Raw genomic sequence first — 67,903 nt, forward strand, 5'->3', positions numbered from 1 at the left:
AGCCTCAATTCTGTCACCGTCTCTCCAGCAGGAATGAGAATAGTACACAGGTATGCTGGGGGAATTAGCAAGAGCCATGCACCAACAGTGCTTCGAACACACCTAGCCCACAGTGAGTACCCAGGAGGTGTGAATGTCATGGACTAGCCACTGTGGCCTTTGGGGATCTGCCTGCCACACTCAGAAAAGAACAAAATTTTATCAATGCAAGTAAATGAAACAAGCCCTGAGATCAGGATGGAGGTTTTTCGTTAATAGTAGTTGGGGAGCTCCCATGTTGGCTCAGCAGTAAGGAACTCAGAAGACTAGTATCTACAAGGACGTGGTTTTGATCCCTGGCCTCGCTCAGTGGGTTGAGGATCTGGCGTTACTGTGAGCTGAGGTATAGATCACAGATGCAGCTTGGATCCAACATTGCTGTGGCTGTGGTGCAGACCAGCAGCTGCAGCTCCAATTCCACCCCTAGCCTGAGAAACTCCGTATACTGCAGGTGCAGCCCTAAAAAGGAAAAAAAAAAAAAAAAATGTTTTAAATAGTAGTAGTAAGAAAGGTGAGTGGCCAAGAATTACCAAGAAGAATTTTGCAAAGCTCACGCAGTCCATTTACTTCTAGGAGGTGCCAAGATGTGGGAGAGTCTGAAAAAGGGACTTGCTGGACCAGAAATAGCACTTGGTGGGTGTTGCAGTCATTTAGCAAGTGCGGCTCCAATGCCTTTCGAGTGCACTGAAGCATCATGGAGGTGGGGAGGGGCATGAGCACTGGGGGCCCTTAGACCTGGGCCTCATCTCAGCTGGCTCCCTAGCTTATAGCTTTGTGACCTTGGCCATGAGACCCACCTCTCAGAACCTCGGCTTCCTCACCCATAAATTGGGATGACCAAATAAAGCCTCTCCAGGGGCTGCTGAGGGGAGCCAGTGAGATAATGTCATCAGGGTAGGAGAGGAAAAAATGGTTATCTTCCCTCCCTCCCCTCCCCCCGTTCCCCTCCCCCCGCCCCGCCCCCAATAACAGTGGCCCCAGAGGCAGCCGTCAGCCCAATCCCATCATCCCACCAGCCTCTCATCTTGTACAGAGAAGCTCGCAGGCAACCAGGTGCCGAGCCTGGAACCTTGGGGGCTTTGGCTCCTCGGAGCAGCAATGCAAGTCGGCAGGTGGGGCGGCAAGTCCCATGTCGCCGATAAGTATGAGGAGCCAAGCCAGACACCATCCAAGTGTGTCTGTCTCCAAAGCCATGCTCGTCCTCCTGAACAAGCAGCCTCCCTGATTCCTGGGAGAGGAAGGGAAGAGGGAAAGCAGAGTGGGAAGGAGACAGGGTACCCCTGCATGCAGATTCCTTTAGCAAAAGGGACCCCAGGATGGAGCCCATAAGGCTGAGATAGGTCACAGAGAGATCCTCCATGGGAGGCAAAGTAGGGCAGAGTGACAGGTGTCCTGGAATGGAGATGCAGGAGTGACCAGGACCTCAGAGAGCAAAGGCCTGCTAGGGGCCAAGGTTCAGGAATCCCCACAGAGCCTCCCTCTGTGTCTTACAGACATTACCTGGGTGGGCGGGTCCAGGCTCCTCATCTTCCTGTCTTTGGCTCCAGCCCCCTCCCTAATCCAGGCAGTTCTTCCTAACCTCTAACTGAAATCTTTCCTGCTGCATCGCCAACAGACCCCGGCTGAAGCCTTAGGAGATGCCCCCCAGCCCTGCCCGCTCCATCTGCAGAGCTGGCAACTCCTGGCTCAGGGCGGTAATCCTGCTGACAATTAATTGGCTTTTGTTGGAGGAGAATGAATAGCATCTCATCTTAATCTTCTTCATTATTCTCCTTGTTCAGCAGAGTCAACACAAGATTAGGTTTAATTTACGGGGAAAAAATAGCGAAGTCATTACTCACTAGGAGATCAGGATTGGATCTGCCTGGGTGTTCTGTGTTCACTGCAGGCAAAAGGGGCCATGAGGAAGGCCCGGGGCTCTGCTGAGGTGGGGACAGACTGGGGGGTCTAGGCCCCCAGACCCAAATGGGGCTAGACCCCTGGAGACCATAGGTCCTTTCCAGTCTTATAGGGTTCAGGCCTCCGGGACCCAGCCTCCTAAATGTTTCTCAGGAGCCTCTGGCATAAGAGCAGCAAAAAGTGGGGCAGGAGGCTCTGCCTCTGCAAACTCAGCTTCAGCCCCAGTCAAGGGAAAGAAATCAGGACTTGGATTCAAATCCTGACTTCCGAGGTCCCTTACTCTGCAGAAAACAGGGCAGAATGGGCCCCATCTGGGGACTCCCTTGACAATGCTGACACCTAGGGGTGCTTATCGGAACTGGTCCTTCCTTCCCTCCTGCCTCTCTGTCCCCAAGTAAATTATAACATGCATTTGAAAATCCAGATTTACAAAGTAAAGGAAGCAGAAAGGGAAAGAGGGACTTTTTTTTTTTCATTAAAAATGGTTGTACTGGGAGTTTCCATTGTGGCTCAGCAGGTTACAAACTCCACTAGTATCCATGAGGATGCAGGATCGATCCCTGGCCTCGCTCAGTGGGTTAAGCATCTGGCATTGCCATGAGCTGTGGTGTACGTCACAGACACTGCTCAGATCCCACATTGCTTTGGCTGTGTCATAGGCTGGCAGCTGCAGCTGTGATTCGACCCCTAGCCTGGGAACTTCCATATGCCCCCGGTGCGGGCCTTAAAAATATATATATAAAATAAAATAATAAAATAAAACAATAAAATAAAATAAAATGGGAGTTCCCATCGTGGCACAGTGGTTAACGAATCCGACTAGGAACCATGAGGTTGCAGGTTCCGTCCCTGCCCTTGCTCAGTGGGTTAAAGATCCGGCGTTGCCGTGAGCTGTGGTGTAGGTTGCAGATGCGGCTTGGATCCTGCGTTGCTGTGGCTGTGGCGTAGGCCAGGGGCTACAGCTCTAATTCGACCCCTAGCCTGGGAACCTCCATATGCCGCGGGAGCGGCCCAAAGAAATAGCAAAAAGACAAATAAATAAATAAAATAAAATAAAATAAATGGTTGTATAGAGGCTCCACCAAGAAATCCAAAAGGAAATACATCCCACCCTCCCCGACCCCTTAACAGAAATGGCCCAGATGCTTAGTGCCCCTCCCTCTGCTTGGGCAATGATATGCAGAGAAGCCCTGGAGCCCCACAGTCCTTGTCATTTCCAACTCCTCCTCCTCTGGCATGTGCCCATCTTGGACCTGGTACCATAGCGAAATGGCTAAGACCAGCCCAACTACTTACTCATCATCTGACCCTGCACAAGTTAGCCAATATCTCTGAGTCTTAGCTCTTCCCTCCATAAAATGGGACTAACTGAATGCACCAGAAAGGGCCACTGAGCAGATTAAACCAGGCTGTGTGCCTAGCACAGGAACTGGTACCAGTAAAGCCTCAGCAAACCTATCTCATCACCACCATCATCACCATTTGTTCCTCTTCGGAAATTCGGGTTCATCACCTAGACTGTAAGCTGCCGATGGCTAACTCCCCATCCCCAGCTCCTGCTAGAGAGGGGACAGGTTTTCCTTAAAGATCACTGATAGCATATCTGCTCCTGGTAGCCTATACACCTTGTAAGGCAGAGCACACAGTAAACTCTCAGGATTGCCTGCCCACATCCCCAGTCTCATGTCAAACCACCTTCCCACTTGCTCACCAAGCTCCAGCCACGCTGGCTGCCTTTCTGATCAAAAAGTAAATTCATTCCCGTCTCAGAACCTTTGCACTTACTGCTCCTGCAATGTTCTTCTCCCAGATGTCAGCATGGCTGGCTTCTTCTCATTATTCAAATGTCACTTCCTGAGACAGATCCTCCCTGATCACCTTGACCTCCTGGCCTCACTCTCTACTTTGCTTACTATGCTATTGGGGTCAAGTGACTAAGCGGCTGAGTAGAATTCCGGTCCCACCACTTACTAGCTGTGTGGCCTCAGGCAAGTTGCTTAACCTCTCTGTGCTTCAGCTCTCTCATCTGGCAAAGTGGAAACAATAATGGTTCCCACTTGATAAGGTTATTATGATGAATCACTATATATAAAGCTCTTGAAATAGTACCTGGCATATATACTAGGTGCTCTATCATGTCAGGAATTATTAATTTAGCTGCTTGTGTTATGTTTCTCCATCTAGGCTGTATATTCCAGGAGGACAGAGTCCTTACCTGTTTTATCCCTGCCTGGGAGAGAGAAGGCACTCAAATGTATGGATTGCTTAGAAAAGCTCTTGGAGTTCCTGTTGTGGTTCGGTGGGTTAACAACCCGACAAATATGCACGAGGATGCAGGTTCGATCCCTGGCCCAATCAGTGGATTAAGGATCCAGTGTTGCCCTAAGCCGCAGTGTAGGTCACAGACATGGCTCAGATCCGTCGTTGCCGTGGCTGTGGTGTAGGCCGGCAGCTGCAGCTCTGATTTAACCCCTCGTCTGGGAAATTCTATGTGCAGCAGGTGTGGCCGAAAAAAAGGAAAAAGATAAAAAATAAAAAGCCTCGTGGGGTTCCTGTCGTGGCTCGGCGATATCGAAACCAACTAGTATCTATGAGGACACGGGTTCGATCCCTGGCCTCACTCAGTGGGTTAAGGATCCAGTGTTGCCATGAGCTGCGGGTGTAAGTCGCAGATGTGGCTTGGATCCTATGTTGCTGTGGCTGTGGCTTAGGCCTGCACCTACAGCTCCGATTCAACCCCTAGCCTGGGACTTCCATATGCCGAAGGTGAGGCCCTAAAAAGACCCACCCCCCCAAAAAAAAGCCTCTTAAGGGACACGCAGGCCTCTCTCTACCGCGTCTGGTGCCTTTGAGCGCGGTGCAACCTGTCCACCTTCTCTGGCTTCCACACTCCTCAAGGGCTCTGAGGCGCCCCCTGCTGGGCACCGTCTAGGTTTCACCCTGAAGGAAGCCGATACCCGCCTCCTCTGGCTGTAAATTTTCCCAGACCGCCTGGCTCCGCCCTCTGGAGTAGGGACGGTAGAGCTGAGGGGTTCCGCGCATGCTCTTCGGAGCCAAAGGCCCCTGGATCTGAACTTGTGCTTCTCCAGTTACTCTGTGCCCCATGCCAGGAAAGTCTCTTATCCTCGGTCTCATGTGTAGAAGGTGGTAATGAGGCCCCTGCCCCCGCTTCCCCCGCATCCAAGTGGGGTGACATGACAGGACATGCCCTGTCCGCAGTGAGCCTTGCAGCCACCCCCACCCCCCAGGTCAGAACTTGGATGACCCCTGAGACGCTGTCTGTCTTCCCCAGCGAAACACCACCAGTGTATCCGGCTGTCCCTCCAGTGACAGACCCGCAGAGAGAGTCTGGACCACCCCGTTATCCGAGCCCCTCAGATCTCCTCTGTGCGCCCCATGCCCTGGTGAGAGAATCTGGCTTCTCAGCTTCTGGCTCCTTCTTCTGCAAGCAGGCAGTTGGCTGGGGGTGGCCTTACTGTGCTTGCACCCACTTCCGTGGCTGCTCTGTCTCCCCCATCATGGCCCCAGGGGCTGAGGTTTCCCTGGGCTTTTTCCCACCTCACTCCCCACTTGAACTCAGCTCTCACCAGTGCCCTTGGCTTTGGCTGCTGGCCACAGACACTTCGACTCCTGTATCTCCAGCCCAGAGCCCCAGACTCCTTGTGGGCCTGGTTCCTGAATGCCCCCCCTGGGGGGGAGCTCCCCCACCTGCCCCTTTCATGGCGCCATATTCCTGCCCTGACAGACGGTCCTTCTGACACCTGGACCCGGACTCCTGGCTTCTTACACCACTGTATCTCCCTGTCCACCCTCCTCCCATGGCCCCAGGGTGGGCTCTGGTCCTCCCCCGGCTCATCCCCATCTGGCTCCCCACGTGCCCATCCTAGTCCCCCACCCCAAAGCATCCCCTTGCTTATTACTCCTCTATTTCAGCCTGGGAGCTTCCCAGGGTGACCCTCTTCCTTCCTGGCCCCTCATCAAACTGGGCCCTCAGGCCAAGGCCTCACTTCCCCATCTGATTGGCAACTCAGGTGGGAGCAGAGGATGCCTTTCTCACTGGACTGAGAAGTCCCCTGGAAAGGACCCAAGATGCTCATGGGACAAGGAGCTGGGCCTCCACCTTCAGATTGGTCTTCCCAGGCCAGCTGAGCATGGTCCCAGAGCAGGGCCTCCGCCTCCACCATTAGACTGGAGGCCTTCTTGACACCAGATAGATCCCTTCCTTGATGTGGCCAGGCCAGTGACTCTTCCTGGAACAAGGAGTGTCTTACTCGCCCCTGCGACTTTAGGACCCTGCACTGGGTCTGGCCCGAGGCTGGGGCTTCAGGAATCATGGGTGGGTTGAATGAACCAATGAACAAATGCAGGTGGGCCCCATCTTAAATGGCAAGCCCACCTGACAATTGTCACCATCAGGGTTCAGAATCAAAGGAAAGCTGGAGGGGCTTGAGAGACCAGATGCCCCTCCCTCTTGGAGAGAACAGGTGTTTTAAGGCCCTAGACCACTCCCAAGACAAGCAGCTGAGAGGCCTAGGGAGGGGCTGGGTTTGAGAGCTGCTGGGAGGCCACAAAGTGAGTGCCTGGCCCAGAGCCTGGCACCACACCCTTCCCTCCTCAGCTTGTCCTCTTGAACCAGTGTAGGGGCAGCCTCTGCGCAGGGCTTAGAAAACGACTGATGAGACCAGATGCTAATGGAGGAGAGCATGAAGGGGACATGAACTGAAGAGGGACACTAAGCTGCCTCTTCCTGAGCCCCCCACACTGCCACCCCCTCATTCCCCACCCTGCCACCCCCTCATTCCCCACCCGGAGCCACTGGCATCCATTCCTGGGCCCAGGGAATCTGTCCCCTAGAGGGCATGCTGCCACACCTACTATCCTGCCTTCAGAAGGGAATGAAGGGGATCAAGAGAGGCCAGGAGGGCAGCCCGCGCACACACAGCCTGTTGTGGCTCCTGGGCAGCTTGGGTATCATTCAGGCGCCAGGACCAGCTCCCTGCTCCTTAGCCTCACAATCCCAGCCTTTGTCCGGCCAGGCCTGCTGGCTCCACACCCTCCCAAGGGCCCCTGGAAACCAGAGCAGCTGGAGCCCCACCAAGTATTTTTCCAGGGGCCCTCGGAAGACAGAGACGAATGCAAAGGGAGGGGTGTTCATTCATCCGTTTCTTCAATCATTCCTTCCTTGGACAGACATTTATTGAGCTCCCGTTTAGTGGCAGGCACTGTGCTAGGTGCTGGCGATTCAGCAGTGGGCCCAGCCCAGGCCCTGGCCCTCACTCATCTTACTTTCTAGATGCAAACAGATACCATCAGAACCCCTCTTTCGCGGTGTAGGGGCTGGGCTCGAGTACCGGACAGGAAAGGAGTGCTTGGGGCTGGGGCAGGTGAGAATACTACCAACTAAGGCCTATCTCCCCCGGGGGCCTCCGCCCCTCCAAGTCAGCTGGGGGAGGCTGGAGGATGGGTCATTCAGGGCTCTACCCACACGCTGCTGTTGGTCACTCGGGCCCCGAACCAGCCCTTCCAGTAGACGCGGTCCTGTCCCCCATGCTCGAAGCGAACGAAGCGGACGCCAGGCCCGTAGTCGGTGAAGGTGTGGGAGATCTAGGGGTGGGGAGAGGCGGGGAGGGGGAGGGAGGGTCAGGCTCGGAGCCCTGAGGCCTCTTCCAGCCACCCCAGCCCGGCGCTCCGACCCTGGATGTCTCAGCGCCGCGTCCCTCCTCTGAGCCTCTCAGCCAATCCAGCCAGGATGCGGGCGGGGTTTCTAATAGCCCCGCCCCCTCGCGCCCAGCGACCCCGCCTCCAAGCTCACCTCAATCCACCCGTCGTCGTTGTCCTGCGGCACTACCACCTGCCCGCTGTTGAACTCGGCCAGTACGTCCTCGTGCTCCGACAGCAGCTTCACCGTGAGCTCGTACAGGCAGCCGGCGTCTCTGCGGCCAGAGTACCTACTCCGAGGGAGGGAGCAATGGTCCAGAGCAGGCCTCAGCCCTGCTGAGCGGATACTCCGAGCCCGGCCCGCTGGAGAAGTTAACGCTGCAGGCCAGTACTACCAGTGTCCCCATTTTACAGATAAGAAAACCGAGGCCAGAGGGAGAAAGTGACCCGCCCAATGGCCAAACCCAAGGACTAAACCCCACTTGGGCCAAACCCAACCTCGGGACCAAAGCTAACCCACAGAGACACTCTTTGGAGCTCAGACATTGAAACATACACACACACACAAATAAAACTTGCCAACATTTAACACTCAGGAGGAGGAGTTCCTGTCATGGCACAGCAGAAATGAATCTGACTAGCATCCATGAGGATGCAGGTTCCATCCCTGGTCTCACTCAGTGGGTTAAGGATCCGGCGTTGCCCTGAGCTGTGGTGTAGGTCAAATAGGCGGCTGGGATCTGGCGTTGCTATGGCTGTGGTGTAGGCCAGCAGCTGTAGCTCCGATTGCACCCCTAGCCTGGGAACCTCCATGTGCCACAAGTGCGGCCTTAAGAAAGAAAAACAACAACAACCACCACCTCAGGAGGAAACAGTGTCTTTCAGAGAGCAGAAGCTTTTAATTTGATGAAGGCTAATTTACCAGTTTTATCTTTTATGGATTGTACTTTGGGTATCTTACCTAAAAAAATCTTCTCCTAACTCAAAAGTCCAAATTATTTATTTATGTGTTTTGTCCTTTTAGGGCTGCATCCAGGGCATATGGAGGTTCCCAGGCTAGGGGTCGAATCAGAGCTGTTGCTGTCGGCCTAGCCAGAGCCGCAGCAACGCCAGATCTGAGCCGCGTCTGTGACCTACACCGCAGCTCACAGTAATGCCAGATCCTTAACCCACTGAGCAAGGCCAGGGATGGAACCTGCAACCTCATGGTTCCTAGTCGGATTCGTTTCCGCTGCTGCGCCCCAACAGGAACTCCGCCAAATTATCTTCTCCTGAAAGCTTTATGGTTTTACTTCTTACATTTATGTCTATAACCCATTTTATAATAAAGTTTTGACTTTGGGGAAAAAAAATTAAACTCAGGAGGGGAGGTGGCTTTCCACCTTCTGAAAACCCGAGCCCCGGGTTTCAAGGCAATGGTCCCTGAGGCAGGGCAGCCGTCTCCTGTTTGCCCCCAGCCCCGTTCTCCTTCCCCCAAGGCCACTCACCAGTCCTTCACCACGATGGCCGGCTGAGTGGTGTCCAGCAGCTCCTCCCAGTAGCCCTCAGCCTGCAGGTCAACGACCTGCGCTTTGCGACACCACCTGGGGAACGGGGGGGGGGGGCGGTTAGGAAGGAGTGGAGGCCCCCTCGCCCCCCTTGAGCTCCATCCCCCGTGTCCTTACTCAAAGGAGGAGGCAAAGTACTTCTTGACGCTCTCATCATGGATGAATTCCAGACCAGAGTCTCCAGGCAGCTCCTCCACCCTCCAGCCGTCGCCACCGTGCTCCACATCGCTCCAGCCCTCCAAGTCCTCTGTGGGGACACGACAACCACACGCGCGTCACCCAGTCCCCGCAAGGGCGTGGCGGGGCCGACCCGTGCCCCTATCTTGGAAGGAGGGGAGAACAGGGCGAACGTGGTACTTGAACAGGGTTGCGGTGGGCAAATGATGGTGGGGACAAATGGTGAGCACTTCCGGTTTGTCTCCGGATCCTCTTTCCCCCTTGGGAGGGTCCCCCATGGGGCCTGTCTTGCCCCAGCTCCTAGGGATGGAACGACCTGGGAGAGTGGCACTTCCCACCCCCACCCCAGGAGCAGGACAGGAAGATAATACTACGGTATGATGGGGGTTACTCTGTGCTGAGCACCGCGCCAGGCGCTTTATCAAGGCTGTCCTTGTTACGGCCCATTGTGCAGAAGGGGAAGTTGAGCCCCCCCAGGCCGGGGTAACAGTGCGTGACGGCTCACCTTCCCCGCATGGGTTGCGCAGCAGGTTGCGCCTCCTCTTGCTCAGGAAGTAGAACTGCTGCCAGTGGTCGCGCTCGTCCTCGGTGCCGCCCTCGGGCACCAGCCCCTCCTGCTGGCACTTGAGCAGCCACAGGGGGGCGCCGTCCACCAGCTCCTTCCAGCGCAGGCACACCAGGCGGCAGGCCTGCACCAGCTGGGCCGCCGGCAGCTCGGCCAGCACGCGCAGCAGCAGCGGCTCGGGCAGCTCATCCAGGTACGCCGCCTCCTCCTCCTCCCCCTCGTCCCCGGGCCGCTCCTCCTCGGCTCCCGCCTCCTCCGTGCACGCCTCCTCCTGCTGCTCCTCCGGGCTTGCCTCCTCTGGCTGGCCCACGCTCTCTAAGGGCGGGCAGAATGGGGCGGGGGCGGCTGTCCAGACCGTCCCACGCCGCGCCCCACAACCGCGGTGCGTCTGGCATCCGCCCCCCACCCACGCTTGCGCAACCCGCAGCTGGGGGCCGGCGATTCCGTGACCAGAAACCGGGGCCATAGCGCAGCCCCGCATCTGAAGAGTGGCCTCAGAGGCCCCAGTGTCCCCTGCAGGGCGGGTAAACCCCATACGTGAGCCCATAGCAGTAACTGATGACATTATTAACACATGAAGTCCCTTAGCCCTCTCAACCATCCTCTTAAGATCCCTGCTCCCTCACCTCCTCAGGGGAGCCCTCCTGGACTTCCCCATTTACATCCCCTCAACTCACAGGGGGTGGTTTATAAACACCTCTTTCCCCCACGAAGGAACTGCAGGAACCAGGTCTGGGAAACTCACCACTTCACTCCCACAGTGCCTGGCACCTGGCACCCTGCCTGGCACACTATCACCAGCTACTGTATATTGGACACTTAGCAAGAGTTAGGCACTGTTCTAAGCATTGTAATGTTATTTACTCTTTAAAGAGATGTGAGGATGCATCTCTTCGAGGATATCCCTCTTACTGTCCCTATTTCATTGATGAGGAAACTGAGGCACAGAGAAATAAAACGACCCAAACGAATGGTTGGAACCTGGATCTGAACCCAGGCAGCCTGGCTCCAGAGCCACTTTTTAACCACCACACCCTAGAGAAAAACAGCTCGTGGAGTTCCCGTGGTGGCACTGTGGAAACAAGTCTGACTAGGAACCATGAGGTTGTAGCTTCAATCCCTGGTCTTGCTCAATGGGTTAAGGATCTGGCATTGCACTGAGCTGTGGTGTAGGTCACAGACGTAGCTCAGATCCTGCATGGCTGTGGCTGTGGCGTAGGCTGGTAGCTGTAGCTCTGATTCTACCCCTAGCCTGGGAACCAACATATGCCGCAGGTGCAGCCCTAAAAAAAGAAAAGATAAAAGACAAAAAAGGAAACAAAAACAGCTCGTTGGCTTAGGATTTTGATTTTGCAGATGAAAATGCTCTGGCTCAGAGATGTGGAGTGACTTGCCAAACATCACACTGCTAGGATTTGGGCAGGGGACACGGGGATCTGAGGCCTGAAGGGAAGGAGCACGGGGGCTTGGGGACAGGGGAGGGAGGTCATAAGAAGAGAACATGGGGGAGTTCCCGTTGTGGCGCAACAGAATTGAATCCGACTAGGAACCATGAGGTGGCGGGTTTGATCCCTGGCCTCGCTCAGTGGGTTAAGGATCCGGCGTTTCCGTGAGCTGTGGTGTAGGTCACAGACGCAGCTTGGATCCTGTGTGACTGGGGCTGGGGCGTAGGCTGGCAGCTGAGCTGCATCTGGACCCATAGCCTGGGAATCTCCATATGCCACATCCAACAGGGAGTTGAAATAAGTGCTCGTGAAGGAAGGTTTCTTCCCTCCCTTTTCCTATCCCTGGTCCTCAGCTTCCTTATCTATAAAATGGGCCTAATCCCTGTACAGACCATTCAGTGCTGATATTCAGCTCCCGAGAGGGGCAAGGACATTCCAGTTTATAAGGAGAAGGACAGATGTCAGGAGCTGTGAGCTGGACTGTCTCCTGGATCCTTGCTGGCCTCAGCTGGGCCACTGAAGCCTTGAGTAAGCAGATACCAAGTGCCCAGAGTCCCTGGAGGAGGGGGAGACAGTGGGGAGGAGACGGGGCCATTCTGGGTGAGAGGGAAGCCACTACTCTCAGACCTAGGATGAGGGGTTCCTAAGGGCTGGGCCCTGGGAAGCCGAGGTGCTGGTGGAAACAGACCAGGCATGGGGGCAGGAGCAGGTAAGGCCTAGACTCAAGTCTGAGTGTGGACAGGGCCCGGCCAGCCTACCCTTCATGTCCTCACGTGCAGCTTTTCTCCTCCTCCCCACGCGGCCAGGGCCCTGAGAGCCGGATCAGGGTTTACCCCTTTGGAGCCCAGAGCACATAGTGAGTCCTCAGTAAGTCTTATTTAGTGACTCATTATTCAACACAGTTCCTTTCATTATTTGCATTTTGGTTTTTCTTTTTGGCCACATCTTTAAGATGTGGGTCTTTATCCTTCCCTGTGCAAGGAAGAAACTGAGGCCCAGAGAGGCTTACTGGCTGCTCCCAAGTCGCAGGGCAGAGCAGTGGAAAGGCAGAGAGGAAAATGCCTGCCCTGGAGCCACGTCACCTGCCCATCCTGCCGCCCACAGCTCTCTGGGGAGTTGGGCTCAGTGTCCTCACCTCTCCACCCCTCCCCCTGCCCTGCCCTGCCCTGCCCTGCCCTGTCCTGCCCTGGTGGACACCTGATGCTCCCCCGAAAGGTGCACCTCGCCCGGTCCCCTCTCCTGGCCCCAGGCCTGGCATTCAAGGCCCCAGATCTAATTACAGGGCCCCCCACCCCCTCTCAAGCTCACACAACTCCCTACATTGTTGCCTTCGGGAAGTTATCTGGCCCCTGGAAGCTGCCTCCAAGGCTGATTCACTTGGCCCTGGGAAAAAGCAGGAACCCATTCTGGGGCCCTATAAAGGGTGTGGCAAAGGGGCCACAGATTGGGAGCAGGGGCCGAAGGAGCTAGGATTTTCAGGGATGGGGGGCGGGGCGGAGGGCTCGGGTACCTGCGTGAGCATCAGTTTGTTACCTCTGCCTCCCCAAGCAATGGCCACTCTCAGGTAGGCCTGGTGAGCAGGGAGTGTGGGGATGCTCGAGCAGCTCTCTTTCCCACCCTGACTCAGCAGACAACCCCTACAGGCCCAGCAGGGAGGCAGGGGGCCTTTGGTACCAGAGGAGATGACTGGGCAGTCTCAAAAACCGGAGCATTGACTACAGGCGACGCCCCCAGCCCTCCCGGGTCCCCACTGGGCACGCAGTCACCCAAATAAAGGACAGCCCCTCCAGATAACGGATCCCAGGAGGAAGGCTAGGATGGGATGGGGAGAGGCTAGTAACCCCAAGAAATCCACTGGGATTTAGGCAACTCAGGGGCCAGAGTTGGCAAACGGAAGAAGCTGATGGAAGAAAGAGGCTTGTGGCTTATTGCATGCCAGATGGGTTCCAGACCCCGCGGGACAAACCCTCGGGAAGCTGCGAGGAGGCAGGAACGTGGCATTATTCGTATGCTATTTCCTGGGTCTCCCTCCTTGCCTGCCATCTCTTGGGGCCTCCCGCAGACAGAGGGCTGTGCTCTTTTGAGACTGTCTCAAGGGCTTTGCTTGGGTGAAAGTGTGCCGCGCTGGGTCGGGGCGGGAGGTGGTGAGGGGGCCAGGGGTCTTGGTCTCTGATGTCCCCTCTCTGCAGTACTCGCCCGCCTGCCCCGGTCTCCCCTCCTGGGTTAAGCGAGTGGATCCGGCCGCAGCGGCTACCTGGGTCACCGTCTCCGTCCATCGCTGCGGAGGGCGGTCGCGAGAGGAGGAGGAGCCGGAGCACTGCGGGGCTGTCCGAGTCCCGCGGCGGCGGCGGCGGCGGCGGCGAGTCCAGGCGCTGCCCGCGTCTGGGTCGGGTCCCCGCCGGCCGCGCCTCTTAAAGGCCCCCCCGCCCCCCGCCTTTGGCCCTGCGCCCGGACGCCCAGCAGTCCCGAGCGATCAGCCGGAGGCCTGAAGCTCTCGGTTCCTTGGAGGACCGACAAGGAGGCCAGGAAAGGTCAGGGGTCGGGTTTGGTTTTTGTGTTTTAATGGGGGTGGGGGGAGTCCGGTTCGGAACGGCTCCCAGCGCCGCCCTGGGCTGGCTGCTGGGAGGCGGCGGCGAGGGAACAGGGAGAGTCTGGGTCAGGCGGAGGGTGCGGGGCGCGCCGCCCAGGCGGAGGGAGCGAAGCCGAGGCTCCTCCTGGCACCGCCCCCACCTCGAGGTAATTTTCCTACCTCTGCGGGGGGCGCGTCCCAGGACTCTCGCTCCCCGCGCCGCTGGGACCCGGTCGGGCGGCGGAGGCGGGGCCGGGGCGGGGCCTGGAGGGCCGGGGCGGGGCCGCACCCACGGGCGACCGCAGGCCGAGCCCGGCTCAGCCCCGGCCACCGAGCGGGATCGCACAGCGGCGGCCGAGTGCAGGTGACCTGCGGGAGTGGGCGCGGGGCGCGGGCGCGGGGTGCGTGCGGGGGCCGGGCGGGCGGGCGGGCGGGCGGGCTCGGCGTTTCCCGGCCCCGCCGCAGTGCGCAGAGGGAGGCCTGGCGCCGACAAGGCCCAGGCCGCGGGGTTGCTCGGCGCGGCCTCGAGCGGCGGCGCGGGCGCGAACCCCAGCTGGGGTCTCCATCGATGCGCAGGGGTCCGAGCCTCGACTTTGGGGGACATTTGAAAGCCACAAGGCGGGATGGGAAATCCAAGGCGCGCGCGGTGGGGGGGCACCTGGGGCTGGAGCCCAGCCACAGCGGTGGGAGTAAGGGTATAGGAAAGGCCGTTCCCCATCACTCACGCCTCCTCCAGTCCCAGCCAGTTAGATCATTTCCTCCGCAGAAGGTGGTTTGAGCGCTTTGGTCCTACGTCAGAGACAATGGTCATTATCCTCCCCCCACACGTTCTCTCCCTCGTCCGTTTTGAGAATGGGAGAGAGAATGCAGAAGGCACCAGAGAGGCTGCAGGGCTGCGGATTATTCCCACTCTAAAGACGGTCAGGCCTATTGAAAAAGGCTGGCTCTAGGAGTTCCCGTCGTGGCGCAGCGAGAACCAATCTACTAGGAACTATGAGGTTGCGGGTTCGATCCCTGGCCTCGCTCAGTGGGTTAAGGATCTGACGTTGCCGTAAGCTGTGGTGTTAGGCCAGAGAGGAGGCTCGAATCAGGCGTTGCTGTAGCTCGGCCTAGGCTGGCAGCAACAGCTCCGATTCGATCCCTCGCCTGGGAACCTCTCTATGCCGCAGGTGCAGCCCTGAAAGGACCAAAAAAAAAAAAAAAAAAAAAAAAAAGACTGGCTCTAATGGCTCTAGACCCAGAGAAGGCTCTGGCTCCTTTCCCCTCTGCTCCTGTCTGTGTACCTCTGGGCAGATGCTGCCACCTTTTCTGCCTCCTTAGCTCCCCTCAGAGACTATTGTGAGATGCTTGTAAAAAAATTAGAGCTCACCTTTTACTGCGCTTCCGCTGTGTCTCAGGCTCCTCGAACCCTCCTCAGGAGGTAAGTACCCTTCCTGACCCCATTTTACAGAGGAGGAAATTGAGGCTCAGAGAGGCTGACTTTCCTGGGATAGTCAAAGGCAGAGCTGGGAGGGGAACCTCCACCACCGCTGCGTGCTGTGAATACCTGGTCCTGGGAAGAGGGCCAGGTCTGTAGTGCAGCTTTTCAACAACCACAGGAGCGTGTCCAGAAGCCATGGCCGTGGGCAACATCAACGAGCTGCCGGAAAACATCCTGCTGGAGTTGTTCACGCACGTGCCCGCCCGCCAGCTGCTGCTGCGCTGCCGCCTGGTCTGCAGCCTCTGGCGTGACCTCATCGACCTCGTGACCCTCTGGAAGCGCAAATGCCTGCGCGAGGGCTTTATCACTGAGGACTGGGACCAGCCCGTGGCCGACTGGAAGATCTTCTATTTCCTTCGCAGCCTCCGCAGGAACCTCCTGCACAACCCATGTGCCGAAGGTGGGGTGCAGACTGGGTCTGACGTCCCCCCAACACACACACACTGTCATGAGACCATCTAACATTTATTAAGCACTTACTAGGAGCCAGCCAGGCATTTGGAGGGTTTTAACTTCTTTCATTCCCTCACAATAATCCTAAGAGGTAGGTACTGTTGCACACCCATTTTTCAGATGGACAAACTGAGGCCAAGAGTGGCATTTCTTTTTCCACTCTTAAGATTATTCCCCCAGTGGCCTTTCCTAGGAGAGGGAATGTTGGCTAATTGGAACTAATTGTGCCCAAGACACAAGATTTTCTTAGCCTAGTTCCCAGACTCCAGGACTAGGCCTATAGGATTGTCCCAAGGGCAAAAGGGGGCTTTGCTTATGAAAGAATGAGAGATCCAGTCTTCTTTCTAGTACATTACAACAGGTGAAACAAGACTCCGCATCATCCAGATTCCCTGCCCCCTCTCCCCTTTTTTGGCTTTGTGGGGCCATACCCATGGCATATGGAAGTTTCCAGGCTAGGGACTGAATCAGAGCTACAGCTGCCAGCCTACACCACAACCACAGCAACAAAATATCAGAGCTTCATCTACAACCTACACCACAGCTCACAGCAACGCTGGATCCTTAACCCGCAGAGTGAGGCCAGGGATCAAACCTGTGTCCTCATGGATGCTAGTTGGGTTCATTACTGCTGAGCCACAGTGGGAACTCCTAAGATCCCCCTTTTCCCTTGCTATGGGTAACTCATTAGCTAGACAGTGGGATGGGATGAGAACCTCCTCCATTATGTGGCCAAATTCTGCAAAATGAGAATAAAACAACCCCAAGCTGTCCAGAGCTTTAGGATACCTACCGCATTTGACTCCCCAACAGTTCTTGACCACCAGTTGGCACACTACTGTCCATAAGCCACATCTGGCCCAGGAGCTAAAAATAGTTTGTATGGTTTTAAGAGGTTAAATTTTTTTTTTTTAAAGGCTATAAGGGAGTTCCCTTCATGGCTCAGCAGTTAATGAACACAACTAGGATCCATGAGGCCATAGGTTCGATCCCTGGCCTCGCTCTGCTCTGTGTTTGAAGGATCTGGCATTGCCATGAGCTGTGGTGTAGGTTGCAGATTCAGCTCAAATTTGGTGTTGCTGTAGCTGTGGCTGTGGCATAGGCTGGCAGCTATAGCTCCAATTTGACCCCTAGCCTGGGAACTTCCATATGCCATGAGTGCCACCCTAAAAAGCCAAAAAAAAAAAAAAAAAAGGCTATATGTATAGTCAATATGTAACCCACAAAACCTAAAATAGTTTGACCCTTTATAGAAAAAGTTTGCCAGCCCCTGTTCTTCACCCCGGTTTATGGAGGACAAAACCAAAGCTCAGAGAGAGAAGGCAGCTTGCCTAAGGTCATGGAGCCCAGTATGGGTAGAGCTGGGACTAGACCCAGATCTGTCTGGCTGGCATCAGAATGTTCTCCATCACCGAAGTGGTCCAGCCATTCCCATTATCACATGTCTCAGAATTCCCAGTAGAAGTCAGTTTTCACGGGGCCTGGCACACAGGAAGCAAATAATACAAGGCAGGCGGTGTTGATCTGCCGTGTTCCCCAGCCCAGGGCTTGAGGGCAACTCCTGAAATCCAGGGAGAGATGCCAGGAGCAAGGAAGACATGGGAGGTGACCACTGGTGGTGGGGGGGGCGGGATGGGGAGCTTCCCTTTGATGGGAACTCTGCTTTCCACCAGAGGGATTTGAGTTCTGGAGCCTGGACGTGAATGGAGGTGATGAGTGGAAGGTGGAGGATCTCTCTAGAGACCAGAGGAAGGAATTCCCCAATGACCAGGTCAAGAAATACTTCGTGACTTCTTATTAGTAAGATCCAAGGGGTTCCGGGGTTGGGGGGAAGCCCAAGTCACTGGCACACTGGGGTCTCTCCTGCTCTGAGAGGGGCAGTCCTAGCCCCCGGTGCCCTAGTGGTGAGCCCCAGCCCCTCCCACCCCCAGCACCTGCCTCAAGTCCCAGGTGGTGGACCTCAAGGCCGAAGGGTATTGGGAGGAGCTGATGGACACCACACGGCCGGACATCGAGGTCAAGGACTGGTGAGTGCCTGGGGCGAGGGTCTGGGGGAGGGCGCCTGTCACTCAGGCGCCCCACCCCCACCCTGCCCCCCACCTCCGAGGCCCTAAATGGGCCCTCCCTCTGCCTGCAGGTTCGCAGCCAGGCCAGACTGCGGGTCCAAGTACCAGCTGTGTGTTCAGCTCCTGTCGTCAGCGCATGCGCCTCTGGGGACCTTCCAGCCAGACCCAGCAATGATCCAGCAGAAGAGCGATGCCAAGTGGAGGGAGGTGTGTGAGCTGGGGAGAGGCCAGGGGGCACCCTGCCCAAGGCTGACACTGTAGTCAGATAGGCCTGGGTTCAGATCCCAGCTCTGCTACTTCTCACCTGGGCTATGGCTGCTCTGAGCTCTAAAAGACATCGATAAAATGATGCTGGTAAAGCCATATTCAAAAAGGTTGACTATAATTCATTACCAATATCAGTTATTACTATTATCTAGGTCAGGGTTCAGCAAACTTGTTCTTAAAAGGTCAGATACTGGAGTTCCCACTGTGGCTCAGTGGGTTAAGAACTCCACGTAGTGTCCCTGAGGATTCGGGTTTGATCCCTGCCCTCACTCAGTGGGTTAAGTAGTCCCCCTTGTGGAGTGTTGGAGTCCCACTTGTGGCCCAGTGGAAATGAATCTGACTAGGAAGCATGAGGTTGCGGGTTTAATCCCTGGCCTCCCTCAGTGGGTTAAGGATCTGGCATTGCCATGACCTGTAGTGTAAGTTGCAGACACAGCTTGGATCCTGCGTGGCTGTGGCTGTGGCATAAGCCAGTAGCTGTAGCTCTGATTTGACCCCTACCTGGAAACCTCCATATGCCACGGGTGCAGCCCTAAAAAGAAAAAAAAAAAAGAATCCAGCATGTTGCAAGCTGTGGTATAGGTCACAGATGTGGCTCGGATCCAGTGTTGCTGTGTCTGTGGCGTCAGCCAGCAGCTGCAGCTCTGATTCAACCCCTAGCCTGGGAACTTCATATGCAGCAGGTACAGCTGTAAAAAGACAAAAAAGGCCAGATACAAATAGTTAAGCATTACAGGGTGTACTATCTCTTTTATTACTCACCTCTTCAACTGTGCCTTTGTGTTGAGAAAGCAGCTTTAGCAAATGGACATGGCCGTGTTCCAATAAAACTTTATTTACAAAAATAGGTAGTGAGCCCCTAGACCATGGTTTGCCAATGCCTCACCTAGACCAGGGCTCTTGAGTAGAACTTTCTGCAGTTATAGAAATAGCCTGGCTGCCCCATCCCATTTCTTAGCCAAGGGCCACATGTGACTTATTGAAAACCTAATGAGTCCATTCCTAGTGCGACTGAGAAACTGAATTTTTAATTTTATCTAACTTTATTTATTTATTTATTTATTTTGTCTTTTTGTCATTTCTTGGGCCGCTCTTACGGCATATGGAGGTTCCCAGGCTAGGGGTCGAATTGGAGCTGTAGCCACCGGCCTACACCAGAGCCACAGCGATGCAGGATCGGAGCCACATCTGCAACCTACACCACAGCTCACGGCAATGCCAGATCCTTAACCCACTAAGCAAGGCCAGGGATCGAACCCACAACCTCATGGTTCCTAGTCAGATTTGTTAACCACTGAGCCACAACAGGAACTCCTAACTTTAATTAATTTCAACTCACATAGCCACATGTGCTCAGTGACGACTGTCTTGGACATCTTTTGGCAGCTGGCAAAGTTTTCTTCAGTTCCTTTGAGCTGCATTGAGATAATCCCATGGCCTGGACCCAGCAGGATTTAACTCCATTTTACAGATGAGGAGACTGAGGCATAGACAGGAGGGGTGGTCTGCCCAGAATCAGAGTTTGGACTAGAATTCCATCTGCTGACTCTGGTTTGAGCCCTAAGACCTCAGCGCATCCTGGCCCCCTCACCCCCCCAGGCAGGGCCACGCTCAGAGTCAACTCCTCTGACCACTCTCCTCCCCCCCCACCTGCTCCCCACCCCACCCCCAGGTCTCCCACACGTTCTCCAACTATCCGCCCGGCGTCCGCTACATCTGGTTTCAGCACGGCGGCGTGGACACTCACTACTGGGCCGGCTGGTACGGCCCGAGGGTCACCAACAGCAGCATCACCATCGGGCCCCCACTGCCGTGACGCCCCCAGGCCCCCAGCCACCTAACCCCAACTGGTAAACTGCTGGTAGAGAAGGGCTGGGCTTGGGAAGGGGAGGTGGGGGCCAGGCTCCCCTAGACTTCCTAGTTCATCCTTGCCCCCCTGCCCCCAGCTGCCTCTCTGTGGCACCTCTTACTTTGGGCCACCTTTGTATGTTATTGTGGCTAGCTCTCTGCCTGGGGCTCTCAACCTGAATGATAGGGCTCCTGAGTTAGGGGGGTACAGGGCGTTCCCCCAGGCTCCTCCCCCAGATGCCTCTGACGGAGGGTCTCCAAGCTCCACTGGCAACCAGTGTCCCTTCCTGGGCCTTTTCTCACTGTCCTCTTTGAGGGCCTTTCAAGCAGGGACAGTCGAGACACCGGGTAAGCCCACGGCTCCCCTGCACGGCTGCCCTCCCAGATGCTAGGAGGTGAGCACGTAGCTCAGATGGGTCTGGGAGTGGAAGGAGGGCTCTGCCGGCCCATCCTCTGCCCCATTCTTTGCCACTCTCAAGCTCCCTGGCTCTGCCCACATGCTCAGAGAGGTAGTTTTGGCCCAGAAGTTCAGGCCTGATCCTGAGATAGGCAGGCCTCGGGTGGGGTGGGGTCCTGGCCGGGTCTGGACTGGCCTTACTGTCCATGAAGTTCCAGAAGCCACATGGGTAGGAAATGAGGGCAGGGGTCTCCAAATGACACCCCTGGGATCCTGTGCACGGTAACCCAGGGCAGGAAGGGGGCAGGATTGGACCCTGAGAGCTGGGATGTGTGAGCCCTGGATAAGTGGGGGGGAGAGGGCGCAGGTTAAGGACCATTTGTCCACCTGCATGCCTAGGCCAGGCCCCCAACCTACCCTCGGAACTGCCGTTCCCAGGACCTCCCCACCCTGTCCGACCATGTTCCTGCCTCTCCCTCCTGCTGGAAGGACAGAGTGCTCTGATCCTACCCCTGCTGCATGTGGCCAAATAAAAGGTCTTCCCAGCCCAACCTGTGCCCTGTGCTTTCTAGGGTGCGGGTGGGGGGAACCATAGACCTTGGGGGAGATCCTGCCCCTGGTCTGCAGAAGCCACAACTTGTATGGCTCTGTCCAAGGTACAGAGAGAAATGAACATCTCCGGGCCAGACCTTCACAGAAGGAGGGACAAAACAGACCCCTGGATGAGCTGCAGACACCTTGCCCTGGCAGTCCTCCAGTATACTGCCAGCTTCCTCTGGAGGCCTGGCCACGCTGAGGGGGGAGTGCTGGGGCGGGGGGGAATATCTCCAGCAGCTCTTGCATGGCCCTCATGCTGGGTCAGCGGTATCCCAGGCACTGCTTACTGGTGTGTTCCTCACTGCCCAGAGCGTTCCGACATTAGATGCAGTCAAAGAATTTAGAACGGTGCCTGGCACACAGTAGGTGCTCAATAAGTACTGTTAATGTGCACTGTTTCACGCAACAGTGAGCTAAACTAGGGCTTCAGCTAGGGCAGGGACCACCACCCAACAGCTGTGAGATTAGCAAGTTCGCCAAAGACACCCTTCCTTGGAGAAGATGCAGCCCCGAAGAGTTAATAACTGGCCGCGATCAAGCACCCTTGTGCAGTGCACAGCCTGCACGACGCTTTGCGGTTGCCTGATGAACGGGGGGGAAAAAAGGAATTCATTAACTTAATCCTAACAAAAACGCAGAGAGGTACTTTGGAGGAAACTCAGGCCTGCCCGAGTTCAGGTCCTAGGGGAGCGTAGGCGCCAGGCTCACGGCCAGCGTTTCAGCAGTCACCCTGCAGGCGGGACCCCACCTCCCTCGCTCCCTCCGCGCCGCGTAGCGGTCGGAGCAGGGGCCCGGCGGGGGCGGGGGCTAGGTCAGGAGGCGGCTCCCGCTTCCCCAGAGGGAGGAGGAAGCCGAGAGGAGATGGGTCCCCGCCGCTGAGCCGCCCACCGCCGGGAAGGAAAGGCTGACGTTCAGGCGACAAGGTCGGGAGTTGCCGTAGCGCGGGCCCGGCACGTTCCGGGGGACCCCAGACCCTTCCGCTCACGGCGGGGGAAAGGGTCTTGGCGTGGGACCCGGCGAGGCCGTGGGAGCCGCCGGCCGGGACACCGCGGGAGGTGGCCCGAGCGCGGCGCGTGACGCAGGCGCGGGGCGGGGCGGGGCGAGAGTGGCCGGCGTCGCCGAGGTCGCAGGTCCAGGCCGACCCCGAGCTCAGGTCCCGTCGAGCGCCCCGCCCCGCGCCCAGGTCTCCGCCCCACGGGGGGATCGCTAAGGGGGCGCCAGGCCGGCGGGCGGGGGTGTGGGTATCTGGCGCTAGGCGTCGCCGGGACCTTAACCGAGCCCGCGGACGCTGTCCCGGGCGGCCCGGGACGCCGGCAGCCGGCGGGGTGGGGGCTGGAGGGTGGGGGGAGGCCGTGGAGGGCCGCTTCCGGGCGGGACCCTGGGCGGGCGGAGCCGATCGCCGGGCCCTGGTCACCGCTGGCGGAGTCCCCCGTGCCGCGGGGCCCGGAGCATCCTAGGCATCCGCGGCCACGCCGGCCTCACCTCGCGAGCAGCGCCTCGGCCGGGGGGCCGTCTGGGAATTCTGGGCACCGTCACGCTAGGCCTGGGACCCAGGCCTAACTTTCCCAAGCCTCAGCTTCCGCTTTCGGAATTGGTCTTACTAAGAGTGCCTTAAGGGGTTGTTGGGACGGTCTCTGGTGGCAAGGAGAAGACAGGGCTCCGGGCGTGGCACGTGAGAAGCCCAGTCGGGGCGTGGTGGTTTCTTGGGGCTCTTGTGGACGTTTCCAGCCCAGAGTGCCCAGGATGGCCTTCACCCCCCACCCCCCGCCCCCGGAACACCCCTCTGCAGTCAGGCTTAGAGGATGGGGTTGGGTGATAACATGCGACCAGAGCAAAGACCGGACTTTGAACAACAGAGGGAGGAGCTTTTGTACCTAAGACACCTCTTACTTGGAGCCCAGGGACTTTTATTTGGCCTAGACAGGGCGTTTAGAAGTTATCAACATTTAAAAATTTCAGAGTTGCCTTCTGGCTCAGTGGGTTAAGCATCCTGCTATGGCTCGGGGTCATTGCTGTGGTGGGGGTTCATCCTGGCTCAGGAACTTCAGCATGCTGTAGGTTGAGCAAAAAAAAAAAAAAAAAAAAAAAAAAAGAAGAAGAAGAAGAAAAGAAAGAAAGAAAAGGGAAAAAATGATTTTATGTTATTTAAAAATGTTTACAATTCTTCCCAGAAAATGAGAAGACCTGGCCACATGGAGTATTTTTCCATCATAGAATTTTGCACAAGATACAAGTACCTCATTTATCTGTTTATTTTTTTTCTCTGGTAAAATGCTCCTTCCTAGGCCAGAGTGTGTGCTCACCCTCATTTTTTATAGGATGAAAGCTTTGAGAACTGTGTGTAAAATTAATCAAGGGAAACTTTACTAAAATAGAGGCAAAGAAGCAAGACAGAGGAGCACTTAACAGTCAATACAATCTCTGTAGCAAGAGACCTTCTTGGCTTCTCTGGCAGGAAGTGACACTACTACTGCCAGCAGGAAGGTAAAAAAAGACTTTCTCCTTCCCTGGCAACAGCTCAGCCAATGAAAAGCCACTATACTTCCAAATCCCTATGTCTTCCAATGGACTTTTTTTTTTTTTTTTTGGTCTTTTTAGGGCCCCACCCACAGCATATGGAGGTTCCCAGTCTAGGGGTCCGATCAGAGCTACAGCTGCCGGCCTACACCACAGCCACAGCCACACCAGGTCCAAGCCACATCTGCGACCTACACCACAGCTCACGGCAAAGCCAGATCGTTAACCCATTGAGCAAAGCCAGGGATCAAACCTGCAACCTCATGGTTTCTAGGGTTTGTTTCTGCTGTGCCATGACAGGAACTCCGACTTTCTGTTTATAATGGCCTCCCTATCTTGCACTTCTCTATAAAAGAGTTCCCTCTCCGTAACAGGACTTGTAAGTGGTTCGCCATAGTTGCATATCCTGCATTACAATTCTTTGCTGTTCCCAAATAAACCTGTTTTGCTAGTAAAATAACTGGCTGTTTTATTGTTTTAGGTTAGCATTACACGAAGGTTTCAACCTGGATCCAGAGAAGACTCCCCAACAACTCCAAGGCTGGTGAGCAAACAGGTGCTGGTACCTACAGAGAAAGCCCGGAGCTCACTCATTGCTTTCTTGCCAACTTTGGAGTTTGAGGGTAAGTTTTTCTCCTGGATCTGAGCTCCGCTCTCTTTGCGTTTTGAAGCTCTCCAGGTTTTATTTGGAATGTATTTAAAGACTTCATCCTTTTTTGTTAAAGCCTTGTTTTGTCCGTGAGTATTTGGCCCTTTAGCCACACTCTTGAAATCAGGCTGTTACTTCTGGAACTGTGCTGTTCAGCCTTTGGCTTGACTCCTTTGGGATCAGGCTGTTCCTACTGGAGCTGTTTTGGTATTTGGCCTGCTGGCTGCATAAAAATTATTCTTTTCGGAGTTCCCTGGTGGTCTAGTGGGTTAAGGATCTGGTGTTGTCACTGCAGTGGCATGGGTTCAATCCTTAGCCTGGGAACTTCCACATGCCACAGGCATGGCCAAAACATAGTTATTATTATTCTTTCCCTCTAGGGAGAAACCCCTGAAAGGTGGGATCCCAGTTGTCTAAATGTTTTGAGGAGCCCCCCTCTCGTCAGGGACTCTGGGCAATTTTTTGTGTAAAAACTGAAATCTCTCCTCGCATGCATTTCTAACTAAATGGACCAACTGAAACAAAAGTATTTTAGAACCTCAGTGGCAATATGGGGAGCTTTTCAACTCCTCAAACTTACCTTTTGAAAAGTGTGTTAGATACCCATAGATCCGAAGTTATCAAATCTGAACCAGACATCTATTTGATTGCTATTTTAAGGCTTCCAAAACTTATAAGGAGGCATTCCCTTCGTGGCGCAGTGGAAACAAATCTGACTAGGAACCATGAGGTTTCAGGTTCAATCCCAGGCCTCGCTCAGTGGGTTAAGAATCCAGCATTGCTGTGAGCTGTGGTGTAGGCTGGCGGCTACGGCTCCAATTAGACCCCTAGCCTGGGAACCTCCATATGCCCCAGATGTGGCCCTAAAAAAAGGACAAAAGACAAAAAAAAAAAAAAAAAAAACTTATAAGGAGTCTAAAATTGCCTCTTTGCAAAATACAACTTTTAAATTTACTGAGGCAGACATAATATTCAAGAAAGACACAATGGCTTCCGAGAGGTCATTTTGCCCACGCCCTCTTCTGTCCCTGGATGCTGAAGCCCATCCCAAGGGCCACCTTCCTTTCCCTCTGCACCTCCCCATTCTGATTCTTTCCGGGAACTTTCCTTTTCTCCTAAAGCTCCACTGACTCTTCCTGCTCCCTCCTCTGAATCTTTCAGAATCTGCCTCCTTAAAATTCAGTCTTCCCGGAGTTCCTGTCGTGGCGCAGTGGTTAACAAATCCCACTAGGAACGATGAGGTTGCAGGTTCGATCCCTGGCCTCGCTCAGTGGGCTAAGGATCCGGCGTTGCCATGAGCTGTGGTGTAGGTTGCAGACAAGCCTCGGATCTGGCATGGCTGTGGCTCTGGCGCAGGCCGGGAACAACAGCTCCGATTCGACATCTAGCCTGGGAACCTCCATGTGCCTCGGGCATGACCTTAAAAAAAGTCAAAAGACAAAAAGAAATCAGTTAAATCTTCTGAGGATTGAAATAACCCCCAAATTCCTTATGTTCCCTGAACTAAGGCCAAATTGCGAGCCATAGCAAAAGCCTTCCGTAAGGTGCCGGAGGCCCGCATAGGTTTGCTGAAGACTTGAATGTAGTGGTTCAAACCTCCCCGTCTGGTTTCTCAGGTTTCTACCAGTTCATCCACTGCTTGCTGGTGAGGGTCAGGCAAACACTGAATGAAACTAGCCCGATGGCAACATTCTGGAGGAGCTTTAGAGGAGCAAACCCTAACTCTTGGCAGGAGGCTAGAATGCTCTCTGGAAACTTCCACCAAGCAATTACAGTAGCCTTTGCTAAGTCTGTTGACTGGAGCAAAATTCAGCCTTGCCCACAAAAATCTGGTGAACCTCTTCATGGCTTATCAACCTCAGGTCAATTTTTAAAGAAAACTACTCTTTCTTCAGGTGATGAGTCCACCCTGGGTAGCTGTTACCTCCTCGTTTTTAATGGGCTGAATGGAGATCTTTTTCTTTTAGTTAAAAGAACTAGCATGGGATGGGAAACTATGTCCACTCTGGATTCATTTGGCAAATCAGCTCACTTGCTCCCTAGAGGAGCCGCCAAAGAGAGACCACTACTTTTTTTCTTTTTTTTTTTTTTTTTTTTTTTTTTTTTGTCTTTTTGCCTTTTCTTTAGCCGCTCCCGTGGCATATGGAGGTACCCAGGCTAGGGGTCCAATAGGAGCTGTAGCTGCTGGCCTACACCACAGCCACAGCAATGCAGGATCCGAGCTGTATGTGCGACCTACACCACAGCTCACAGCAACACGAGATCCTTAACCTATTGAGCGAGGCCAGGGATCGAAGCTATGTCCTCATAGATGCTAGTCAGATTCATTTCCACTGTGCCATAACAGGAACTCCAGCCGCTAAAATTCTTAATCTTCAACTCCAGCAAGTGAAGGTCCCTAAATACAACCAAAAACCTTCTAGTCTCTGCTATTGCAAAGAGGGGGGGCGATGGGAAAAAGGATTGTAGCCAATCATTGCGAGCATTTGAGGACTTTTTCTGCCTTAACAGTGTCCTCTTAATTCCCAGTGCAGAGCTTCCAAGGAACTACAGGGGCTCTTCCCAATCCTCCAAGGTAATCAGCTCAAAGAAACTCCTCTCCAAATTGGGAAGGAGTCTCTCTCTGTCCTGATTGACAGCAGAGCTGCGCCCTCCGCGCTCCAGGCTCGGCGGCGCCACTGGAAGGTGGCCCCAGCCTCAGAGAACGAACACAGCTCAGATAGTGGGGCTCTCCGCAAACCTCGGCAAGTTCCTTCTCTAAAACTCTTCCCTTTTGTTTAGGCCCTTTGAGAGATACTGTAGTCAGATTCTTTTGTTTTTATTTTCGTTTTTGTTTTGTCTTTTTAGGGCCACACCTGCAGCACATGGAGGCTCCCAGGCTAGGGGTTGAATCAGAGCCGCCAGCCTACACCACAGCCACAGCAACGCCACATCCAAGCCACGTCTAGGACCTACACCACAGCTCACGGCAACACCAGATCCTTGACCTGCTGAGCGAGGCCAGGGATCGAACCCACAACCTCATGATTCCAAGTCGGATTTGTTTCCGCTGCACCATGATGGGAACTCCTGTAGTCAGATTCTTAACCCGCTGCACCACGGCAGGAAATCCCTACCATTCTCTTTAGGACCCAAATCTTGATACTGGCAAAATCCATGGGGCACTTCCCACCAAGATTCAAATAGATCACTCCAGGAGTTCCCGTTGTGGCGCAGAAACGAATCCGACTAGGAACCACGAGCTTGCGGGTTCGATCCCTGGCCTTGCTCAGCGGGTTAAGGATCTGGCGTGGCTGTGGCTGTGGCATAGGCTGGCAGCAACAGCTCCGATTAGACCCTTAGCCTGGAAACTTCCATATGCCGTGGGTGGGGCCCTAAAAAAACAAAAAGACAAAAAGAAAAAAAATTGATCACTCCAGACTCTCTTGAGAATGAATCAGTACCTTCTAAGGAAAGAAGCCCCTCAAGGTATCAAGCCCTTAATAGAAGTTTTCAAGGCTTAGAGCCTCATCATCCCTTGCACGAGTCCTGGTAATACCCAGTTTTACCCATGAGAAAACCCAAGGGCTGAGGATAGAGGTTTGTCCAGGACCTCCAAGGAATAAACCTCACTGTTATCCCTGGACACCCCACGCGTGACTGCCGCCTCGTCCCACTGGAGGCAGATTGTTCACTGTGACTAATGCGCAGCTTGTAGTCTTCAGTATCCCAGTTGACAAGCTGGCCAACATCTTGCTTCACCTGCGATGGATAATAATATACCTGCACAGCAGGGCCCTAGGGTCCCACAGGAAGTCCCTGCTTTTCACGCATCTTGAAAGCTGGTTTGGAGGATGTAAAGATTTCTACAGATTCTACTTGATGACAGGATACAGATGACTTGCTTCTATGCTCTCCTTCTCAAGCCTCCTCACAGGAAGACAGCATCCACCTGCTGAAATTTTTGGCCTTAAAGGGATACAAGTCCTCAAAGAAAAATTGCAGTTTGCTCAAACACGGGTTCGACTTTTTTTTTTTTTTTTTTTTGTCTTTTTATCTTTTTAGGGCTGCACCCGTGACATATGGAGGTTCCCATGCTAGGGGTCGAATCGGAGCTGTAGCTGCCGGCCTACACCTACACAGCAACACTGGATCCTTAACCCACTGATCGAGGTCAGGGATGGAACCCGCAACCTCATGGTTCCTAGTCAGATTCGTTTCCGCCCGTGCCGCAATGGGAACTCCAGGTTGACATTTAGAGAGCACCTGACCTCAGAGCAGGGGCTACATCTGGATCCAGATCAGCTTCATGATATCCCGAACTGCCCCAAACCTAAAACTAAGCTCCAGGTACGAGGTTTTTCTCAGACTGTCTGGCTCCTGTTGAAACTGGATTCCAAATTTCTCTCAATCCTTACATGCTTTATTAAAAACCAGCAAACCGGAATTCCCATTGTGGCACAGCAGTAACACACCTGACTAGTATCCACAAGGACATGGGTTCGATCCCTGGCCCCACTCAGTGGGTTAAGGATCTGGCCTTGCTGCAAGCTGCGGTATAGGTCACAGATGCAGCTCACATCTGGCCTGCTATGGCTGTGGCATAGGCCAGCAGCTCCGATTCAGTCCCTAGCCTGGGATCTTCCATATGCCATGGGTGCAGCTCTAAAAAAAAAGACAAAAAGTAAAATAAAATAATAAAGTTAAAATAAAATAAAATAAAAACCAACAAAACTGACCCTGTTAATTGGGGAGCTCAAGATGATACAGTTTTTGAAGACTTAAAGAAAAGCTTAATGAGACTCCCCCCTCTTGGACATCCCAATAACCAGCTTTCCTATCCCCTCTTTGTATGTGAGAAGGAAGGGAATGCCCTGGGAGGACTCGCCCCAAAACATGGGGACACCACTGACCCAGAGGTACTGCAGCCACAAGCTGGACCCTGTGGCACAGGGATAGTCCCTTTGCCTCAGAGCCATTCCTGCCACTGCCCTTCTGGTTAAAACCTCCAAAGAGGTAACCATGGGATCCCCTTTCACCATCTTTGTACCCCATGCGGTGGAAGTGGTGTTAGGCTGGCCCCCCCCCCAAATTCTCATCCACTCCACACTGTGTCGCCTCACCCCTTATGGAATCCTTTGGCTAAGCGCTCCTCGCATAACCCTTTCCCATGTGCTAAGCTCAGCCCCGCCACTCTTCCCCTGCTTCACTCACCAAAGCCCTCGCGGCTGCCTGACACTGACAGGTCACCTTTTGACTCCATGTCATAATTTGCAGAAGATCCCTCTAACCAATGTAGATTTTTTCATGGTTTACTGATGGTTCTTATTTAAAGGGAGAAAGTGGTTTATTTTGTGCTGGGTATGCTGCTGGAATTCCTTTTGATATCATTGAAGCAACACCTTTGCCTATGGCTGAATCACCCAACAGGCTGAGTTATACGCTTCCACTGGGGCTTGTACTTTAGCCAAAGGCAAAAGCACAAATATTTGTACTAGGAGTCGAATTGGAGCTGCAGCTGCCAGCCCATGCCACAGCATTGCAGGATCCGAACTGTGTCTGAGACCTATGCCACAGCCCACGGCAACAATGGATCCTTAACCCACTGAGTGAGGCCAAGGATCAAACACACAGCCTCACAGATACTAGTCAGGTTCATTACCACTGAGCCACAACGGGAACTCCTGGGAGTCAGTATGCCTTTGGAACAGCCCATGACTTTGGGATAACATGGAAACAATAAGATTTCCTTACCACTAATGAGGAGATTAAAAATGGATCTTAGGAGTTCCTGTCGTGGCGCAGTGGTTAACGAATCCGACTAGGAACCATGAGGTTGCGGGTTCGATCCCTGGCCTTTCTCAGTGGGTTAAGGATCCGGCGTTGCCATGAGCTGTGGTGTAGATCGAAGACGCGGCTCAGATCCCACATTTCTGTGGCTGTGGTGTTAGGCTGGCAGCTACAGCTCCGATTAGACCCCTAGCCTGGGAACCTCCATATGCCGCAGGAGCGGCCCAAGAAATGGCAAAAAGAAAAAAAAATGGCTCTTATATCCAAAATTCTATTAGATGCTACACTCTTGCCAGCCACCTTGACTATTATTAAGATTCTGGGTGGAGTTCCCACTGTGGTGACATGGGTTAAGGATCTGGTGTTGTCTCTGTAGTGGCTCGGGTCACTGCTGAGTGCAGGTTTGATCTCCAGCCCAGTGCAGTGGGTTGAAGTTCCAGCATTGCTGCAGCTGTGGTGTAGGTTGTGGCTATGGCTTGGATTCAGTCCCTGGCCCAGGAATTTCCATATGCTACAGGTATGGCCAAAAAAAAAAAAAAAAAAAAAAAAAAAAAAAAGGGATCCTGGCCATTCCAAGCTTGAGTCCCTATAGGCTAAAGGAAACCGCCTCACTCACATGTCCACCAGAAACACCGTTCTCAGAGGAACCAACAGCCAAACCTCTGTCATGATCCAAAGGGATACTCCAAAAAAAAAAAAAAAAAAAAAAAAAGAGTTCCTGTCATGGCGCAGCAGAAACGGATCCAACTAGGAGCCTTGAGGTTGTGGGTCCAATCCCTGGCCTCACTCATGGGGTAAGGATCTGGCATTGCTGTGGCTCTGGTGTAGGCCAAGCAGTTATAGCTCCAATTGGCCCCCTAGCCTGGGAATCTGCACATGCCACTAGTGCAGCCCTAAAAAAAAAAAAAAAAAGGATACTCCCTAATATAACAATCTAAAAAAGTTGACTATAAATGCCCAGTGCCCCCAGAAAGGAAAAACAATGTTGGAGATCGAGTAATTGTTGGTTCTATAGAAAGAATTCTTGTTTGAACCAAATAACAAACTGCTTCCACTAGAAATTCTGATTCCCACTGCTTACGACTGTGCATGCATTGAAGTCTTGGTTCACTGACAAAACGATAGCATTCACGAATCGGTGTTGATGGGGAGATAGTAATAAAGCCGCAAAGAGTACGCGCCTTCTTGTCCCACCTGTCCAAAATGCAATCCAAAGAAACCTGTTTGCACTGTTCCCAGACATTTTGAATAACCTAATGGGCCTTTCAGTTTGGTAGATGGAGTTCCTATAGCTGCCCCCATCTCATGAATATACGTATCTTTTATACATGGTCTGTATGTTTCTCACTGGACTGAATGAAGCCTTCCCTGGCAGACAGGCTGCTGCTGCTCTGTGGCTACAATTTTGTTAGAAAAGATTATCACCCCTACCTGGGGAACCCCCTTTGAACCTTCACAGTGATCAAGGAACCCATTTTACTGGTCAGATGCTTGAATAAGTTTGTGTTCTTTAGTCAGTTTTACAGTATTTTCACTGTGCCTATCATCCTCATCCTCAGAGTTAGTTGAACATACTGATGGCACTATTAAGCTTCACTGGGCAGGAGTTCTCATTGTGGCTCAGTGGTAACAAACCCAGCTAGTATCCATGGGGACACAGGTTCAATCCCTGGCTCTGCTCAGTGGGTTAAGGATCCGGCATTGACATAAGCTGTAGTGTAGGTCGCAGACTTGGCTTGGATCTGGCATGGCTGTGGCTGTGGCATAGGCTGGCAGCTGCAACTCCGATTTGACCCCTAGCCTGGGGACTTCCATATGCCGCAGGTGTGGCCCTAAAAGGAGAAAAAAAAAAAAAAAAAAAACACCTCATTGAGTAAAGTTCGTAAAGATCCTCCCCCCAAAAAAACAAAAAAAGCATTGCCATTGGTCCTTCTAAATCTCATATCCACCCCGTCTACCCCTTTTAGAACTCAAACTCTCACCCTTTGAGACAGTCACAGGCTACCCAATGTTCTTGGCCTCATCCTCTTTTGATCCACAGCTGATAAAAGAGATATATTTCAATATTATAAAGACTTAATTGCATCCATTAAATATAACAGTGCTCTGGTAGAGCAATCTTTTTCACAGTGTGCTCTTGGGATACGAAGACCTTAAGCATCACGGCTTTCAACCTGGAGATTTCATCTATTAGAAAAGGAACCTCCAGAAGGACTCTCTTCAGCCTCCCTGGAAAGGCTCCATCAAGTATTGCTAACCTACTCTTGTGCCACTAAACTCCAGAGAACAGACTCCTGGATTCATGGGACGTATGTAGAAAAAACTCCAGACCCTGACTTGACCTGCATACCATCTGGTGACCTGAAGGTAAAGATTTCCTAGAATTGAAGCAGATGACATCTGATGAGCACTTTCCCAGGGTGTCTAGACAAGGCCTGTTAGAAGGTTTAGAATTCACAGAAGTGTCTCTCTTTCATCTAGACTATAAAACTGACTCTAGATTCTTATCCAAATTCAGTCTCAGATTTTGCAACCTACGGTCTGTATTATTGATAAAACATCTGATACCAAACAGTTCCTTTTGAGATAACAATACTGTTTAATTACTTCATGTTTATTCCTGCACTGTCATTTCAACATTCTTGTTTAATTCCTTCAGTTTTGAGTATGCCTTTGCTGTATTCACTATTCTAAGATACAGACTTTAGATGGGAAATTCCTGAGAACTCTCCCTCCTACCCCTCCTTGTTACTCAAATGTGATTGAAAACCTGTGTACACCCAGGAAAGGTCCTTCCTGGCATCAAGGGACAAAAGGCCACTGAATGCTGGTTGAAACAAACAAAACAAAACAAAATGAAACAAAAAAATCTGACTCTTAATCAGCAGTGCTTTTGGAGAAAGATCTTGATTAAAAGGGGGAAATGTGAAAATGAATAAAGGAAAACCTCACTAAAATGGAGTCAGGAAGCCAGAAGGGGGAGTACTGTCAATATAGATTCCCAACAAGAAGAATCAATACAGATCTCTGGCAAGAAGTAACACTACTACTGCCAACAAGAGGAAGAAAGATTTTCTTCTAACAGCCCCTCTGCCCTTCTCTTCTATAAAAGAGTTCCCTCTCTTTGTTTAATGTGACTTACAAGTGGTTCACCAGTTGCATGTTCCAAATTGCAATTCTTTGCTGCTCCCAAATAAATGTGTTTTGCTGGTAAAAATCTGGCTGTTTTATTGCCTTAGGTTAACAGCTGCTTTTGTGGCCACGTCTCAATAGAAAATGAGAAGTCTCTCCAGTGTCCCTACACGTGGGAGGAGAATATTCCCTTTCCCACCAATAAGCAGACAAAGACCATCTGCTAAAAAAAAAGAAAAAAAGAAAAAAAGAAAGAAAGAGAGAGAGAGAGAGAAAGAAAGAAAGAAAGAAAGAAAGAAAGAAAGAAAGAAAGAAAGAAAGAAAGAAAGAAAGAAAGAAAGAAAGAAAAAGAGAGAGAAAGAAAGCCCATCTTCATCTTGAGTGACAGTGGCTACAGGCCCATCCCAACCACCTGAAGAAATCCCCTTGGAGAACTGGATAACCAGAATCCCCCTAGGCAAGATTTGGGCCAAGGTGGTAGCTCTGTAATTTCCCCCAAACCCTGTGCAGTTGAGATGTAGAGAGAGGAAGGTGTTCTTGTAGGCAGGTAACTCTACAACTACTGAAGAGTGGTTTTATTCTAAGGCTGGAAATCTGGGTGCTGGTGTCATGGAACACTTCCTAGCCAGCCCTGTGCTAAGTGCTCTACTTGGACTAAAGCAGCCATCCTAACCCTTCTCAGGTCGGGACAGCTGCCAACTCCTTTGCGGGAGGAGTGCAGCGGATTCAAACTCAAGCAATCTTGCTTCTTCACCCTCCATCTGCTTTTTGATTTCTGGGCCTTTCAGAGTGGCCTGAGGCCCAACCCAGAACTGTTGCAGGGAGCTTCTCATCAAGATGTATTATCACATCCTGTTTCTAGGCTAAAGTGAGCAGTTTGGGGAGGGCAAGTTTGTTTCTCAGCACTAGCCCATCACTTTAGTTGTAAACTGGTCTGTGGATATAATAAAGGTTTTGTTTTCTAACGGTGAATTCACACCATTAAAATAACATCACCAAAAGCTTTTGCAGAGCTTCCAGACAACAGCATGGCCTTGGCAAAATCGCAGTTCACCAGGCCCACCAACTTAAAGTTAAGCAATTAATTTTTTTTACTATTATTATTATTATTATTGTTGTTTGTCTTTAAGGCCACACCGGTGGCATGTGGAGGTTCCTAGGCTAGGGGCTGAATTGGAGCTACAGCTGCTGGCCTACATCACAGCCACAACAATGAGGGATCTGAGCTGAGTCTGCAACCTACACCACAGCTCAAGGCAATGCTGGATCCTTAACCCACTGAGCAAGGCCAGGGATCAAACCTGTGTCTTCATGGATCCTAGTTGCATTCGTTAACCACTGAGCCATGATGTGAACTCCAAGTTAAGCAATTAATTTTTTTTTCTTTTTGTCTTTTGTCTTTTTTAGGGCCACACCCGCAGCATATGGAGGTTCCCAGGCTAGGGGTTGAATCAGAGCTGTTGCCGTCAGCCTACACCACAGCCACAGCAATGTGAGATCTGAGCCACATCTTCGACCTACACCACAGCTCACAGCAACGCAGGATACTTAACCCACTGAGCGAGGCCAGGGATTGAACCTGCCACCTCATGGTTCCTAGTTGGATTTGTCTCTCCTGTGCCATGACGGGAACTCCAGCAATTAATTTTTAATGGGGGGCTGGGACCTCTTAAAAAATTAGTCCCTAAAGACTTTATACATGTTTTTATTGCACTCTTTCAAATGTGCATAACATGTGACCGATCTGTATTTTGAGGGTCTACTGTGTACCGGAAGGGGGCTCAAATGTTCCCTGTCCCAGGTCCCTGGGGATCTGAAGAGTCCACCTCTTTGTCAGGGCTCATGACCACTGTTGCTCCCCACAGGCTTGTGTGTGCCCCCTGCCCTGCACAGCCATGGCCCTGGTCAGCATCAACCAGCTGCCCGAGAGCATCCTGCTGGAGGTGTTCACGCACCTGCCCGCCCGCCAGCTGCTGCTGAACTGCCGCCCCGTCTGCAGCCTCTGGCGTGACCTCATTGACCTCGTGACCCTCTGGAAGCGCAAATGCCTATGTGAGGGCTTCGTCGCTGAGGACTGGGACCAGCCCGTGGCCGACTGGAAGGTCTTCTACTTTCTGTGCAGCCTCCGCAGGAACCTCCTGCGCAACCCGTGTGCTGAAGGTGGGCTGGCACCTCCCTTTCCTTAACCTCAGGGCCTTTGCACTTGCTGTTCCCATGCTATCCGGAATGTTCTCTCAACCCCTAACACCAATCACGCTCCCTTGGTCCCTCTCCTTGTTCTTCGGATCTCAGTTCAGAGATGTGTCCTGATCTCCCATCTGCACACAGTGCTCCCCCACTCTGTCACATCACCCCACTTCCTTCACAGCACTGGCCATAACCTGTCATTACTGAATGTCTTTTCTTGTTTTTTGTGTTTTTTTTTTTAATCTCTGCCACAAATTTTTTTTTACTTCTTTTTTTTTTTTTTTCATTTTAAAGGATTTTCAATTTCTTTTTTTTTTTTTTTTTCCCACTGTACAGCAAGGGGGTCAGGTTATCCTTACATGTATACATTACAATTACAGTTTTTCCCCCACCCTTTCTTCTTTTGCAACATGAGTATCTAGACATAGTTCTCAATGTCTGCCACAAATTTCAAGTTCTTGGGGCCTGATGGGTCTTGCCCCTCTGCACCCCGTGTCCTCATAGCAGGTGCTCAGATACGTTTGTTGGATGAATGAACACAGCGTAGACCCCCTTCCCCGTGGTTCAGTTCATGCCGCTGACGGATGCTGAGGGTGGGCTTCCTCTGTGCCAGACACTAGTCTGAGATCTTTACAAATGTCACTGTCATCCCGTTACCCCATGATACAGAAGAAAGTGAAGAACTACAGGCACATGGTTTGAGGCGCCTGTTTTTGCTTACGTTCTCATATTCGCCAGGGCTTTTATTTCATTTGTTTATCATATATCATGCTTCTCGTTGGGGTATGGCTAGGTTAAGAGGCATAGTTTGGGAGTTCCCATTGTGGCTCAGCAGGTTAAGAACCCAACTAGGATCCATGAGGATGTAGGTTTGATCCCTGGCCTTGCTCAGTGGGTTAAGAATCTGGCATTGCTATGGCTGTAGCGTAGGCCGGCAGCTGCGGCTCCAATTCACCCCCTAGCCAGAGAGTTTCCATGTATCACAGGTGGGGCCTTAAAAAGAAAAGGAAAATAAAGAGGCATAGTTTGCACACTTAGAATCCCTTTCACATCTGTTTTCTCTTTTTATCCTCAAGAGCATCCCCAAATAAGGAAGGCTGGCTCTGTTTTATAATAGGGAGTGTGAGGTCCCCAAGATAAGCGTCCTGCCCAAAGATCTAGAACTGCCTAGTGTCTGGGGTCTGGTCCGGACTGTTGAAGGCCCTCAGGCTCCTTTAAGAGGCCCTGTAGACAGTAGCCCAGACCCTCAGGCTCCTCACCTCCCCCAAATTCTGCTTAGAAGCTGCCCAGCCAGCCTGGGCCGCTAGCTCAGTTCACACAGCCATGCAGAGCCAACCCCCAGCCTTGCTCAGCTCTCCCCCTGGGCCTGCACTGGGCACTAGCCCAGCTCTCGGGCTTCTGACTTACTCCTCTGGTTCTCCAGTGGGGGCCTCCAGGACACCTGGGGAATGGATGTGGGCTCCTAGGAGATGGAGCGAGGGACTAATTTGGAGAGGTGCCCCTGGTGATTGTTCTGGAAAGCCTGGGTGGAGAAGCACTGTTGTTTCCTGAGGTTCTCAGCTCAGTCTGAAGGGGGAGATGAGGACAGCCCAGCCCTCCAAACCTGCCAGGCCAACCTGGGAGGGATCCTGCCACGAATATGGACTACATGCCACCAACCCACGGGATGTCTGGCTTCCAAGTCATTCCTCCTCCGTGGGTGTAGGGGGTCCAGGGGGCACAGTAGGTTCCCACGCCCCACCAGCAAACCCCTCAGCTCTCACTTGTGCAGTTAACCCCCTGGACGCTGACATCAGGGGGGATGTCACTCATCTAGCAAGTGGTCTGAGTTGGGATGAACTCACATTAGCCGTGAAGAACAGAATTACCTCCACTGGCCCTTCAAGCATAAGGGTTTGTGAACTGGAATTTTTCCCAGAGCCCCTCGGTAACAGGGAAGCAAGAAAAGTTTGGTTCAGAATTTCCAAGCACACTTTTTCTTTTTTTTTCTTGTCTTTTGTCTTTTTAGGGCCAAACTCACAGCATACGGAGGTTCCCAGCCTAGAGGTCTAATTGGAGCTGTAGCCGCCGGCCTACACCCCAGCCACAGCAACACGGGATCCGAGCCGCATCTGCAACCTACACCACAGCTCACAGCAACGCCGGATCCTTAACCCACTGACCGAGGCCAGGGATCGAACCTGCGGCCTCATGGATGCTAGTTGGGTCATTAACCACTGACCCACGATGGGAACTCCTTTTTCTTCTTTCTTTTCTTCCCCAGCTTTGCGTGAGGCGTTGAGCTGGTCAGGGACAAAAGAGGAGAGAGAGGGTCCCGGATCAGAGCTGACTGGGGACACTAGTGGGCATGTGGGGGCGGAGGGGAGCATTATAGCACAGCTCCTGGGGCACCATGGGGCACACACCTTGCTGTCCGAGCCTCACCCCCTCCCACCAGGGACCAGACTGGACATTCACACGGAATGTCACCTGGGCTTCTGCTCTTCTCAGATGATATGACGTCCTGGAAAATTGACTCCAATGGGGGGAACCACTGGAAGGTAGAGAGCCTTCCTGGAGCCCACGGCACAGATTTTCCCGACTCCAAAGTCAAGAAGTACTTTGTCACATCTTACGGGTAAGAAAAATGGAACCCAGAAGCTGCGTGGAGGGGCGTGGGGGTCCAGGCCTAAGTCAGGGCCTGGCTGTGAAGCTGGAGGGAGGGGGCTTCCAAAACCAGCTCAGCGTCTACTGCTTCCTGGAGTGGGAGTCGCCTCAGTGGCTGGATTAAGGCGCCAGGGGGTGGAGGGCAATTTGAGGAGCCCCGCCGGGGGGTGAGGGTAAGTTGGGGTGGTACAGGGAGTTCCCCAAGGCCCCCTCCTTGGGACCCCAGGAGGGAGACTGGGCCGAGGGACTGGGATCAGAGGCCACCCAGGCCCAGGTGGGCCGGCCACCTGCATGGTCCCCACGGGCCTGTAGAGAGGCGGGGGACAGAGTCAGCAGCGCCAGTGGTTGTCCTGCAGTGGGCCCCGTGTGCTGCTGGACCCCCAGAATCCCCTCCCCGGGTCTGGGCTGTGCCCAGGAACACACGCTTTTCCTTCCGCCCCCAGCATGTGCCTCAAGTCCCAGCTGATAGACCTTAAAGCTGAGGGCTACTGGGAAGAACTGCTGGACAAGTTCCGGCCAGACATCGTGGTCAAGGACTGGTGAGCGGGGCCCACGGCCCAAGTCCCACCCTCCGTCTCCCTCCCTCTGCTCCTCCTGAGAACCCCGTAGGCAGTGCCCCGCAGTGTCCTGGGGCTGAGGCTGTTCCCCTCCCCCAGCCCCCGACAGACCCAGCACTTATCCCTCCAACACCCAGGGTCCCCCACCACCCTGCGTCCGCAGAGGTTCACCCTGCTTTACTGGGGGCGGAACTGAGGCTCCCAGATGCGCTGTCACAAATGCCGCCCTGCACCTCGCAGACACGCACATGCCTCCCAGGCTCTTCTGCCTCCCCCGCCCCTTTTCACTGTTCAGCCCAGGCTCTATCTCAGGCTCCTACTCTGTGCCCAGAGCTTTGCAAGGCTCTAGCTTAGCCCAGGGAGAAGCAGGACCCCGGTTCCAGCCAGGCCCAAGGCCACCACTCTGAGGGTGGAAGGTTAGGGTTTGAGTGGCGTGCAGAGCTGCCAGCCCCCATCACACAGCCCACCCCACCCCACCCCCAGATCTCCAGCATGACATAGAGATGACAGATCCAACTGACCACAGAGAGAGCCTTTTGCTCCTTATTCTTCACTGGAACTCCCCAGTTGTCCCTTTTCTCTGATGGAGTCACTGAGGCCCAGTGCAGATAGACTGCTTACCCCCGGGCCACAGGGAGCGCTGAAGCCAGATGGGCCTCATGGGCAGAGCAGGGAAATGAAACTTGGGGCTCCAATTTGCCAGCCTGCTGCCCGCCCGCCTCCGGGGCCAGCTGTCTTGGGGTGCACGGTCCTAAGCCCCGTCCTCCCCCAGGTTCGCCGCCAGAGCAGACTGTGGCTGCACCTACCACATCCGAGTACAGCTGGCCTCCGCTGACTACATCGTCCTGGCCTCCTTCGAGCCCCCGCCTGTGACCATCCCTCAGTGGAACGATGCCAGGTGGACAGAGGTGAGGCCTCATGTGCTGGCCCCTCGCCCCCCCTCTCCTGCCCCCACCCCCAGCTTCTCTCAAGGCAGGAAAAAGGGCAGCCCCCAGTCCTCTGCCCAGAGGTCCTGCCCTCTGGTCGGGAGGCCCTCCTTTGCAGGACCTGGCCCCACCCCTTCCCTCTTCTGTGCAGTGGTCATCCTGTCTCTTCTGGTCCTGGTGGTCACTTCCTGTCCCCTCCCCCTCTAGGTCTCCCACACCTTCTCAGATTACCCTCCAGGTGTCCGCCACATCCTCTTCCAGCACGGGGGCAAGGACACCCAGTACTGGGCAGGCTGGTACGGGCCCCGGGTCACCAACAGCAGCATCATCGTCAGCCACAGGATGAGCAGGAGTCCAGCCCCCTCGGTCGTACAGCCTTAGCCCATGCAGGGGCCAAGGGAGGCCACCCCCCCTCCCTTCCCCACTCCTTCCCCAGAGGCCCTCCTGACAGTCAGCCATGCATCTGTCCTCTGTCCAGGCCAGCCGAGCACCAAGGGTCACCTCCAGGCAAGGGCTGAGCCAGCAGCAGGCAATAAGGTCCCTGCCCCGGCCCCAGCCTAGGCCAGACCCACCAGTCTGTGAACTTACTGTCACGCAGCTCTGATATCTTGTTGTAATAAATGTTTTCAATAAAAGTAGCCTGGGGTTGGGTCTAGGGGTGAGGGCACAAGGTCCTTAGCACTTTGGCAGAGAAGCAGCCCCCCCTCAACCCCGGGTAGTGACAGCTCGGCTCAGCCTGGGGGCTCTTTATTGAAACGACTCACAGCATAGCATTTGAGACAGACAGCACTGGCAGCCGGGTCCCAGAAGGCTGAGAAACTGAGGTCTCAGCCCCCTTCACTGCCCTCCTCGGAGAGTCCCTCCATGCAGGCAGCCAGGCCTGAGCAGCCCCAACCTGGAGGGTGGGGTGGTCCACACACAGAGGCGATAAGAGCACTTGGAGTCAGGGTGGCCCTGCAGCACTGCCCTAGGCTGGGCCCCCCGAAGTCCGACAGCTGCGGCATCCACGGGGTGGGGGGTGGGGCAGGCACACCCTCAGCTGCTTTTATGAGCTCGCTCTTCCACGTACAGCTGCATCTGATGGACAGGAACGAACAACCAAGGTCAGGTGGACGGCCCGGGCACCTCCATTGGAGAATCAATCCCCGGGGTCTCTGCCAAGGGTGGGACTGTGTGGCCCCAGCCAGGGGTTAAGGAAAGAGGGAATTGGGAGCCTTACACGGGCCTGCCCCCAAGCCTGGATCCACAAGCCCTCGGGCCAGGCCTCAGCATACCCTAAATAAAGCGAACTCGGGCCCCAAGCATCTCACCTTTAAGATGTCTGACGTCATGGTTTTTAGGGGTATCAGTCGGGGGTCGTGCATGTGGACATCCTGCTCGTCTGCCAGGATCCAGGGGAAGTCCTGGGAAGGGGACCAAAGCAGGGGGACGGGCTGGCTGTGACCTGCCATCACTTTGCTACCTCCCCCGCTTCCAGAGCTGGGGTCCTCAGACTTCAGGGAGCATTAGAATCACCAGGGAACCACCAGCAGTGCAGAGTCCCAGGTTCCTCCATGGGAGAGATTAGCCTGAAGACCTAAGCTGGGCTGGGAGCCCAAGCAATTTAACAAGCCCCAAACAGCAGTTCTGAAACTAGATCAAGGATCCCTCCTCCCTGGGTACCCCTGCGGAGCTGGTGGCTCCCCCCCCTCTTAGGGCTGGGTGCTCAGGTGGGGCGATGACAAGCAGGTGGCCACAGAGCTGGCACACAGTGAGAGCGTCCTGATGTCAGGCACTGCCATAAGCAGTGCAGTGAGTGTCCTGCCGTGGGCCGCACTCCTGCTCGCTCGGAATTCTGGCTTTCAGAGCCTCCCAGCTGCCTCCCCGCCCCCCGTCCCACACCAGACTCATCTCACCTTGATGACCTGGATCTTCTCCATGTTGCGAGTGGCAGCCTCTCTCGTGTGCACTAAGACTGTGAAGGTACAGCCTAAAAGAGGCCAGAGTTTGGTCAAGGCCGGGCCACCCCATGCCTGCCACTGGGCACAGCCTCTTCCCACCTCCCTAGCTGGCTCGGCAGCCCCGTTGAGCAGAGTGTAAACCCAGTGCTCAGAAAAGACGCAGTCAAGCGGGAGACTGAAGCCCAGGTGGGGGTCAATCAGGGGAACTTCCTGGAGGAGGAGGGCTTTTGGAGGGGTTCCAAAAGGCAGGAAGGAAGAGAAGTGGCTTAGTGCAGCCAACCAGGAACCTGGGGCCAGAGTCCAACACAGGTAGCCATGGAACTGCCCAGGGAAGAGGGGGTAGGGGGGAGCACACCTGGGGGGTTGTGGTCCAGGACAGCATCGCACACACTGATCTTCAGGATGAAGGCTCGGAGCAGCTGCTCCACGTGAGACAGCAGGGAGTCGGAGCTGGAGAGGAGAGAAGAGAGTCTCCCCTCACACGGATGCCCCCCCTCCCATCCGCAGGCAGTCAACCCAGGAAGCTGCCTTGGGGTGCAGAGCCCCAGTGCTTCTGAGTGTGTTGACTTCTGAGGGCCTAGCTACCTGTCTCCACACAGTTAAAATCAGCAGGGGAGTTTAAAACCAATGCTGAGCCCCATCCCAGACTAATGAAGTCAGAATGGGGGGCCAGGGGGGCTTAGAACCCCAATAAGTTGTTGTAACATGCAGCCCAGCCTGAGAACCAGGACACCAAGCCTGGAAGGGACAGGACTTGCCCAAGGCCACACAGCAAGCGGGGACAGAGTCTAGGGCCCTGACCTCACCATAGGAGGCCAAGAGCTGACCAGCCAACACACCCGCCCAAGGTCAACTTCCAGTTGACTGTGGACCGGGAAGTCAGGAACCGGGTCTGCATCCTGGCCCTGCCGCCACTGACCAGGTCAGGGTCATCTCCCTGGACCTTAGTTTCTATAGGTCGTATAGAATGAGGTCAGAGGAGTTGCCTGGTGGCCTAGTGAGTTCAGGATCAGATGCTGTCACTGCTGTGGCATATGGTTTGATCCCTGGCCTGGGAGCTTCCACAAAAAAACATAAAATAAAATGAGGCTGGGACTAGCCGTTCTCCAGCGGTGTGATTTTCCCGGTGTGATGAGAAGGATCTCCCTATGACTCAGCCACCAAGAGGCTTTGTTAGGTCAGCACGCTTGCCACGTCTCCTCTGGGACCTATAGCAGGGTGCTCAGGAGCTGCCTTAAAGGGGTGAGGGGAGGGCGAGCGAGGCGGCGCACCTGATGGACAGCAGCGGAGGCTGGGTGATTTCAAAGACGAATTTCTCCACTGGGCGGTGCTCTTTGTCCAAAATCACCACCACCACTTTCTCCACATCATTCTGCAAGGACAGAATCCTCTATTCCAGAACTGGACACCCACCCCACCCCCTGGCACCCCTCCCTGCCCAGGGAAGGATGGGAAAGGCACACTCGCAGCCCCGTTCAGCTGCCAGGCCCAGAGTCCCTCAGAGCCCAGAAGGAGGAATGAGAAGCTGAAGTGGGCACCCCAGACACAAGTGGGGCCTGCAGGGAGGAGAGGATGCCTGGGCCCGGGGCGGGGGGGGGGTGCCAGGACATCTCAGAGAGCAGAACCAGACAAAAAAGACCATGAAAGGGAGTTCCTGTTGTGGCTCAGCGGCAACGAACCGACTAGAATCCATGAGGGTTCGGGTTTGATCCCTGGCCTTGCTCAGTGGGTTAAGGATCCTGCATTGCTGTGAGCTGTGATGCAGGTCACAGACGCGGCTTGAATCCCACGTTGCTGTGGCTATGGTATAGACCAGCAGCTGCAGCTCCGATTCGACCCCTAGCCTGGGAACCTCCATATGCCACAGGTGCAGCCCTAAAAAGCAAAAAAAAAAGGAAAAGAAAAGAACATGTGAGAAGAACCCAAAACCCTCCAGGGCCAACTCTACTAACCAGGGCTCCAGGCCAGCATGCCCTGAATGTGCCCACATGCCCCAGGGCCTGTCCCTGGGCAGGGGGTCTCCAGAGTGCAGGGAATAGGCTTCTGGGTGTTAAGAGTCACAGGGCCTCCACATGGTTCCGGCATCACCCGCTCCCAGCACTGGGGGTGACGTGGGCTAAGGGGCCCGGTGCCCTCACCTTCTCCAGGAGCGGCTTGACGCAGTGCAGTGTGTCCTGGATATACTGGTTCAGCTCCGGGTGACAGGACATCTGCACACAACCCCATGATGGCTGGTGAGGCCACAGCACTGACGGGGAAACCACTGGACAACCCCTCCAGCAGCCTAAGGCCCTATCTGCTTTTGGAGAGAGGACCAGCGGTTCCCTAGGGCTCCCCACCCAAGAGACAGACTTCCCATCATGGGGCTAAGAACTCAATAATCCACAGAGAGAGAGAAGCTAGGAGATCCTAAGAATTCGGTCTCAATATCAGCATTTAATATGGCATTAGGTGTCCCCAGTGTGGGGTCACTGATCTACTCCAGATTCTGAGAAGTCCCCACATTGTGACATTTGGGCATACAGGCATTTTTCCAGAGAAGGGATCCAGAAACTTAATTTTCAAACATTAAGAATCTGGAATTTAGGGGAGGTCCCTGGTGGTCTTGTGGATAGGAATCTACATTTTTGCCACTGCAGCCCCGGTTTGATCCCTGGTCTGGGAACTAAGATCCCACATCAAGCCACTGAATGCCGAAGTGGCAAAAAAAAAAAAAAAAAAAAATCTGGAATTTAGGAGCTGTATGGCCTCAGGCTTAACTTTTCTGGGCTTTAGTTACTTCCCCTGTGGAACAGCTCATAGAGAAAAAGTGAGGATTATGAGACTGATGTGCTGCCTACTGCGCTAAGGAGGCAACCAGGAAAAAGTGAGGATTAAGTGAGATAAGTACCTAGTACACAGTGGGTGCTCAGTAAGTGCTGATTCTTTTTTTCCTATTCCTTGTATATCCTTTAAGCTTCCACCACCTTCCAGTATTCGGTCATTTGTCCTAATATTTACTGAGTGCTGCTAAGGGGCAGGCACTTCTAGAGACTGGAAATAGAGTAGCATATATTTACTGCTTTGTCTGCTTTTTAACCTAAAACAACGCATTACAATTAGGGTACATGAGAGGAGAAGGTAGGTGCCTGAGGTTTATAGGAATCCCCTCCCCAAACCAACCATTCACCAACTTCAGGAGACCTTTAAAGTACAAAGACAGTGGGGTACCGGGGTGCTCTAATGGGAGGGCCTGGTCCCTAACTTTTGGCAAAGGGAAGTCCCAATTCAGTGGGGATGGAAGGAAATGCCATGGGAGGAAGGGGTGGGAGCTTGTCAGGCTAACAGAAGCTGCCACCAGGCTGTTGGGGAAGTCAAAGTCAAGGCCAGGCTGCTGGGGAAGGAGGGGGATAAGCTTGAAGATGGAAGAGCGTTAACCCCCCCTACACACTATGATTTGGGGTGCAACGAGCCTGGTTGTGGGGGCTCACCTGGACGGGCACGTTGTACTTCTTACGTTTCTGGAAGATGCCCACCGGGTAGACCTCACGCACGTAGAGGATCAGGTGCACGGCCACCTCCAGGAACTCGCAAAGCACGTCAGCCACCACTGCGAGGGGGCAGAACCCGGTGCGCTCGGGGAAGCCCGCCAGCCCAGGCCCTCTCTGGGCACCCCGACCCCAGGTCCGCAAGTCCAGCCTCCCTACCTTGACCAAAGTTGAGGTCCTGTCTCGTGATCGTGGTCATCCTTCCGGACACCTGGGGGTGGGGCAGGAGTGGAAGCTAGTTCCAAAGGCCCAGGCAGCCGCAGGGCCCACCGGCCCCCACTACTCCTCCCCCACTTTGGGGGCGGAGGGGATCGAGGCGGGACGCCCCTCCCTTCACACAGAACCAGGGCAGCTGGGAAGGAGCCCCCAAGCTGGCGTCAGAACTCAGAGGCATTAGCTGCGCCTCGATCACTGGCCTCTGTCCACTGGCCACCGCGCCCTGCAGTCTCGTGGCGTGGGGTGGGGGTTAAGAAGAGGCCAGAACTGTGCCTGCATAAAGGGCACCGCCGCGGCCGCAGAGAGAACAACTGGATGCGCAGGGCCGAGAGCGCAAAGCGGGGATTCGCGGAAAGCGAAACTAGACTAGAATAAGACTTCGCCCCCTGCCTGGATGGATCCTCCCCAGAGGGAATCTCGCCTCTCTCTCTCTCTCCCGGTACCGGCTCCGGCCTCGATTCCCGGGTCGGGGCCAGGCCCCCGGGAGGGTAACCGCCGACCGGTTCACTCGCGCCTCCCGCTCAACCCGCCGCCAGGGCGCCGCTCGGTGACGTCCGCGGCGCTCCGGTGGGTCCTAGCGCCGGCTTCCAGCCACGCCCACTCCCCCGCGCAGCCAACCAAGGGTGCGGGAGGGAGTGGCCGACGGGGGGCGGGGCTTTGGAGGGGCGGGGCCCCGTCTGGGTTGTGATCCCAGGACCCAAGAGAGCGAGTACCGAGCCACGCCGCTTCCTTTCAGTTTTGGGTGGGCGCGAAAAAAGACGACTTTAGTCTCCCCACCGAATGGCTCCGTATTTTCCTCCCCAGGGCATTTCTCTCGCTTTAAGAGGCGCGGGAAGTGGGCGGGTAGGTGTTGCTGTTGAAAGCCAGGTGGAGGGCACAGCGGGGCACTATGGACAGCGACATCTACTGCTAGCTCCGGAGTCACCATCCCCGGAACCTCAGCTGCCCAACCGAAAGCGAATCCGCCGGCTCCGGGGCGGGGACTGGGAAGGCTGGCACCGGGGACGTCCCCACCCCCACCCCCACCCGGAACCTAAATGCTGCCTATCTTGACCTCCCAAGAAGATAAAACCTCCAGAGCAGAGCAGCGTAACAATAGCTAACATTTATAGAGGTCTAGCCACGTGCCGGGGACTGGGCTAAGTGTGTCTGTGCATTAGTCACCAAATCCTCAAAGCAATTCCATGCGACAGTTGCTATGATTGTCTCGGTTTTACAGAGGAGCCAAACGAGGTTCAAGGGTGAAGTGGCCTACGCGAGTTACCCAGCTTTTGGGGGAGGGTGTACGCAGGGTTGACTCCTGCCATTACACTTTATAGCTCGGAAGTTCCCCAGAGCCATGGACTCTGAAGGACTGAGAGGACCATGGGAATAATAATAAGAATAATATTAATAATATTGATTAATAATTACTAAGGCGGATTGAGCACTTACTATGTTGCAACCACTGATTTCTTTAATTCTCTCATTAACCCTAGGAGCTAAGCCTCTATTTTATAGTCCTACTTTAGAGATGGTAAAACAGGCTCAGAGATGTTCCCTAATTTGCCAAAATCACACAGATGGACTACAAACCCAGTTCCAACTTCTACTTTAACTCCCAGGCTTCAATTTATTTTCAGCCCATTTTACAGGTGGAAAAACTAAGGTCAGAGAAGTGGCTTCAGAATTACAGGCAGCATAGCAGGGCCAGAAATCTGGGGATCTTGTTTCTGACCTCCAGGAAGACAAAAGCCTGTTAAGAGTCATAAACCCATCTGTTGTACACGGATCTAGCCAGGAATGCTTACCATTTACTGCTCAGTACTGCAGACCTGCACCGCCTTCACCCCAGATGCTTTCAAGCCTGCATTTACACACTTCTAATGGGTGGGGGCAGGGAAGAGAATAAGTAACCTGACCCTGGAAGCCAAGAACCCCAGCAGAGCCTTTCTCTAAAGCAGTCTTCGGAAATCCGCCTCAGAATCCCCGGGGAGCCCATTAAATCCCTGGAACCTGGACTTCCCTGACCTACCGGATCAGTCAGAGTGCAGAGCAGAGCACTGGCCCTTTAACAAGCTCCCAGGGACCCTGATGCCTAAGAAAGTGTGGGAATTGCAACCACCATGGTTTGGACTTTCCCAGAGAAAGTCTCCACTTCACAAAATTGCAATGCTTAACCTAAAGGAATGGATGATTTATTTCAGAAATGGATGCACCTGGCAGAACGTTTTGGTCATAGCAACCCTTCTCAAGACCTGGGGACCCTGCCCCCGTCATGTAGGAACCAGCTGAGCAGCTCCCCGTCTTGTAGAAAAGTGTCCCCTGGCTCCTTGAGATTTAATTACTGTAGATGCTTTGAAAACTGGTGGAAACTGCCCCTCCCTGGAGGCTGCTCAATGCAGCATTTTCATTGGTAACAGAAAGTGGCGCTCTTAAGGGGGCAGTTCCTTGAAAAGGGTCCCTTAGGACTGGGGTCTAGTGTGGAGAAGCTCAGAGCCCAGCTACTCCTATGGGATGACCTCCAAGGCACAGGGTGGGTGACATGGGGGCTCGTGCCAGGCATTCCTTCCATGGGTCCTAAGCCCCAGCCCCCACCCCCATACCAAGATGACACAGTGCAAGCCACCCACAGGCCTCCTGCCACACAGAGCTAAAGACCTTCAGAGAAACCTTGGTGGACAGACACCCCAGCACTCCTATTTTTTCCAGTGGGGAAACTGAGATCCCAACATCCTGGTTCAACCCTGGGGTCGCCCTTGTCAACTAGAAACTGGATAAAAATGCCTAAGTGCAGGGCTTTGGATTCAGAGCCAGCCATAAACGGAGGAAGGGGGGCTAGGAGACAGATGAGGAGGGATCGCGCTGGTCTGACCCCAACCCCCAGAAGGCCTCCATGTCATTTGTGAAAGGAACAGTCTGGACAGATGTTCCTAAACTTCTGACGGCCTTGGTTTTCATGGGGACCAAGAAGCTGGGGATGGGGCAGAGGCAGGGGGCTGAATCAGTTTGGGGCCATAGGGAAGCTCTGGGAAAAGTTATCTGTCATTTCCATCCAGCCGGCATCTGGTTTTTCATATCTTAATCACATCAGCGTGATGGATGGTCAAGGGACTGAGATTACATTATGGGATTAATTTATTACATTTTTGCATAGCCATTTGCTGGGAGACTGGTTTTCAAAGTTATTTGCATATTCCTCACCACAAGGATAATGTGTAGGAGGGCACGCGGGAGGGAAGGATGGATGTTTAGGATGAGAGAGAGCTTATTTGCCAACTGAAGCAGCCTCCTAAGAGTCTGCCATGGGCTGGAGAGAAAATCACTCCCTAGAGACATTTAAATTGAAACTAAGAGAAGGTGAGATGCAAGCAAGGTTGGCAAAGACTAAGGCCTGCCTGGATGAAAGAGGATTCCCGGTCTTCACTGAACAACACGCACCGAGTGGACAGGATCGAACAGCAAGCAGTGAAGTGGCCTGATCCTTCCTGATCCCTCCCCAGACGCTTCCAAAGTCGTACCATTCCCACCAGGCTGGTCACCCGACATATCTTCCATCTCATCCCTGCCTAAGGTTCCCAGGACACCAGACACAGGGAGAGAGGAGGAGCCTGAGTCTGCCACACATAGCCAGGTGACAATCCCACTGATACCATGATGCTCAGGGGCCCTTTAGGACACCCCCTGAGCAGAGACCCAGCCTCATTCATTCCCTCAGTCCAGCACCTCACCAGTGCCTCGTCAAATCCAGGTTCTGAACGAATATGGGTTTTTTTGTTGCTGCTTTAAAAAGATATTTATTTATTTTGTTTTTTATGGCTGCACCTGCGGCACATGGAAGTTCCCAGGCTAGGGTTCAAATCTGAGCTACAGCTGCCAGCCTACACCACAGCTACAGCAACGTGGGAGCTGAGCCGTGTCTTCGACCTATGCCACGGCTCACGGCAACACTGGATTCTTAACCCACTGAGCAAGGCCAAGGATGGAACCTGCATCCTCATGGATATTAGTCAGATTCTTAACTCACTGAGCCACAACAGGAACTCCTGAACAAATGTGTGTTCAATGAGCAAAAGAAAGAATGAAAGGTGAACAGTGGCTCACTGCCCGCTGCCTGACGTGAATCCTAATTTAATCCTGATTAAGAGCAGACCTCTGATTTCAGTGCTTGGGCTAGAGGCGGTGGTATGTAGAGAAGAGCTGCTTTCTCTTTTTTTTTTTTTTGTCTTTTGTCTTTTTTGTTGTTGTTTTGTTGTTGTTGTTGTTGTTGTTGTTGTTGCTATTTCTTGGGCCACTCCCACGGCATATGGAGGTTCCCAGGCTAGGGGTTGAATCGGAGCCGTAGCCACCGGCCTACGCCAGAGCCACAGCAACGCGGGATCCGAGCTGCGTCTGCAACCTACACCACAGCTCACGGCAACGCCAGATCGTTAACCCACTGAGCAAGGGGAGGGACCGAACCCGCAACCTCATGGTTCCTAGTCGGATTCGTTAACCACTGCGCCACGACGGGAACTCCAGAAGAGCTGCTTTCAAAAACCAATTCCCACGGAGTTCCCGTCGTGGCTCAGTGGTTAACGAATCTGACTAGGAATGGCGAGGTTGCGGGTTCGATCCCTGGCCTTGCTCAGTGGGTTAAGGATCCGGCGTTGCTGTGAACTGTGCTGTAGGTTGCAGACGCAGCTCAGATCCCACGTTGCTGTGGCTGTGGTGTAGGCCGGCGGCTACAGCTCCGACTGGACCCCCTAGCCTGGGAACCTCTATATGCCGCAGGAGTGGCCCTAGAAATGGCAAAAAGAAAAAAAACAAAAAAACAAATTCCCACTCTGAACCTCATCTGTAAAATGGGATCATGGTAGCACCAATTCCATAGAGTTGAGCAAGGAGTGAATGGGATGACATTTGTAAACAGTTCGAGTGTACCATGCATGGCACATAAGTGCCTGATTAATGGCTATTGTGACAATGATACTAAGATCCACACACACACTATCTAATCCCCTAGAGCAGACACTCTAGACCAGCCATCAGGCCTTTCAAAACCTCACCCAAAACATCCATAGCCATGCCCCTCTCACCGTTCTATTGCCCAAAGCAGCTGGCAGCCCCTAAGATGCCCTAAAGGAGGACATGCATCCTCATGACACAAGATTCCTAACGACAAGGGGCTTCAGCTGAAGATAGGTCCTTTCCCACCCCCCATCAGGCCTTCTGCTGTGAGGCCTCACCTGCACAGCTGCCCCATATCCTGGGGGCCACTGCTGGCCTCGGACCCAAGCCAGAGCCCTCACCTTAGGCCAGTATCACTGGGCGGCTTCTAAGACTTCAGCCAGGGCACAGCCCCCATGCCATTCCCTCCCCGGCGCTCCGCTCACTTGCCAGTGTCACTGACCCCATGTTGGTCGGGGGGACCTCACACATCATCTCTTCTTAAACTTTGAACCTATACCCAGAGGAATGCACAGAGATACTAAATGTTTCCTACAATTTTAAGCTTTGCTGAGCCCTCTGAAGTCATCCTGGACCACAGGGTAAGAACCCTTGATCCAGCTCAACTGCTACTTTTTAAAAATAACTGATTTATTGAGATAAAATTCACAAACCATAAAGTTCAGCCCCTTAAAGCGTGCAATTCGGTGGGTTTTAGTATAGTCACAAAGTTGTGCATCAATCACCACTAATTCCAGAACATTTTCACCACTCCAGAAAGAAACACACACCTGACCCCATACCCTGGCCCTGCACATGTGAGCAGCCACGTCCCCAAGTCCCCGGCCTCCCTGCCCGCAGCCACCACCAGTCTACTCCCTGTCTCGATGGACGTACCTATTCTGAACATTTCATATAACTCCTACAATGCGTGGCCTTTTATGTCAGGTTTGTTTCACTTAACATACTGCTTTTTTTTTTTTTTTTTTTTTTTTTTTTGTCTTTCTGTCTTTTCTCATGCCGCACTCACGGCATATGGAGGTTCCCAGGCTAGGGGTCTAATTGGAGTTATAGCCCCCGGCCTACACCACAGCCACAGCAACGCCAGATCCAAGCCGCTTCTGCAACCTACACCACAGCTCACAGCAACGCCAGTTCCTTAACCCACTGAGCGAGGCCAGGGATTGAACCCACCTCCTCATGGTTCCTTGTCGGATTCATTAACCACTGAGCCATGACGGGAACTCCAACATACTGTTTTCAAGATCCATCCCGATTATGGCATGCATTGGTATTTCTTCCTTTTCGTGGTCAAATAATATTCCATTGCATAACTATGCCACATTTCATTTAACCACTCATCAGGTGATGGATATTTAGGGTGTTTCCCCTTTGGCCATTCAACCAAGGGGACACTGAGGCCCAAAATGACCCTAACCTGGATGGGACAGGAGTCCAGGTCTCTCCTAACATCCGCCATTCCCCTCAGCATCACTCTGGGAGCACACAGAGAACAGAGAGTCCAAACATGACGAAAGATCACCCCACTGGGGAGGTGTCGTCATAGCAGCGCTGGAACCAGAGGATCCAATAATTTGCTTTTGGTTCAGTGAGCGCCAGGCCACAATTTCATCCTTGACAAGGAGAATCAGGTCCCCTGTCTCCCTGCCGGGCCCAAGCCACCATCACCTTTCTCTGCCGCAGTTCCTAGCTGGTCTCCCTGCTTCTGTCCACGTCCCACTGCAATCTATTCTCAACTTTGGGAATTAGAGTGAATTTGTTAAAACCTAGGTCCAGTCATGTCTCTGCTCTGCTCATAACCCCGTCCATCCTGGTGCCCACCAGGCTGGTAATATTATAATAACAACAGCAGCTCATTTTTCTAGAGCATAGCCTGTGGGACCGGCACCTTAGAAATATTATCTCCTTACGCAGACCATTGCACTTAATCCTTGCACCCTGAGAGTTAGGGATAATGGTGAGCTCAGAAAGGTTGGGCCACTTGCCCGAAGGGAGGGGCAAGGGCATCAGAAGAGAGGCCCAGGCTTCTCGCCTGACGACAGAGCAGAGCTCTTAAACCTCTGAGCCATAATTTGCCACACTCTGGAGAAAGAAGAAAACAGTCGAAATGGAAGCCGCTAAGCCAGCTCTGGGCAGGACTGCTGCTTCCCGGGCGTCCGCCCCACCGCTCTTTGATCTTTGCGCCGCCCCTGGCCCCACTGACCCCGCCATGAGTTACGGGGGCCGCGGGACCCATAACACAGCATTCCGGGACTCCCAGGGTCGGCAGGACGCGGCACCCTGAGCGGTGATGGATGAGCGGGCCGAGCTCTGGCTTTGTCCCGGCTGGGCCAGGTTGGGGAACATCAGACCGCTTTTGGACGGGGCGTGGCGAGAGGCGGAGTGAGTTAGTGTGTGTGTGTGTGTGTGTGTGTGTGTGCGCGCGAGCGTTCCGTAGAGGGATTTTTTTTTTCCCCTCCCTTCCCAGGATGTGTGAGTGGAAAGGAGACACTAGTACGGCCGTCAGTGCTCCCGAGTTGCACCTGGTAGCGCTCTGAAGACCCCTGTACCCCCACATCGAAGAGCGACCCCTCCCAGGGCCCCGCCCCCCACTGCGCACACTTTCCGAGGCTACAAAGGCCCGGTGGTGCCCCGTTCCGCCTCCCTCACACCAGGCATTTCTTCCGTCCCATTTGACAGCCAAGGCGGAATAATCCTTTTGGGAAACTGCCGGCCCCTGCCCGGCCAGACGCGGCCGCAGCTGAACGATCAGTTCCGATCCATTGTTGGGGTCCGCCAGGGACCCCCTGCCGTGGCCCTTTGTCGCCCGTTCCCGGCGGGGCCACTCCAGATGCGCCACCGCTGCCCGCGCCCCGCCCGTCCCACGCGCCCCGGGCCGCGTCGAGGCGGCTCTTACGCACCGGGAGGAGTGGGCCCGCCTCTCTCGGTGCCCGCACGGCCGCTCGACTGCGCCCGCCTTTGTCTACCTTCTTTGTCTGCCCCGCGCCCTCGCGGCGGCGGCGGCTAGGCCTCTGGGGAGTCGGCCCGGAACGCCGAGCGCAGCTGGCGAGGGCGCGCGGGCCGGGAGCGCGCTGGGCCGGGCCCGGCCCGGGGCTGGCCCTCGGCCGGGGGCAGCGGAGTCCGCTCCCCGCCACCCCTCCCTAGTCCCCTCCTCATGCTCCCGCCCCCTTCCTCCCGCCCGCCCCCTCCCCCTTCCTCCCAGCCCCGCTCAGCCTGGGCACATCCTCCTGCCTCCCGCGCACCTCTCCGCGCGGTCCCCGCTTCACAGCTCGGCCCTCGGCTGCGCTCGGCTCCCGCAGGCGCTCGGCCCCTCGCCCCTCGGCGTCCGCCCCGCCGGCCGGACAGGTAAGGCATGGCCTTGGCCCGCCCCTGGCCCCGCCCTCCCGCCTCACCTGGCGGCGCGCCTGGACAAAGGTGGGCTACCTGGCGCGCTCAGGGGCGGGGCACGCCGGGGACTGAGGCTGGAGGTGAGGATGCTGCTTTCTTCCCTGCCCTGCGGACCCTTGGACCCGTCGGTCCGTCCGTCCGCGCCTCGGCTCCTCGCCGCGCCTCCCCCTTGCTCCTGGCTCCGCTCCTGGCCTCTTCGTCCGCCCGCCTTCCGCCGGACGCTCACTTTTCCACGTTCTGACACTGCCTCGCGCGCGCCCTCGCTGCCCTCTCTCGGACGCGGTTCTCGCCCACTCTCCTCGGCATTAGCCTGCTCCCTCTGGGACATGGTCTCTCTTTGTCTCTCTGTCTCTGAGTCTCCGGGGGGTCTCTCGGACCGGGGACCCGTCTGCCATCGTTTGAAGAAGCTTCGAAGACTCGCTGAGCCCCGAGCAAAGCTGGCAGGAGTGCCTTCTGCTCCTTTCCAGCCTGCCCAGGGGGTTAGGGTGTATTGCGGGGGGAGGAAGGTTCTAGGTTCGCCTCCCCCCACCCCCGCCCCCGGCCAGTGATGCTGGTGGCCTCGCGCCCTCCCATTCCCGGCCAGTTCTGAGCCCTAGTAACCCCGACGGCGGCTCTGGGCTCACTCTTCTGGCCCCGGCTCAGCCTCTCCCTCCGCATTGCCGGCTTTTCTCCAACCGCTGCACCGCGGTCTCAGAGCCTGCGAGAGCCGAGGTTTGAGACGTGAGGTCTCTTGGGTTTCCCGCCAAGTCTTCTTGCCTTCCTCCACCGGATGCTCCCTCGGCCCTCGCCTCGGTCTGATCCTTCTTGCCCAGCGCACTTCTCCCTGCTGCCCACCTCCCAGCCTGACAACATGCAAGAAGTGTCTCAGGACTGGTTCAGTACCATCCCTCTGGGGTCAGGCGGACGGTGGTTCTGGGGGCGATCTTGGACAAAGGAACGCACTTCTCTGAGCCTCAGTGTCCCCTTCATAAAACGGAGCTAATTGCACCTACCTAGAAGGATGTGTGTGGAAACAGTGAAAAAAGCATATCGGATGCCAGCCGGTCACACACTTGGTGGCCATGAGGGATTCTGTAGTCCCTGGGTGGGGTGGGGATGGGGTTTCCACAGGAAGGGGGCAACTGACCAAAAATCCAAAGCTTAGAGACACTGCAGAGAAACGCGACTGTGGCCCCTGCCTGGATCACAGTCACCTCCCCCTACACACCCTGACGGGCTCTTCTCTCTCTCTCTCTCTCTCCTCCCCTCTGTCTGTCCTACAGTCAGAGCTTAAAAATCAGAGTGGAACGAGTCTCCAATTTCAAACTGAGATCAATGTGGCTGTGTCAATGTTGCCAGCAGCTGGTCATTTATCATGAGGCATCCACGTGACTCATTCCCAATTCTGCATCTCTGTCTTGCACCCATTTCTTTTTCACCAGCCATCTCCTTCCCTCTGAGGAGGGGGATTGTCTTGCTGGACCCGGCACCTGCTGTGTAGTCACCCAAACCCTCTGATCATCATCTATGTCATATCACCCCAGGGGTCTGGCAGTGATGGGGGCTTAGTGGCATAATGAGGACAACTTTGGAAGAGGGACGTCTCCCGGCTGGCAAGTTCTGGGCTCCCCTGGCTGAGGTTTTTTTTTCTTTTTTTTTTTTCCATCCACAGCCAGGGCTGGCAACTAGAGCCTTTCTCTTTCAAGGGGGAGAATGGAACTAGGGACACACACACACACACACACACACCGGCCAGACTCCTGCTCGTCATCCTTCCTGCACCTTCTCTGCCCTCCTCCTCACTGTTCAATCCACCCCCCTCCCCATCCCTAAACCCATTAAATTAACTACCCTGCCTCCCTCCCACCAGACCCCCATCCACGTCTTGGGTTTCAGCCATGACGGAGGACTGATCATCCCCACACCCTGACTGCCTCCGAGCTTAGAGCTATTCCCTCTGTCTGAAATGTCTCCCCTTACAGGCCAAGGTCAGATGGCTCCTCCTGCAGAAAGCACCCCCCGCACCCCAACTCCTCCTTGCCTCCCAGTCTTATGGTCAGCACTTCCCTGGGTGGAGCTGTGGTCCCAGTGCCTGAGACACAGCAGGTGCTCTGTCCATATTTGTCCTAATGAGCAGAATCCATGGCCAAGGGAGCAGGCATGAACTGAAAATTGCAAGTCACAGGTTATCGCTGGGTTCCACTGTGTCCTGCTGGCTAGGCCAGGGATGGAGTTGGCCCTAGAGCAAAGGACCGTAGCTGGGAAGGTTGGGGGTGGGTTGCCAAGCCTCTTGGGAAGTCCTTGTGGTACTGGCGGCTCGGCATGCCTCCAGAAGAAGAGACCATCTCTGTGTCTGATTATAGCAGAGGAAACAGACTAGACAAGGCAGCAACTGCCCACGTGCAGCAGACTAGCTTAACAGCTAAGCAACCTGGACGTTCGCTTGTCTCAGCCGGAAACGTGGCAGAGCAGGGGTTTTGCACCATGACCTCTTTGACTCTACAGCTTGGGAAGAACAGGAGCTGGGCGCGTTCCCGGGGTGGGGAGGAGCCATAGAACACCCTTATTCTGGCCCATCCAGGTGAGATCTGCTTCTCTGGCTGCTCCAGGCTCTCTGCTTGTCCTCCCCAGCCCTTCCTTCCGAGTGGGCCCCTGTGGCCAGTGGAGCACAGGCCTCCCCAGGAAGGACAGGGGAGGGCAGCCGAACCCTTGCCACTAGAGCAAGTCGTGGCATTAACCATCCGGTACACACCCCTGGATGGGTGTGGGGGTAAGAGTGACAAGGATCCTCCTAGAATCCAGAGCAGATGCAATAAAGTCATTGCAGAACCTAAGTTTTTCAGCATCCCCTCTGTGCCAGGCTCCAGGTTCAGGCCCCCGAATCTCCAACAGTCATAGCATCAGCACTGGTATTAGTTACTCAGTTAGCATGAGGCACAGTCGAAGATCCTGCTCTTGGAGTCAGGTGGCCACGGGTTCAAATCCCAGCTCTACCACTCTCCCGTGTGACCTTGAGCAAATGCTGCAAATCTTTGTCTCAATGTTGAGCCATTATTACTATTATTATTACTTTTAAACTACTGTCCACTTCAAAGGGCTAAATTTGATCATACATATAAAGCTCTAGGCTTAGAATAGTTGATGCCCAATAAATGATACCCAAATATTGGTTTTTCAGATGTGGGGTGGAAGCCCAGAGAGGTTAATTGACTTGCCCAGGGTCACACAGCTATTAAATCCTGGAGCCAGTATTCACACCCAGGCTTGTCTGACTCCAGGTGGCTTTCTAGTCCGCACTGGCCTCTGCCAGAACTGACAGCAGGTATCTTGTCACTTGATGATTAAGTGATGGGTTCCATAAATCAGTAAGTGGTGTTAAATTGTCTGGGAACCAAGATAATGAAGTTTGGGGAAAAGGGGGGCCAGGAGGCTGGCTTAGGAGAGGAGGAGGGGTGATGAGTACCTGTCACGTGGCAGGAGTTAGGACTCCACCCCCCCTCTTCTCCAAACAGCCCCGCTACACAGGTTTTTTTGAGGTGTGAGGCCTTGAGAGGGTGGGAATTCCCAAAGCGGCTGCTGGAAAAAATAAAAGCAGATGGGGCTGCCCCACTGGGGAAGCCAAACCTCATTTGCCAAGACAATGGTCCCCTCCAGGCTGGCCTGGGCCTGTGCTGACCCGCCCCACGGAAGTCATTGATCACCCCACCTCGGACTGAGGATGCGGCCACCTGCGCCTGTCCCCCTGTGCACACAGGCACACGTGCATACATGCTTCCAGAAACTCACCCCCAACCCCCACTCCCGCTCTTTCCTCTCCTCATAATAATAGCTCCTGTTTTACACCCTGACTGGGTACCACTCCCTTTGATAGCTCTGTCTCCTCTCATTCTCACAACCACCACCATTTCACAGGAGATGAAACCGAGGCTCAGAGAGGTTAAATGACTTGCCTACGGTCACACAGCTCTTTCCGCTCTGCCTTCCTATGGCTCAGCTTAATGGGCTTGAGCTGGCATCTGTGTGCTTGAATCAGTCCTAATTATGTCTGGATCTCAACCTTTCATTAGGCCTGTGGCCTCCCTACCCCATCAGAGTGGGGACACCTGGCACACAAGGACTGTGTCTTTGCCCACAGATTAGAAGCGCCCTCCAGGAGTTCCCGCTGTGGCTCAGTGGGGTAAGAATCTGGCCAATGGGAGTTCCCCTTGTAGTGCAGCAATAACAAATCTGACTGGTATCCATGAGGATGCAGTTTCAATCCCTGGCCTCAGTGGCTTAAGGATCCAGCATTGCTATGAGTTGTGGTGCAGTTTGCAGACGTGGCTCGGATCCCGTGTTGCTGTGGCTGTGGTGCAGGGTGGCAGCTACAGCTCTGATTTGACCCCTAGCCTGCAAACTTCCATATGGCACACGTGTGGCCCTGAAAAGCAAAAAAAAAAAAAAAAAAAAAAAAAAATTCTCCTGGAGATGTTTTTTGGCCTCTTGGGGGGTAGAGGTCTCTTCCAGTCCAAGTTCAGCAGAAGGCTTCAAGTTTCTTACAAGCTAGAGAGGGCTAAGATATTTCCATGTGGAGGGTCACTTCAAGACCTGAGCTGTGGCCAAGGGACTGGCAGGAATCAAGACCCCTCCCGTATAGCCCCCCAACCCCCAGCACTGTGCACCCCTTTATGAAGAGCCCTTGAAAGCTAGAAGGGCTCCAGTCATTCCAAAGACCCCTGTGTGGGTCTCAGAGTGCCCAGCGGCTTGGTGGGTTAGCCTCTCCTCTGTGCTAAGGGTCAGTCACAGTTGGAGAGGTGGCCAGAGCAAGGCAGGACTCCTCCAAAAGCCAGTGAGGAGTTCCTGTCATGGTGCAATTATTAACGAATCCAGCTAGGAACCATGATGTGGCAGGTTCGATCCCTGGCCTTGCTCAGTGGGTTAAGGATCCGGCGCTGCCGTGAGCTGTGGTGTAGACTGGCGGCTACAACTCTGATTAGACCCCTAGCCTGGGAACTTCCATATGCTGTGGGTGCAGCCCTAGAAAAAGACAAAAACAAACAAACAAACAAACAAAAGCCAATGAGAGGGAGGGCTGGCCCGGGAATGGGCTTGCTGTCATCACACGTTGTTGTGCTTTTTTGGGGCTTTTAACATTCACAGGTATGTCCTCTGAATTCATGTTGCCTCAAGAGCTGTCCCTGGTCCCCAGGGGCTCAGTCTAGAACCTGGAAGCTATGGTCTGTCGTCTTTCCCCTCAGGGGGCTGACAGTTGGATAGACAGACAGATGAAAGGGTTGTCACAGTGGATCATAAATTCCCAGGCTTCCTAGGCAGACAGGAGCCTCGAGACCATTGAACCTACCCCAGGGACCCAGTGGTCTTCCTCTACACCCCCCAGCTACTTTCTCTGAGAGTGCAAATCATTTCCCATGATATCTTATCCAGAGTCCCAATACTTAAAACCAATAAAGGCAGCGTTTTATGAGCAAGGTGACGCCCCACCACCCACCAGTACTCTCTTCCCCAAATCAAAATTTTCTCCATCTCATGCAGATACAATTCAAGCCCTATTTGCCAAGAGATGCTCTTCAGCGCCTCCTCCATGGAGATGCTGCTGGACCACTCTTAGGCCCCCAATTTACCGTGTCGCCTATTTTAAAGTAAATCAATGAGAAAAATGAAAGAAACTGTCCTCAGTTATATAGAAGAATGCAATGGGTATTGGTTGCATGTGTTGATATAGGACCAAATCTCTAACATGCTTTGGTCATTCGTGTGCAGAAAATCCTACCGTATGTAAATAATTAATTGCAAATGGCAACAGTGCTTTCATTTGTTTTGGGGTTTGGTGGGGTTTTATTGGCCGTGCCCAAAGCACATGGGGCAAGGGATCGAACCCAAGTCATGACAGTGACAACACTTGATCCTTACCCCGCTGTACCACCAGGGAACTCCTGGCAACAGTTCTTTAGAAATGGCTCACCTTGCATCCCTGGAACACTCTTCAGTGAACCAGGGAAGCCCAGGTTATGGCGGGATGGTACCCGAGTTAAAAGTGGGTAGAGAATGCATTTGAGAGCATCTGCTGTTTTCACTACAGTTTTCTTTCGAAATAGTTTGGAAAAAATTTTTTTTAAAAAAAAATGAGGTTAGACTCAGATGCTGAAAGAACTTCTGAAATGTTTCTACCAAACTAGTGGCTTTAATGTGTTACTTTCACACACAGGAAGAGACCCTGGGTCAGGGAGCTGGGTTAACGGCCAAGTTCTCTCAGTGGGTGGTTGTCTGGCTCACAGCCTGGGCTGAGCATCATAATCCCTCGGCTCCATTAGAGCATCACTGGTACCCTGGTCCAGGATTCCCATTGGACCCCACTTGGCCTGCCCTGCTCCCACCTGTCCCCTCCCTGCCCCCTTTTCTCCCCCAAACCCATTAGGCAGCAGGTGAACCTATCCGAAAAGAAAGAATTCAAGCCCTACAACTGTCCTGGGATGCCCAGTGGTGGCCACACTCTACAGTTGTCTGCCAGGCGGGTGGGCAGCAGCCCCCAGTCTCCTGGCCTCCAAATGCCAAGCTCTTGAAGGGAAGGGGGAGGGGGCGGGGACTCAGGAATCAAAGCAGGCTCTGGGCTCCGTTAACGGCCTTCATTTACATGTGACACTGCCTCCCAGCAGGCTTCTGGATGGAGACAGGATAAGGGCATGAGACAGGTCCTTTTTCTATCCTTTGTCAGTTTCCTCTTCCCAGCTGCCAGTGCCCAGTCCCCCTCCTGGACCCCAACTGCACTCACAGCAATGGCAAGCAGGCCACCCCCGATGAAGCTCAGTGGACCGGGCGATGGGGTGCAAGGACTGTCCAGGTGCACTGGGTGCGGAGAGAACCCAGGCCTTGAGATGGGGCTTTGCCATTCACCAGTGATGTCACCATGTGTTTGTGGCTTACCTCCCTCCCGGGGCCTGGGTTTCCTCATTTTAAAAACATGGAGTTGAGTTCCCTCTATGGTACAATGGGGTCAGTGGTGTCTCTGTAGTCCTGGGACGCAAGTTCAATCCCCAGCCCTGGGGTAAGGATCCAGCATAGGTCACAACCATGGCTTGAATCTGATCCCTGGCCGGGGAACTCCATATGCCTCAGGGTGACCAAAAAAGAAAAAAAAAATAAACATGGAGAAAAGCCTAATGGGTGCTGGGCAGTTGAGAGGATGCGCTAAGAAACGGGTGAAATAAGCTTGTAAGAGGCGGTGCTTTATTGCCACTCAGGGAGCAGCATCTCCTGTGATGACAAGTGCTCTGGCTTTTTTTGTTTGGTTGGTTGGGTTTTTTTAGGGCCGTACCCGTGGCATATGGAGGTTCCCAGGCTGGGGGAGTCCAATCGGAGCTACAGCTGCCAGCCTACACCACAGCCACAGCAACGCCGGATCCTTAACCCACTGAGCGAGGCCAGGGATTGAACCCACAACCTCATGGCTCCTAGTTGGCTTTGTTTCCACTGTGCCACAACAGGAACTCTAGGTTAGTTTTTAATGACTCTCTATGAGATCTCTGTTGTAAGAGAGCCGTTTCTGGGTTGTGAAGATGCTATTGGCTCTCAGCTGCTCTTGTTCAGGGCGACTCCAGGCTCTTGAATGTCTCCCATCCTACAGGAGAATCAGACCCAGGCCCAGAAGAACAGGCTTTGGGCACAAACCATGGGCAGCACCACCCAGAGCTGATGGGGATGCGGGCGGTGGGGCGACACTGTCTGCCCCTTTCTCCTGGATGCTGGGTCTTTGTGAGGCAGCTTCCGACTGGCTGCCAGGACAGCAGAAATGGATCAGCGCCCTCACTGCTGTGGATCCTTGGCACTGCTTCCATAGCAGCCCACGTTTCCTGAGTGGTTCTTTGCCAGGCTGGCATCTTGATTGCTGGGCTGTGCCAAGATTCAAGTACAAATCCTGCCGGCTTGGAGAGAGGGCTCCATGTAGTAGTGTCCAGGGGTAAGAGGTGCCAGGATCCCAGGCCCTCACTCCAGCTCTTTCTCTCTGTCTCCCTCTCAAACACACACACACACTCACACACACACACACACACACACACACACACACAGGGAATTTATTTATGATCTTCTGCTCACGTGTCAGTTTGGTTCCCTTCCAACCCATAGCTCTTAGTGCCAATTATTTGCTGGGTCCTGTGGATTTTATGGGAATAAGGGGGATGGGGGGCTGATTCTTCAGTCTAGTCAGGGACTTTAAAAAAGGCTGATTTGGGGAAGAAAAAAAAAGGTTTTCATTGTGGTTCATCAGGTTAAGAACTCATCTAGTATCCATGAAGATGTGGGTTTGATCCCTGGCCTCGCTCAGTGGGTTAAGGGTCTGGCATTGCCACGAGCTGTGGTGTAGGTCAGAGAATCGGCTCAGATCTGGTGTTGCCATGGCTGTGGTGTAGGCCGGCAGCTGCAGCTCCGATTAGACCCCTAACCCAGAAACGTCCATATGCCGCAGGTGTGGCCCTAAAAAGAAGGAAAAAAAGAAAGAAAGAAAGAAAGGCTGATTGCCACAGCAGGAAATGAGCTGAGCAAAGCTGTGTGGGGACCCCCCCCCCGCCCCGATCGGGAGTGCATCTCACTGGGGAGGCTGAAGAAGGCTTTCTGGCAGAGGGGACATTTGGGACGAGTCCCAGAAGGTGAGGAGCATTTCAACAGAGAGAGATGGGGGCGGGGTGAGGAGGAGAGGCTGTTCCAGGCAGAGGGAACAGCCTCTGCAAAAATCAAGAGACAAGAAAGACGGGTGTGTTCAAGGCCCAGGGATCCGTCTCCGCTGGCCATGAGGGGGAGGAAATAGAAGTCCAGGCTGCAGAGTTAGGTTGGGGCCACATTATACGAGATCTTGAGTGCCAGAGTGAGGAGTCCGGACTAACACCGGAAGGTGGTAGGAAGCCAGGGACAGTTTGGAGCAGGATCAGGGGAATCTGGCAGCAGCATGGGCTGGGTCTGGGGGCGGGGATGGTGCTGATAAGGTCTGGGGGGAGGGGTGGCCTTCAGCCTGCGCGCTGAAATCCCCCCTTCCTTGTGCAGGCGGGCTGCGTACATGATTTGTGGAGCACAATGGGTGGAAGGAAACAAAGATGACACTGAACTTGGGGTTCCTGGGTACACTGAACAGACCCAGCCGACAGACTTGATAACAAGGCTTCAGTGGGAAAGAGAGATGGGGAGGATGGGGTGTGTGTGGGTGGTCGTGGTGTGTTGGAGGGGTGGGCTGCACTTCGTTTCCTGGCTCTGCCAGGGAGGAGCTGTCCTTTGGGACTAGTGCTGAGGCTGGTCACCAGCTCAGAGGCTGGCTCCGAGTCCCTGATCGGCCTCATGTGTGTCCACAGGCACAGCAAGCTGCCTATCCACGCTGTGGGTCAGCCCACCCCTCCCCCCTCTGCCACACCTCTTCTGGTCCCTCGCCTGCACTTTTGGGGTGTCCTGCCTTGCTCCTCTGTAGCCTCACGTTGGAGGGGCTCCATTCACTGGTCCACATCCCCAAGGTTCCCTGTCGATGGAGGGGCCCTGTGGGCTTCCCCCAGGCTCTCGACATGCTGTTCCTGCAGGACAGAAGAGTGGGCCTGGCTTGGGGACAGCATCCAGCACAGACTTAGCCTTTCTCGGTCACAGAGAAGAGGAAGGCGTCTGGTAAGACAGCCTGGCATCTGCCTCAGGCCTGGCAGTAGAGTTTGAGGGTCCCTGGGAGCAAAACAATGCTTGACTGACAGGCCTTTCAAGCGGCCCCTCCTCCCCCCACCTGACGGCGGAGCACCAGCTTCCAGGGGGCTTCATTACAGAAAGGCTGGTGGGGCAGTGGCAGCCAGGGCCCCGGCCTTCCAGGGGACCAGGACATGCCAGGCTGGGATGAAGGAACGGCAGGATAACGGGCACAAGGTGACCAGGGCAGATGGGAGGGGGCTGTTTCCCTCCCTCCGGCCCCCCACCCCTCTTAGAGTGGGTCAGCCTGCCCTCCCCACCCAGTTCAAGGGCCCTTCACGCAAGGTTGGCTGATGGTGAACCCCCGGGGTGGGGGCAGGGGAATGGCCAGTGTGGGGGCTGCAGGAACTGAGGGGGCTGGAGGGAGATGACTAGTCAATCATGACCAGCCCACCAACCTTTCCTCAGCCCCAGGCAATACCAAGGCCACAAATCACCAGGAAGCGGTTGTGTAAGCAGCTTTGCAAGCCTAATGGAATAGCAGGAGGCCCGGGGAGGCCATAAAAATTCAATCAGGAGGAGTTTCCATCGTGGCGCAGTGGTTAACGAATCTGACTAGGAACCATGAGGTGGCAGGTTCGATCCCTGGCCTTGCTCATTGGGTTAAGGATCTGGCATTGCCGTGAGCTGTGGTGTACATCACAGACACGGCTTGGATCTGGCGTTGCTGTGCCTGTGGCGTAGGCTGGCGACTATAGCTCCGATTCGACCCCTAGCATGGGAACCTCCATATGCTGTGGGTTTGGCCCTAGAAAAAACAAAACAAAAAAAAAGCATTTCAATCAGCCTGGCTAACCAGATGCCCAACTAACCTCTTGTGTGAATGCAGTGAGGCTGGTGCAGGGCGAGGGAGGGCTATGGGGAGGGGCCCCAGGGTGGGACACTGCCACCAGTCCCAGCCACGCGCCTCTGGAGCCTTAGCTCCAAGTTCCTCTGGGACATCCAGGGGTCCGACTTTTTCCTCTGATATAGATGGGGGAGCAGTGAGGTCCCCTGAGGAGGTCTCACTCCTGGTGCAGAAGGAGGGGCTGTCCACAGGGTACCTTAACCAGAGGTAGCTGACCCCACCCTACAGGGTCAGAGTCCAGCCTCTAAAGACCCCGGCCCCGGCAGGGACAGTGCCAGGCCAGAACCTGCCCGGAGCTTGGAGGAAAAGATGGGCAAGGCCTGGGCTGTCTGGGGACCAGGGTTGGGGGGTGGGACAGTAATTCAGGGCACAGGCATAGCCATTACATTAATGCCACTTACTCCCTGTGACTTAGCCTCTCTGGGCCTTAATTTCTACTTTGGAACGTGACAGGAGCCACTGCAGAGCACCGCTGAAAGGACCAAGGGGTACAAATTCACACCAAGCGCTGAACTCGGTGCCTGCCTGCAGTGCGGGCTCCAACGCTATTATTCTGTGGGTGTGAATTTACCCCTTGCGTCGAGTCCCTGGACCACAGACCTAGTCCTGAGCTTGGAGGGACTGAGCTCATTCCAGGGAACTTGGCCAAAGGCAGGGGTTTGTGCAGAAAAAGGAATTCTGAACTAATCGGGAAGCTGGGTGCTCCGTGAGCCACTGAAACCAGGGATCCGCAGCCCTGGCCCTGCGGTCTTTCTGGGCCAGTTAGTCCCCATCGTGGGGGACAGTCCTGTGCCTTGTAGGGTGTTTGGCAGCGTCCCTGGCCTCCACTCAGGAAAGTCAGTAGCTCTGCCTAGGTCTGTTATCCACATATGTTTCCAGATGTTGCTAAATGTCCCCGGGGGAGGGTGGGGAAGCTTCCCCCACCCCATCCCTGTTGAGAAACACTGGGCTATGAGTGTGAGTGAGGGGGTTGGGGAGTGGGACGTAGAGGAGGGGTCTGCAGGGCTGGCCCCTCACAGTGCTAGTTTTTTTTGTTTTTTTTTTTAGGGCCACGCCTGTTGCATAGGGAAGTCCCTGGGCTAGGGGTTGAATCAGAGCTGCAGCTGCTGGCCTACACCACAGCCCCAGCAACACGGGATCCTTTAACCCACGGAGCGAGACCAGGGATCGAACCCACATGGATCCCATGGATACTAGTCAGGTTCTTATCCAGCGGAACCACAGCGGGAACTCCATAGTGCTACTTTTCTTGCAGGGAAAAGCCCATGGCTGGGCCTGCCACCCATGTTGCTGCCCCCATGCTGTTCCTCGCCCTCCTGCTGCTTCTGGAGCTGAGCCTGGCCAGCTCCCTGGGACCTGGAAGCTCTGCTCAGAACCTTCCCGAGAATCACATCGACCTCCCAGGCCCAGCACTGTGGACGCTCCAGGCCAGCCACCACCGCCGGCGGGGCCTGGGCAGGAAGGAGCGGGGCCCAGGCATGCCTGGCCGGGCCCTGGATGGAGCTGTGGTCACCGCCACCAGACAGGCCTCCAGGCTGCCAGAGGCAGGGGGGCCACTGCCTGGACAGAGCCCTGCAGGCCTGCTGCAGAGCCAAGATCTGCTGGCAGGGCTGATGCTGCCATACCCTGAAAAGGAGAGCCGGTCTCCAGGGTCAGAGAGGGTGAAGAAACGTGGCAGGGAGCACAAGAGACGGAAGGAGAGGTTGAAACTGCACCGAGGTAGCTGGAGGTCTGCCAAGGGGTGGGGCCCTGCCATGAAAGGGAGGGGCGGGGTGGGGGCAGCAGGGAGAGTCTTCAGCCCCACAAGGCCAAGGGGACTTCAGAGGCAGGACAGGGAGGAGGTGTCAGTGGCGAGAGGTCCCTGGGAGGACATCCGCAGGCCCCGTGCGGGCAGGTAGAGAACACCCAGAAGAAGGGTGGGGTATTCCTGGAGTCGGGGGTGGGGGCGGGCGGACCTAGTAAGAAGAGGAAGCTAGGAAAGGCCTGGGGGTGGAGCGTGGGAGCAGGAGAAGGATATGTGGCCATGGGAGCTCAGTCTTATCAATAGATCATCCTCCTAAATCAGGAAGTTCCACCTTGTGTCTGACCTAAATCCATCCTACTCTAAGGCCCGAGTTGAGATGGGACAACTCCGTGTCTTCCAAGCACATCACTTAATCAACTCTGAAGCACGGAGCAAAGGCTGAGAGCCTAGACTCTGAACCCAGATCTGCCCACATTCAGATCCTCAGTCCACCACTCACTGGCAAGTCGCCTCAGTTTCTCCTTCGACAAAATGAGGGTAATGGCCCCGCCTACCCTCAGTAGAGATTCAGAGACGGCTAGGTATCCAGGTATCCAGGTATCCAGGGTACTTAGAATGGCGCCTGGCACCTGTCTAAGGGGCCAGTGGGCAGTGGTTGTTACTAGTCAATTGTCAGCTTGTTCGTGATGCTGAATCAGTGTTCTCCGACCTGGACACGGCTGTCGCGTCATTATTTCTTCTGGCTCTGCCCTGTCTGTCTTATGGGAGCCCCTCTAGTCCTTCTTGCCTTCCTCTACGTTTCTTCCACATTCCCGAATCCCCTGTGAGCCGAGCCGGCCCTGGCCCCAGCCTCCCTCTTCCTTTGCCCATCCAGTCTCTGAGCAAACATGTTCCAGCAGCTCCGCACCGCCAGCTCCTCCCCGATCCTCCACCCCACCCAGCCCTGAGCCCACACAGGCAACCTCACCTTCCAGGTCTCTTCATGTGACAAGATTGCCTCTAGGGGCAGGCCGAGTGCCCCGGGGCCTGGGGCAGGGCAGGAGTTGGGTAATGGGGCCTCAGTCCCCTCTGCACACAGCTGGGGCTCGCTTCACTGCCAGGTCTACTGAGACCCCCCCGCCCCCGCAGCAGATGGACAGAACACAGTCAGGGGAGGGGGCCTGGCTGAGATGCTCAGGCTCCCAGCCCTGGGGATCATGTGTCAGATTGGAATGCAGGTGCCGGCATCCTTGACAACAAAGTCAGTGGCCCGAGGACCCAGCCCCACTCCAGCCCCAGCTCTAGCGGACCAGTGGGGCCCTCCTAGGAGAGGAGCGAAGGGAGGAGGGGACAGCAGAGGCCTAGAGGCCAGGCCCAGCCCTGTGGACCAGCTGTGAGGCCTCAGGCTCGTGGAGCCTCAGTTTTCTTCTGTAAAATGCACGGAGAAGATTCAGTGGTGCCTCTTTCTCTTCTCTGGAATTTGGTTCTGGAGAGTAGGGTGGCCCCAACAGACCCCACCACCTTAAAGTCAGATCTTGCCTGAGAAAAAGAGGCAAGGGCGAGCCTGGGCCCTTGAGTTTTTCTCAAAGCTCCCTGGTTCCCGACCACCCCCGACCCCACACGGTCTCCCCTTCACACTCATCCCACCCCATGCTCATGTGTCTTGGAGGGCAGCATCCATGGTTAAAGTATTGACTTTGGGTTGGAATTCAGACTAGCTGTGTGCCCTCAAGCAAGTTGCCTAACCTCTCTGTGCTTCATTTTCCTTCCCTGTAGAAGAGGCTGGAAGAGTACCTACCTCCCTGAGCTCCTGCTAAGGTTAGGTGAAAGAATGCTTGCAAAGCAGGACTCAGCACACAGCACAGTCCTGGCCCACAATAAACGGTCATTATTACCACCTAGGAAGCTCTCACCTCCCTGCCTCCTCAGAGACTTCTCCCCTACTTCAGCCTCATCACGTTGCTCCCCTACTGAAACTCTACCTCATCCAGGAAGCTTTCCACGATTAATTCTACTAGGTTTCATTTGTGGTTCTTACACCCCTGGCCGCACCCAACCAACCCAGACTTGGAATTACTGGAATGTTCTCTAAAGGGAGAATCCTGGGCCCTCCCCGGCAACACTCAAATTCATCTAAGACATCCCCCCTCGTCCTGCCCCGGGTTTCTTGTTTCCACCTCCCCAGGAAGCTGGGTAGGAGGAAATTGGTTGAGCCCAGAGCTTGCCATGGGGTTCCTGCCCCCCACCCCTTGTTCACAGC

General features: G+C 54.4%; 5 protein-coding genes across 29 annotated transcripts in view; 3 read left to right on the forward strand and 2 right to left on the reverse strand.

The window, feature by feature from the left end:
- On the reverse strand, positions 7,089 to 13,707 carry FBXO2 (F-box protein 2). The gene is made up of 6 exons (XM_021095335.1): positions 13,585 to 13,707; positions 9,826 to 10,200; positions 9,261 to 9,390; positions 9,084 to 9,179; positions 7,751 to 7,886; positions 7,089 to 7,542 (listed from the first exon to the last, which is right to left on the reverse strand). The coding sequence occupies exons 1-6, from the start codon at positions 13,604 to 13,606 to the stop codon at positions 7,408 to 7,410; spliced, it is 894 nt and encodes a 297-aa protein (XP_020950994.1). The 5' UTR covers positions 13,607 to 13,707; the 3' UTR covers positions 7,089 to 7,407.
- Positions 13,652 to 20,961, forward strand: FBXO44 (F-box protein 44). Of its 6 annotated transcripts, none has more exons than XM_021095337.1 (6): positions 13,683 to 13,861; positions 15,498 to 15,779; positions 17,506 to 17,632; positions 17,764 to 17,859; positions 17,970 to 18,105; positions 19,838 to 20,961. In XM_021095337.1, exons 2-6 carry the CDS (start codon positions 15,515 to 15,517, stop codon positions 19,979 to 19,981), a joined length of 768 nt encoding a protein of 255 aa, XP_020950996.1. In that variant the 5' UTR covers positions 13,683 to 13,861; positions 15,498 to 15,514; the 3' UTR covers positions 19,982 to 20,961. The 6 variants fall into 6 exon arrangements, with proteins under 6 accessions (XP_020950997.1, XP_020950996.1, XP_020950995.1 ...); XM_021095336.1 differs by having other exon boundaries at positions 13,755 to 13,861; positions 17,506 to 17,603; XM_003481951.3 differs by lacking the exon at positions 13,683 to 13,861 and adding an exon at positions 14,156 to 14,263.
- Positions 21,777 to 40,706, forward strand: FBXO6 (F-box protein 6). 18 transcript variants are annotated; one of them, XM_013998960.2, is made up of 8 exons: positions 21,777 to 21,930; positions 24,006 to 24,147; positions 28,079 to 28,172; positions 34,940 to 35,234; positions 37,752 to 37,878; positions 38,351 to 38,446; positions 39,237 to 39,372; positions 39,598 to 40,706. In XM_013998960.2, exons 4-8 carry the CDS (start codon positions 34,970 to 34,972, stop codon positions 39,769 to 39,771), a joined length of 798 nt encoding a protein of 265 aa, XP_013854414.1. In that variant the 5' UTR covers positions 21,777 to 21,930; positions 24,006 to 24,147; positions 28,079 to 28,172; positions 34,940 to 34,969; the 3' UTR covers positions 39,772 to 40,706.
- MAD2L2 (mitotic arrest deficient 2 like 2) lies at positions 40,122 to 45,634 on the reverse strand. Of its 3 annotated transcripts, none has more exons than XM_003481953.4 (9): positions 45,495 to 45,634; positions 45,017 to 45,068; positions 44,801 to 44,919; positions 43,469 to 43,540; positions 42,602 to 42,702; positions 41,686 to 41,780; positions 41,286 to 41,359; positions 40,701 to 40,793; positions 40,122 to 40,467 (listed from the first exon to the last, which is right to left on the reverse strand). In XM_003481953.4, exons 2-9 carry the CDS (start codon positions 45,054 to 45,056, stop codon positions 40,426 to 40,428), a joined length of 636 nt encoding a protein of 211 aa, XP_003482001.1. In that variant the 5' UTR covers positions 45,057 to 45,068; positions 45,495 to 45,634; the 3' UTR covers positions 40,122 to 40,425. The 3 variants fall into 3 exon arrangements, with proteins under 3 accessions (XP_003482001.1, XP_013854436.1, XP_013854435.1); XM_013998982.2 differs by having other exon boundaries at positions 45,517 to 45,620; XM_013998981.2 differs by having other exon boundaries at positions 45,464 to 45,617.
- DRAXIN (dorsal inhibitory axon guidance protein) overlaps positions 53,248 to 67,903 on the forward strand; it is a 28,141-nt gene continuing 13,485 nt past the window's right edge. Inside the window, exons 1-2 of the mRNA XM_021095333.1 lie at positions 53,248 to 53,347; positions 65,176 to 65,639. Coding sequence (XP_020950992.1) covers positions 65,186 to 65,639 — 454 coding nt within the window. The 5' untranslated portion in view covers positions 53,248 to 53,347; positions 65,176 to 65,185. The remainder of the gene's footprint in view (positions 53,348 to 65,175; positions 65,640 to 67,903) is intronic.

This window comes from Sus scrofa, chromosome 6, assembly GCF_000003025.6.
Source record: "Sus scrofa isolate TJ Tabasco breed Duroc chromosome 6, Sscrofa11.1, whole genome shotgun sequence".
NCBI lineage: Eukaryota > Metazoa > Chordata > Mammalia > Artiodactyla > Suidae > Sus > Sus scrofa.

Coding starts and splice junctions, on each gene's coding strand:
- FBXO2 (XM_021095335.1), bottom strand. CDS start 13,606: ATGGACGGAGACGGTGACCCAG. Junction 9,180..9,260: donor TACTTTGCCTCCTCCTTTGA/GTAAGGACACGG, acceptor CCCGTTCCCCAG/GTGGTGTCGCAAAGCGCAGG. Junction 7,543..7,750: donor ACGACGACGGGTGGATTGAG/GTGAGCTTGGAG, acceptor CCCCACCCCTAG/ATCTCCCACACCTTCACCGA.
- FBXO44 (XM_021095336.1), top strand. CDS start 15,515: ATGGCCGTGGGCAACATCAACGAGCTGCCGGAAAACATCCTGCTGGAG. Junction 15,780..17,505: donor GCACAACCCATGTGCCGAAG/GTGGGGTGCAGA, acceptor GCTTTCCACCAG/AGGGATTTGAGTTCTGGAGC. Junction 17,860..17,969: donor GACATCGAGGTCAAGGACTG/GTGAGTGCCTGG, acceptor CTCTGCCTGCAG/GTTCGCAGCCAGGCCAGACT.
- FBXO6 (XM_021093352.1), top strand. CDS start 34,970: ATGGCCCTGGTCAGCATCAACCAGCTGCCCGAGAGCATCCTGCTGGAG. Junction 37,879..38,350: donor TACTTTGTCACATCTTACGG/GTAAGAAAAATG, acceptor TTCCGCCCCCAG/CATGTGCCTCAAGTCCCAGC. Junction 38,447..39,236: donor GACATCGTGGTCAAGGACTG/GTGAGCGGGGCC, acceptor GTCCTCCCCCAG/GTTCGCCGCCAGAGCAGACT.
- MAD2L2 (XM_003481953.4), bottom strand. CDS start 45,056: ATGACCACGATCACGAGACAGGACCTCAACTTTGGTCAAG. Junction 40,794..41,285: donor AGAAGATCCAGGTCATCAAG/GTGAGATGAGTC, acceptor TCCCCTTCCCAG/GACTTCCCCTGGATCCTGGC. Junction 40,468..40,700: donor TGACGTCAGACATCTTAAAG/GTGAGATGCTTG, acceptor CCTGTCCATCAG/ATGCAGCTGTACGTGGAAGA.